At 36.9% G+C, this 72,089-nt stretch overlaps 3 protein-coding genes across 8 annotated transcripts in view; 1 reads left to right on the plus strand and 2 right to left on the minus strand.

The window, feature by feature from the left end:
• Positions 1–218: 218 nt before the first annotated feature.
• On the plus strand, positions 219–17,551 carry LOC138697498 (F-box/WD repeat-containing protein 2-like). Of its 6 annotated transcripts, none has more exons than XM_069822790.1 (6): positions 219–345; positions 2,264–2,398; positions 4,676–4,808; positions 7,631–7,857; positions 8,967–9,759; positions 13,742–17,551. In XM_069822790.1, exons 2-6 carry the CDS (start codon positions 2,353–2,355, stop codon positions 13,971–13,973), a joined length of 1,431 nt encoding a protein of 476 aa, XP_069678891.1. In that variant the 5' UTR covers positions 219–345; positions 2,264–2,352; the 3' UTR covers positions 13,974–17,551. The 6 variants fall into 6 exon arrangements, with proteins under 6 accessions (XP_069678891.1, XP_069678893.1, XP_069678895.1 ...); XM_069822792.1 differs by having other exon boundaries at positions 233–345; positions 2,276–2,398; XM_069822789.1 differs by having other exon boundaries at positions 242–545.
• A 15,499-nt stretch (positions 17,552–33,050) lies between these two features.
• Positions 33,051–52,542, minus strand: LOC138697500 (uncharacterized). Its single transcript, XM_069822795.1, has 6 exons — positions 52,413–52,542; positions 49,177–49,268; positions 45,027–45,084; positions 44,865–44,950; positions 38,817–38,970; positions 33,051–34,923 (listed from the first exon to the last, which is right to left on the minus strand). The coding sequence occupies exons 2-6, from the start codon at positions 49,252–49,254 to the stop codon at positions 34,844–34,846; spliced, it is 456 nt and encodes a 151-aa protein (XP_069678896.1). The 5' UTR covers positions 49,255–49,268; positions 52,413–52,542; the 3' UTR covers positions 33,051–34,843.
• Positions 52,543–66,225: 13,683 nt separating this feature from the next.
• The window catches only part of LOC138697502 (uncharacterized), a 24,936-nt gene continuing 19,072 nt past the window's right edge, over positions 66,226–72,089 (minus strand). Inside the window, exons 3-7 of the mRNA XM_069822796.1 lie at positions 71,421–71,532; positions 69,850–69,925; positions 69,698–69,771; positions 69,337–69,490; positions 66,226–66,392 (exon numbers count right to left, since the gene is read on the minus strand). Of these exons, the coding sequence (XP_069678897.1) occupies positions 66,316–66,392; positions 69,337–69,490; positions 69,698–69,771; positions 69,850–69,925; positions 71,421–71,532 (493 nt within the window). The 3' untranslated portion in view covers positions 66,226–66,315. The remainder of the gene's footprint in view (positions 66,393–69,336; positions 69,491–69,697; positions 69,772–69,849; positions 69,926–71,420; positions 71,533–72,089) is intronic.

Here is a 72,089-nt window from a genome sequence, read left to right on the forward strand (position 1 = left end):
TTTAGTTTTAATATTTGATTATACAAATTTAAATATAAATAGGTTATATCCTAGATTATATATACTATGATCTAGGGTTATATTAAAGAAAATCGAATATCAGACACAACCGAGGAACTCTTTATCATTATGGATTTCAAATTGAAGTCGTCGTTAACAGATGGCAGCTAGATTTTCAACGACGTGGCAGGATATTAGAACAACTGAATCTCGCAATTGCGTGGATACGTGACCATGACCACCAGGTGGCTCTAGTGATCATGAAAATAAAGCAAGATGGGATGCAGGATGGACGGAAGCTGCTGCGGAAGAATGATTGAAGTGCGGGAATTCACAGCCGAATGGGTAAATGGGCAGCATTGGACGTGTGTGAAATTTGTACATATTCTTCTCGTTTTGTGAACCTTCTGTCGTTATGTCATTTACTTGTTCATTAGAATTTAAGGTTAGTTTGGAAAAATGTCAGATTACTCGCGGTTAAGGTCGTAATAGTTACATAGACTGAATAATACTGTAAATATTGGATTTCAGGAATCAGTTGTTACGTAAGTGTTTAAACGTTTGAAACTTAGTGTATACATATTTCATATTCGCAAAAAGAGAGCAAGCAGTTGGGGTTAGCTATATAAGAATAAAAAGTAACGGCTCATTATCCAATCACCACTGCTGTTATATTGTGAAAATTTTGGAACACGGATTGCACCTACCAAATTATGTCTTAAAATACTAGAAAGAGCAGATTTGTCTGCGTTTGTCGAATGCGCATCATTATATTTACGAAAAGGCACTTTTCGGTGCCAATAATTTATTTTGTGTGCACAAGGTTGGAATTTTGAAGTAAGAGGGAAAGGGTGCAATCCTTGTTCTGGAGTTTATCCCCCGTTATTCTCTTTCACAATATAACAGGAGTGGTGATTGGATAATGAGCCGTTACTTTTTATTCTTATATAGCTAACCCCAACTGCTTGCTCTCTTTTTGCGAATATGAAATATGGGATAAACTCCAGAACATGGATTGCACCCTTTCCCTCTTACTTCAAAATTCCAACCTTGTGCACACAAAATAAATTATTGGCACTGAAAAGTACCTTTTCGTAAATATAATGATGCGCATTTTCCGAGAGAGAGCAATAGTAGTAGGGGAACCAGTGGACTCAAATTTAGTCAGACTGCTCAGTACACCCTCATCTGCTTGCCTTCTGGGGAGGAGTAAGACTGCCTCCTCGTATCTGAGGTGGAGTTCCACTAAGTCACATCTCTTCCCTCTGGCACTCGCTTTGCTACCAGAAGCCTGATCTACAGGTCTTCAAGCCGTGCAGGCAATTACAGCTTCCTGCTCCTTTCTTTGGCCATGCTTCTTTAACTTGCTTTTCTCCTGCCAGTAAATGGACTACAGATGGCGCCCTCTGTCATTGTATGAGGAGTGTGATCCTTGTTCAGAACCATTTATGGTACAGGTTTATCTTTGGCACACATTGAACTCCCAGGGAAATGTGTCCACAACCACAGATCCCCCTATGTAGGTGTAAGAATAAGTACTCTCGTATCCCAGGGCACACTTGAGGTATTAGGGACAGCCCAGCACCAAAGTGACTAGTTTAGCAATCTCAGGTCAGGGGATGCGCATTGTGTGATGGGGATCACTTTGACAGTGGAGGGGGGGAAATACCTACATATTTCGTACCGGAATTGTATAGGGTGCAGTTACTGCTGAAAGCTGTGGAATGTCCTCTAGCCTTAAAATCAGCTTTCTCTTACAAGATATGAAGTAGTTGGTGAGGTACAATGCATTAGTATTACAAATGAAACTAAGATAATGTAATAACAGTAAATTCTGATAATGTATTGCTTAGTCAACTTTATCCATCACAGTTTTAAAGTTGGGCCAGTGTCTTGTTCCTCAGTGTGCAGGCCAGCTCTTTCTGCTTGCGCCTGGGTGTCCGGACATCAGTTTAACGTAAATTGTGTGTTCTAAAATTTCACTGACTGTTGCGCATATCTTTGAAATTATTCAGAATTCTGAAGTGTTCGTATTTCAGAATCAGTTTCACGGCAATAGGCTAGGCTGTACCTGTAGACTTACAGCATTAAGTTGCTTCATATCTACATCTAGGATAGCCTGTACCTGTAGATTTTTATAATTAAAGATGGACTTTTGTTGATAGGGTTGCTTGTTATCTTACCTTTTTGGTGTAACACACAACACTTACCTAATTTTAGTTAAAGTAGGTAAAATTGTTTGTATTTTTCTTATGTGTCACAGTTTCTTTTCTAGACTTGATAACAGCGTTCTGATAAGGAAGAAAGGATGTGGAATTTTTTAAGGTCACCAATTACATTTTGTTGAGAACCATGGGGAACGCAGGCATGGAGAATGACACTGAACTGTCGGACAGTGGTAAGAAAATAAAAAAGTTTTATAAAAAATTACATTTTCATTAGAATACTGCGCTGCCTTGCACACACTTGACACGATGTTTGTAAATTTGTATCGCAGCTATGTAAACAGACCAAAAACACTTTGGATCATCGTTTTGGGATCAGTTTCTAGCCCATACATATAACACATTCAGACTTGGCAATTCACGCATGTAATACATTGACTATCACCACATTGCCCTTTCTGTAAATTGGATATCAACTTATCAATAAATTAGTGATTTAACTGCTTTTAATTGTTTTAATTGGGGCTGTTTTCCTTGTTGCTTGTTTGCCAGCAAATTAGCCATTTCATCTCCCTTCAGTCCTATATGTGATGGGATCGACTGTAAAACAACTTCTTTGTCTAATATTTCTGTATGGATACATTCCGAAGGGTTTATTGAATGTTTTTGCTTCTGTAAAGTCATGCAGTACTGTGTCTTTATCAAATTTCTGTCATCTGCTTAATAAATCTTCTAGAGCTATTTGAACTGCTTTAACTTGCCCATCAGAGGCTGTAGAATTTTAGCATACTGGTTTATAGTGGACAAACTCTGGACTTCGAAGTTTTTATATAACAATCAGAATTTAAAACTGCTGCAGCTCTTATTGAATTCCTGAAGGAAGGTGAATGTAAAGGTGCCCATACACGTATGAGTCTGGCTCTGCTTGGGTTGCAATGAGCCAGACTCGTCTGTGTGTAGGGCGCCATGGGCCAGAGTCCGGCTGGCCCACCAGGGCCTTCCTTGTGGCTCGACGCAGCACCAGCTCACTATTGGCTCATACATGCGTCCACACGTGATGTGAGTACATTCAAAAGAAAGAGCTATGACATGGGGCAACTTAACCCGGACTGTACATAAGTGAAGCAATATTCATAGACATCGTAATAAAACTGTCATGATAAGTTTCCCCTTGAAAGTCGATATTTTTTTTTCTATTTTTCTCTCTCTTTTCTCCTCCCACTCCCCTCTCCCCTCTCCCTCCTCCCCCTCTCTTTTTTGTTGATTCTGTACGTACTTTTTTTCTTTCTACTAGTTTCATTTTTTTTTCCTATTAGTTTCAACCTGGCCTGTTATTATTCGGTTGAGAAGCTTTTTTCATCTAGTCTGCTGTCAAAAAATCTGAAAGTTAGAATTTATAAAACATTTATATTACTGGTTGTTCTGTATGGTTGTGAAGCTTGGACTCTCACTTTGAGAGAGGAACAGAGATTAAGGTTGTTTGAGAATAAGGTTCTTAGGAAAATATTTGGGGCTAAGAGGGATGAAGTTACAGGAGAATGGAGAAAGTTACACAACACAGAGCTGCACGCATTGTATTCTTCGCCTGACATAATTAGGAACATTAAATCCAGACGCTTGAGATGGGCAGGGCATGTAGCACGTATGGGCGAATCCAGAAATGCATATAGAGTGTTAGTTGGGAGGCTGGCGGGAAAAAGACCTTTAGGGAGGCCGAGACGTAGATGGGAAGATAATATTAAAATGGATTTGAGGGAGGTGGGATATGATGGTAGAGACTGGATTTATCTTGCTCAGGATAGGGACCAATGGCGGGCTTATGTGAGGGCGGCAATGAACCTCCGGGTTCCTTAAAAGCCAATAAGTAAGTAAGTAAGTTTCAACCTGAGGTATCCTTCAATAATAAAATATTTACAAAAGCGTTCTAGTAAACCCTTCAAAGCAATTTAGGTTGGTAAAAAGAACAAAACAGACCTCTTAAATCAGTATTGTTTAAAAATGTTTCTTTTTTATGTTATAAACACATTTTCTCTTTCAGATCTATTTTAGGACATAAGGCTCAGGTTTAAAACTCCTTTTTACTCAATGTTGAGATGCTGTAGAAATGTATGTCTTGACAAGAAAAAAGTATATCTAATCTGTTGCAAAGCATAATGTTCAGTGAGTATTCTAAAAAAATCCTTCAATACTGAAATGTATAGAAGACCGTTCTAGTAAACCCTTCACAGGGATTTAGTTTGATAAAAAACATACAATTCTTTTACAGAACAGACTTCTGAAATCACTTTGTTTAAGCATTTTGTTATGTTGTAAGTACAATTCCTCTTTTAGTTGTATTTCAGGGCATAAGGGTTAAGTTTTACACCAGTACTATTCCTGTTCTGTTCCGTGTATATTGATGCATTCTTAAAATATTATTTGTGTGAAATTCCTGTATACTCCCAATGAATCACAGAAATGTAATGCCTGTTATATACTGTGGACTTACGAAGTTGTCCTGTGTTTGTTAGTGGATGATGGAGGTGCCAGGCTGGAGGGAGATGGGTTTTCCCTGCTGCCAGTTGAGCTCCACGAGTACATATGTAGCTTCCTTGATGGGCACACTCTTGGAATAGCGTCTTGTGTCAGCAAAAGCTGGAATAGGTATGCAGAGGTTTTATTGAATTGTTTTGTTTTTATTTCTTAGCATGTTGCAATATATGCTTACGAAACGTATTATTGTGACCTTCCTTCTTCAGTTATTTATATTGTTGGTTAATTAAAACTGTAGTAACAATTTTGTGGTTTAATTCTTATATAACTACAAGAATGTATTTTGTGTTGCATAAAACTGAAATATCTCGCAGACTTATCCTCGTACAAAATGGACAATGGCAGTTGCTGTTCATGTGCCAGTGAACTGTAGCCCACTGATTATTTTCTTAAATAGAAAAATATTTCTTTTTCTCGTTCGTAGTGTGCCATTTTACTTTTTTTCGTTTAGTCTACTGAAGCATAAGAAATGGTGTTTGCTGCTCTGATTAGTTGTATGCATACTCATGTTAGTTACTGAAGTAGTGTAAGTGTGAAGTGCATTGTGGGTCATCACTGCGTACACTGCATTGTAAGCTTAACTGTTCAAGTGTGAGGAATATATTCTGTTATTATTTATCCAAGTGTTTGTTGTTCTGAACTATAATGGCTGCAATTCTCCATTTTTTAGTATTGCATATAAAGGTCAGTTAACGTTTTTATTTGTTTCTTGTGCATCAGCTTCCAACTATGACATCGAGTGAAGGCAGTTCTATATAACAACAGGTCTAATACATCTTCAAATGTGACATTCCCATTACTAAACCGTGAATACTTGTGCACTAGCACTTAAAATTGCTTAAATATGTACCAAAAATAAAAATATATATATTCGGTAAAGATAATACCTATATCATTAATACTACAGATTTATTTACTGTAATATTTATTCTAAATAAATGAAGGTACTTATTTTTAATTAAATGCTTACACATTTTATGGAAATGTATTTAGTTTGATGCATTTTCTTTACTTTTTAGTCAAAATAATCGGTCTGTTATTGTTGTGGCAATAAAAACCAACAACTTGTCCAAGTTCTGTACAGTGATACTTCTCTTGTCTCTCAGAATTAATTCAAACATCGAGAGTGATCTCTTGTTGTCACATAAAGTGATCGGTGCATACTTAAATGCAGGAATTTACAGCTGAGGATGTTAGCAATTTCAGACATATGTTTATAGCCCAGATTATTGCCCAACACACACTGATTAAATCTGGCAGTCATTTCTTTACCTTGTGGTCTCACTTTCACTTCGTACACAATTGCGATGCTGCTCCATTATGAAGATATCAGCACCACATATGGCAGCTCATTCCACAAAGTACGGTATAATAAACTATAATTAAATTTGTACAAATTATGGGGATTATACTCCACAAAACTATGGTGTACAGTTGTACTTTATTACTCCATATTTACAAATTACAAGTGGAGTTACTACTGTTCTGTTCCACAAAAGTATTAGCATTGTATTGGTTCTTATATCTATACTTGTAGAGCTTTCTCTACCAGTCAAAATAAACGAATATTGGTAATACAAAAGCATCTTCAAATAATTTTATTAGTGTTATATCGACATATAATTTATGAAATATGTGATCTACTGTAGTGGCAGTGAAAGTGATGGGGTGATAATGAAAATCATAGAGTTTATAAAGAAGTAATAAATTTACAATCTAAAACAGAATTTGTGTATAATGAACGTTTTAGTGTTATAGAGGCGAAAGAACAGAGGATTGTTGCTAGCACAGTCTGGTAACTAAAATTGGCACTAGTACAATTTATATGGAACCAAAACATAGGATTACCTTGAAAAAATTTTTCTCGCGTTATATTATCAAAAATACACTATAAACCAGCGCTGGTTACAATGAGGAAGCCAGAAACCCTCGCCCATAACCTTTTCACTTACACTGCCTTATAAAAAATACACGGTAGCCACTGTGCATTGGTGATGGATTTCAGGCATCCGGCAAGAGCTGCAAGTTCAAGCCTTATACAATTCATCACTCAGCTGTACTTACTTCCTGTGTATTCGTCTCAGCCTGAGAAGGTGCAGTGGGGAGTTAAGGGGAAATCTGCAGTGCCTCAATTGAGTTAATAGTGCCCAGGCCTGTTATAAATTATCAGAATTGCAAAGCAATATGATAACGGAGTTCAGAAAAATATTTTAGTAACATTAATTTTTCCCATAGTTCCATAAATAAGATATTAGAAATAAGGGAGATGAACATAGCTTTATTATATATATGTTATCACATTGTGACATCACTTGTACATATTTACTAGTAATGTATGCTGTTACACATACCGTAATTTTGTGGAATAGAAAGATACGACTTCAACTTTACAGTAGTTTTCAGTTGCAGTTTGTAATGTGCTACACCATACTCTTGTGGGATAAGGCCCAGCATTACCTGTTCTGTTCTTCTGGATGGTAACGCCTTTATTCACGCCAAAAGCTTGAAATAAATTTCTTTATATAAGTTGTTGTTGGATCAGTGTGATTGTAGATCTCTTCTAATAAATGTTCATCATATTCTTTGCTTGTATTCTGAGGCCAAATAATAAATAAGGATTACTGACTAGAAGTTCTCACTCACTGAAGGATGGCCATTTTTCATGTTTCGTCCATTTTGGTGGGGAAGCAAATCATCGCATCACCCAGGGTTGTCAATGCCTATTTTACCTATATTTAACTCCCTATGCCTTCTGGCTTTTTCTAAAACAAAAATTTCCCTTGAAAGGGAAGGGATTGCAGATGAAGTGTTTGCTGGGAAGAGCAGCTGTCCTAGGTATGCTACTTGTACTGAACCAGTTCATGTCTTACCTACACGATCTCATTGTAATTCAGTTTGTGAAGTTCTCAAAATCCTACTTTTTATTTCTTCAGGGCAATTTCTTCGTTTCAAGGACTGTGGCAGAAAAAATGTTTGGAACTTGGTACTGGACCTCTTGGAAAGGAAACTGACTGGAAGGAACTTTATGCCAAGTACTGGCCACTTGTTTGCAGCATTAAGGAAGGAACTGCTTTTCAACACAAACGTGTAAACACTAGTCACTTCTTGAGAGGCCCTTCCTACACCGCTGTGGCTTACTGCTATGGCTATGTCTTGGCTGGTAAGTATCATGTCAACAATATTATCATTTATACTTATTCACATGATGAAATAATTTACTATGCATCTAAATAAGAATATGCACTACAGTTTTCTAGATCGTACACAAAGGCAGTCTTTATAGTGGCAAAGGATGCATTAAACATACCCTGGCTGTGTTTGTAGACTTCGGAGATATAAGGCTGGGTGCTGATATGCACAGTAGTTCGATTGCATGCATTGACATGCAACTAAAGGGTTTGTGTTATGACTGAAACTGTTCAGTCATGCAACCATGTGATTTCGTGTTGCATTATTCAGGCATAATAATAATAATAATAATAATAATAATAATAATAATAATAATAATAATAATAATAATAATAATAATAATAATAATAATGTTTTATTTTCGCTGGCAGAGTTAAGGCCATAAGGCCTTCTCTTCCACTCAACCAGCCTTAATCAATACAATACATAAATTTAAATTACAAATATTTACACTACACTTAAAAGGTTCTCCAGCAATATTCTTCACTACATATTTATTTAAATTTAGATAAATCTATAAGGTAAAGTAGTAACTTAATTTATGAGCTAATTTAATTTAATGAATTATAATTAATTTAATATTTGAAATAGCTAGTAAAATGATGAAAATTAATTTAATATACGCTTACTAGGACTATGTTACAGGGAGAATATATATATATTTCTATTTCTATAATGAGAATATTAATGTAATTGCCATTAGAGGTTTTGTGGTCATCACGGGAATGTGTCCTCTTCATTGCGACGAAGATTGTGCAAACTTTGCCTAAAAATGTGAAATATTTACATTTTGACTTTTGATCACTAAATAGCAGAAATATTTCTCAAGTCACCTTCTGAAAAGGAGTAACAAAGGAAATTACAAACTGGAATGGTTGTCTGGGCCAGGAGATGAGAACTGTTTATCGAAGTAATTTTTCGATGTTATTTGTTTTGGTAAAATAATTCCAGTTGTATATAATTATAGACAACAGTTTTATTGGCCAGATATTATGTAATGTAGTGCGATGATGTCTGTAACTTAAGTTCTGTGGAAATTGAGTTTGCACCTAATCGATGTTTTTGATTGTCCTGTTGAAGCGGAAGGCACCGTGTTTGGAATCTGGAGAATTAAGGACAACAAGGCCGTGGCGATAGCGTTCATGGACCGCAAGGTGTCCTGTCTCTGTGTCACTCCAGACGCACAGATGCTCGCAGTCGGCTGCCACCGAGGCCTCATCAAAACATGGACGCTTACTGTGGGATCTCACAGCTTCACCAAGAGATCTTTCAAGGAGTACCAAGGTCACACAAACAACATACTCTGCATTCATATGAGCACGGAGGCGGATCTCTTGGCCAGTGGTGCGCATGACGGAACTGCCAAAGTGTGGTGCCTTAGTTCTGGCCAGCTTCTCAAGTCTCTGTTGGCCACTTCGTATGTTGGCCAGGTTACGATTTATCCCTGTGTAGGAAGTGTTAATTCTGCAACTTCGTTTGAGGAGAAACATTCCTTGCTCGTGATGGACGATGTGGACATCTGTATATATTCGTGGTCAAGAAACGCGAAAGATGATAGTCAGTATGGAGACATAGATTCGATGGAAGACGACGTTGTAGTGTTCTATAAACAAGACATTGGCGCACGCAGATCCCGATATCACGTGCACGATGGGAAATTTTATTATGTTCAAGGAACAGCAATTTCAGTGTACTGTTTGAGGAAGAAAGTAGAGCTGAATCAGATACAACTTGGGTTTGTTAACGGTGATCTCCTGGCAGTGGGCGACAATTATGCTATGGTGACGATATGGGATTCCATGGCAGGAGAACTGGTGTTCTCAGTTGTGAATTTGGGAAGAAGAAAATTGTTTGGGCGCTTCGTTGTACCTGGGTAAGCATTGTTCTGAATTGAATATAAAGATTTTGTGCCATGTCTGATTGCTAGAAATAGTGTTATTGCAGTGGAGGAAACATAATAATGTTGCCTCAGGATATCATGAGTCATGACTGCTTTGAGTTTCTTGGTTACCCTGTAGTGCTTGAGTTCACGCAATATGATATATATTGAAATCCAGATGAGAAAAATATTCAGGTAAACAAACATTTGATGCAAAATGAATTATGCCACTGTGACGTTACATGATTCGTCATCTTATTGCGGTATGGGAACTCTCCACGTGCATTCGGTACAGTCCGTTAATATGGAAATTAGTTTCAGTTACTATGAAGACAGGCATTGAATTATGTAATGCATTTTTATAATAACTTGTTGATGATTAGTTCGATTTTTGCAGATAACGATGTGGAGGTAAATAAACATTTGATAATTTAAGTGGTGATGAAGATATAGTCCTAAGTCACACAGACAAAATTTAACACGAGAGCATATTAAAGGTTTACAGTCCAATGCTATTACTTGTGGTATCTTAATTTCTTTGGCGTATACTTAATATAATTTATTCAGTAATTTTTATAATATTTTACTAGTAGTTTTTTCATATGTGTAAGAAATAAACTCTCACATAAAACCATTTTTGTTAAAAGTGTGGTTTTGGACTATCTCATTCCACCATCCTACACAGTCGTCTTCATGCAGGGTCCACCACGCTGTTTATGTTCAGTATAATATTAATAATGTTTATATGCTTAGGCACGCACAGAAGAGAGAACTTTGTAGGGTTACGAAAAAGGGAGACAGCGAGCTTCGGCACTACATGCGAAATGTTATAGATTAGATTAGGTAGCGACACAACAGTATGGGCTAAGGGAATCCTGCCTACTTTAAACAATGGATTGTGGTAACCTATATCTGCGTTCTAAACATACCTCGAATTTTAACTTACTCCACTTCTGTCTACAATGAAATTCTCATAAGAAACTGCAAACTAATTTCTAGCGTGTACATCATCACTTATCACCACTAGCCAATAGGAGTATACGCATGACGTACAATGGTGTGAGAGGTGGCAAAACTCCATTCTTTTGTTTATCTAGAATTGAGAATAGATATTTCACTTTGTGGTGTCAGCTCTCTTATGACCTTGTTGCTGTGAAGTGTTTGTTGTTTCTCTGAATCCGTAGAGATAAGAAGTCGGGAGATCTAAGCATAATCGTAAGTTTACTTCCACCTGTCTTATCATATCTTACACTACGATTGTTTACATGTGTCACTCAACCCGACACTTGCTCCCAACAAGGGACTACCGTCACAAAGTGATGCACTCTGGTTGCTGTTGACTTAGTTCTGGCACTCCCACCTTCAAAATAGCTGCTCCCTCCAGTGATGTGCTTGTTTCAACGTTGCTAGTGCAGCTGTGCTGGTTTATTTTGAACAAGATCAGACTGATATTATCATGTAATGAAAGCCAACAAATTCTTGTTGAGAAATTGTTCCTTGAACAAGATCAGACTGATATTGTCATGTAATGGAAGCCAACAAATTCTTGTTGAGAAGATGTTCCTTGGACAAGATCAGACTGATATTGTCATGTAATGGAAGCCAACAAATTCTTGTTGAGAAGATGTTCCTTGGACAAGATCAGACTGATATTGTCATGTAATGGAAGCCAACAAATTCTTGTTGAGAAATTGTTCCTTGAACAAGATCAGACTGATATTGTCATGTAATGGAAGCCAACAAATTCTTGTTGAGAAGATGTTCCTTGGACAAGATCAGACTGATATTGTCATGTAATGGAAACCAACAAATTCTTGTTGAGAAATTGTTCCTTAAACAAGATCAGACTGATATTGTTATGTAATGGAAGCCAGTTCTTGTCGAGAAGATGTTCCTAGTGAATTTTTGGTATAGATTGCTTCTTATTAATGTGGTGAACTGTACAGTTCCCAAATAGTCTAAAAATACTTCCATTGAGACTTAATTTTTCGACCTGCGGTGGCTGCATTTATTGCATTGTAAAACTGAGGGAGATCCCATTAGTTAATTTCGTTACTTCGACATGTGGGCGTGAAGCCAGCAGCCGGCTGGTCGGTCTAGGCCCTTCACGGGCTGTAGCGCCACGGATTATTATTATTATTATTATTATTATTATTATTATTATTATTATTATTAATTGTAAATGAATAGCTATGAAGAGATCAGCGCATAAGTGTTCAAACTGAGCACCGAATACATGTAACAACTCTAATATTGTTGTTGCAAAGATTTATGCCGAATATGCAATTCTATTTTCGTAAACTTTTTTAAGCATCTACTTTCTGCTTCTCTGTAACTCAACTGAATGTACAGTTATGGCTGATTTCTGTGTAACTGAGGCCGGAAACACAAGGCACCTTGGGTATACAGTGCTGCCGCACAGTCAATTGTTATCGAAGAAAATACAGAGCATGTTCATAATTACCCCAAATTTACATTTCCTCCAAATAGCCCTACATCATGATGCCCAGCAAGAAGAGGCTGGAAATGTTTGAAAATGGCGCAGACGATGCTGAAACTACTCACATAGTTTTAGTACCTACTCAAGTTTCAATAATTAACACAGCAATTACATTATTAAAAGTTGTTACCGTATTAGTGTCATCAGTTACTAATTTTGGTCTTAAACTTTATTTAATAGGTCTGCTAGGTTATCTCTGTGGTAGCGCACTTGCCTCCAGACTAGATGCCTGGGCTCGATTCCCAGCAGGGTCAGAGGTTTTCATGTAAAATTTCTACCTCTGGACATGACAGTGCACAACTTCTAATCACTAGATTGTGCACCAGTATGTCTGGGTTAAATCCCAAATCTGCCCGCAGTGCATATGAAGAGAAGGCATATGTCACTATTGACAGTGACTCATCCATCTGATGGCAGGCCTCCCGTGCTATTCGACAGGAGTAGGCTATGTGCCGGCAATGGACTTCTTCTTCTCCCTTCCTCATCTTCGTCATCATATATATTATTTTAATGTACCGAAGTACATATGATATTTCCATGCAGATATTCTGCGTCATCATACGATGAAAGAGTAATGGAACAGAGAAAAATTCTCTCTGGTATCCAATGTGGCTTAGTGGATAAAGCATCAGCACGTAGAGCTGAAAACCTGGGTTCAAATCCTGGTGCCGGAGAGAATTTATCTCCGTTCCATTACTCTTTCTTCGACATCATCCTTATACCTATTCCCTACATGACACATACACTCAACCTAGTACGCTACATCACTTTCCACAGATAGAATCGCTCACAATGTGGTCAACCAAAGTGGTGTGCAACTTGAAAATGGCTCACAGTCCTGCCATCTATCCGCAATATGCGGAACTCGAATCACTTAAGTGAAGTGGGTAAGCATTGGAAGCACACACACATACACACTTTGTGTAATAGAATACATGTTTTATCTTTTCAATGTATTTTTTTTTTTTGTTACTGTATTATTTATTGTAAATGTCCTTGTTTAAATGTATTTTCTCGTGTAATTTAACGTTATTAATTAGTTTAACTGCAGATTTAAAATGTTTATACATTTATACATTTCTGGTGGTGTGGAAGAGAAGGTCTGATGGCCATAACTCCACCAGAATAAGTACTGCATAGGGGAGATACACGATTTCCGTGTTTCCGTGAATACCTATAGAAGATCTGCAAGACTACTGAGAATAGCGGAGGAGGTTTGACCTGGATCACCTTTGTACATTACATGACTGTTGTGAAAACAATCAGTTACACAGAATGATAACCTTTCAATACTATTATTATTATTTATTGTTATTACTATTATTATTACTACTATTATATTATTATTATTTCTTTCAGTTTATATTATTGTATCATTTGTGCTAGACTACTATTGGCCAACGTCTGTCGACCAACACATTAATATTAATAATAAATAATGACATTATTATTGTTGTTGTTTTGTACTTGTTGCAGTTTGGTGAATGTGGCCGTAGGAGAGAAAGAATGGTTGAACTCTCTTGCAGCCAGGAAGTATCATGATGTGATATTTGTTGCTACAGACATCAATGTCCGTGAAACTCCACATATTAATGTCTACTCCTGGCGGAATTTAGAAGAAGCTGAATCTTCGTCGAAACTCACCTTTGTAAAAATGTTAAAAAAGAGTTACAGCCGCTTCAAGCTGGCTTTTGCTGGTGATGGCTGAAGGAATGTCTTGGTTCAGGTACTGGCATGACCTAGTCCAGTGATTTCACTTTTCTTAAAGGGCTACGTGGAATATTTAATGTTTAGGTATAGATCAGCGGTCAGAAATCATTACTTAATACTCAAATGCTTAAGAAATAGATTTATTTTTATTTAAATTTACTTAATTACAACTTCGAAAATACTTTTTATGACACGGAATATTTATTGAGAGTAACTTCTGTTTTATAATAAATTTGTTAACCAACATGGTTACATGTACCGGTATTTTATATTTAAATTTACCATATTCAAAAACATCTTAATTGGACTAACGAGCATGACATTCACGGAATTATTACTAAAATGAGCCCTGAATAACACATTTCAAATTATAAGCTACCTGGGTCTAACTCAGGTAACATTGCTTTCACTTTGTCAGAAATATTATTTGTCTGTGAGAGTGTTAAAACAAAATAATTTTTTTTATAAATAGGCCTACATAGAGCAGTTTGACAGTGTAAGTTGATGAAACTTGCCTCAAAATCATTTACAGTCTTGCAAAAAAAATCAGCTTTTCACTGGATGCGAGCACAAATTCTTTTGTTTCATTTTCCTGACAATTCTCCAGACATTTAACAAATAACTTGGGTGAACAATTTTCTGTTGAAAGAAGTAATATTTATCAGAAAAAGATATGACTTGAAGTTTTGGAAGTTTTCTACCAGGTTTATAACAATTTTATTTTTACCGTGCAGTTTTATATTTAACATGTTCAAATGACTAAACATACAGGATCTTAAAAATGCCTCTTTCAGCATAAAGTCTTCAAAATTGAAGATAATAATATGCTCTAATGTTCTCATTATTTTGTTTAAAAAATATTACATTTCAATTTTTAAGTTGCATTATTTCTTTCTCTTTGCTTAGCCATGTTAAATCATTGTGTAACAAAACATTATCAAAGGCTCCCTAGCAACAAGTAATGCTCCACACAGTTCCGCGATTTTCTCCACAGTCAAGTTTAGTTTGCCACTCAAAACAGTTTGATGGGCAATTGGGCTATATGTTTTGATTAATGGCTTTTAACCTTAGCTTTTCCCATCATCGAAAGAGCCATAAATAAATTTTCTGCAAATCAAGTTAGTTAATGTCCAGGAAGTCACATACCTACTTATTAAAAATGTTTCTTCGGCATTGGTAGCAAACACTAAAATTCTATAAATATTTCATCATCATCATCATCATCATCATCATCATATTCCAGGCACGAAATTAGGCCATTGTTAGCCTGTTTCGGTTCCAGCTATACAGGATGCAATAGACGTTTCTGTGGACTTCCAGGTCGTCGTCGTCCTTGAGGATGGTATTTTAGCATTTCTTGGGGTGTCCGGCCAGCTTCCATACGAGAAATGTGTTCAAGCCATCTATTTCTGTATTCTGTAATTTTTTCTTCTAATGTTTGCATGTTGAGTTCCTGCAGTATATCCTCACTGACAGAAAACGAACAAATACTGAAAGTTGAGTTATCAATAGCAACAGACATGAATTTATATTTCTTAAATTACTTGTCAAATTTTGAAAATATATTTATTCAGCTGTTCAACTTGTTGCTTGCAGTATTGTTGCAATGAAAGATTTGCTTAAATAATTGAAAATAGCCTTTTGAGATGTATCCTGCCTATAAGAACTGACTGAATTAGAAATGAAGACAGACAAAAATTCAACATATCCAATCTTGTAGATGAAATAAAGAAATACCAATAAATGGAGCATGTTGAAGGAATGAACGACAAATTCCGCAAACAACTTTACAGTTACAGAACTGTGAGGACGTGAGGCAAAGGTCGTCAGGTTTAGATTCTTGAAGATTAATCCTGGAGTTGATATAGTCTTCCTCTGACATCATCAGAAAGCTGTTCCACAAAGCAAACATGCAATCTTCAGAATCAGAGCATGGTTTGTCATGTTGTGTTAGTCCAGGTTAGTTCATTGTGATGTATTTTTATGCATAACAGAGGACGATCTGCAGTAGTTTGCACATAAATGGACAGATGGCGATGTTGTAAACATGCCGCCTAATGCGGTATTTTTCTCGAACGACCACAGTAAACATAATGGAAGAGCATCTTTTTTCAGTGTTAAAAAGAATAAATACTTACTTACCTGTGCATTAGTTTTTTTAACTCTTCTTTAACCCATGTTACATCTCTGTTTCTGTGTAACTGGTTACTAGACTGATTCGTAAATTCAGCATTACTCAGTATTGTGGTACTGACGTCACAAATTTGTTGCTTGTGATTGGTTTGTAACTTCAACAGTCACACTGAAATTTTAGCAGACCAATTGTCATGTATATTGTGGAAGAATGCAGCTCACGCCTTCTGGTGGGATGAGTAATTATTAACTATTGGATATTCGTCGGAAAGCTTTCCAAAGAAAATGAATGTCACAGTTCTGAAATAGTGGAATAATGACGTAAGAAAGGAAACCACTTTCTTTTTTGTGGCACGTTAAGCACGCCAGTTGAGATTTTGCTGAAGTCTGGTTTCTGTGACCCATCTCAGGGCATAGTGTCCTCTAAGAACATTATGCAAGTAAAATGTACTTGGAAAAAATATTTCGCCTAATGTATTTTTGGAAATGACATCTGAAAGATGTTTGCTCCACGGGAATCGTTGATCTGGTCTCTTAAAAATTGACGAGTAATACAGATTTATTACAGCAGTGTGGCCTCTTCAACTTCTAGCATAGTAATGAAATACTTTGTGAATGCAGTTTTCAAAATGAAAAATCTTACGGACAGTAATAAGACAGAACTTTTATGTGACAGATTTTACATCTTTCTCTCTCTGTCAAAGATTTTTTTATTTTCATTGGCAGTAAACACACAAAGAAGGGATGGGACCACGTGAACTCTTTAATTCAGTACGACTTGACGAATTAACAACTGTACTGAAGTTTCTTTAGTTGTGCCATTTGTAAGAAGTGTTGGAAGTACTTAGAGGTCATTGATTTGAAAGTGACCTGTACCAGTGAATGTAATGTTCTTGTAGGGAAGAATGCTGATCCAGGACTGTTCTTGGATATAAGTTTGATTCCTGCTTGGACTGATCAACTGGTTGGGTTTTTTCCGAAGTTTTATCCAACAATAAGGCAAATGTCAGGTAATCTATGGCGAATCCTCGGCCTCATCTCACTATCACCAATTCCTAATAATTGATACAGCATCGATAAGTAAGCAACTGAAAATGCTTAGCTGCTGTAGACACTTATCAGTATTTAAACTTGAAATGGAAGCTTTAAAAAGAAGCTCATCAGTCAATGTAAGTGATTAAGGAAGCCTCGTCACAGGAGAGGCAGTCACTGTGCAGAGCTTTAGTCCTTGTTTGATTTTCAGTGTAATAAAATAGTGACCGAGTTAATGTGCAGTTGTTAAGCTAGTTTGTTGTTGACATGTGAGATGGATATCTTTCATACATTGTTTTAGACTTGTGTCATTGACAGAATTTGTACTTGTACAAACAAATGTTTTATATTTTTGGACTTATATATGCAATTATATTGCAAAATATGTATCAATATAAATTCTTGAATCTCTCTAGGCTTATTTTTCTTTCTCCATCTTCCTTATTCTGGAAATGTTGTGAAGTACGTCTTCCATCCTCTGAGGACTTGGCTTAAATATGTTTATTGGGGCTTTAAGGGGGATTGCTGCAGTCCTGCATAGGAGTACTTGCCTGTGCTTGAGGTACTGTGACATAAAGCCTGTTATATCTGTAGTGCTCGGAAAAGTGGCACAAGTCAAAAATGTTAATTTTACAAAAGAAGGAAAAAAAACTGTCTTTACACTGGTTTATTCGATTTGATTTTCTTCTGTATGAATTATTGTAATGGGAGAAATACTTACATCTCTTTTCCCAAGCGAGCAGATGTTCCGTAAGTTGTCAATAAATTAATAAAAAATGTTTGTGGAAACTGACTTATGCCACTTTTCCCAGCACTGCAGATATTAAATGAAGCAACTTACAGACTGTGGACTGGAAAATCTAGTTCAGAGAATGGGAGCATCTGCACTGGGTAATGATGTAACAGTTCTTGCAGAAAACGCATCTAAAGATGGTATATGAAAGAAGCAGTGTCATCAGTAGAAGTGAATCACCATAGTCTCCACCCATAGAGTCATAACCATTAGTCACCTCACCTAAGAGCCAATTGATTAGTATCTGAAATTGAGACATGCATCCTGCCTAAGATTTTTCCGTTGTTTTCCTAAGGTGCTAAGACAAATGTCGGGATGAGCCCTAAGAGAAATGGGCCACGGACCTGCATGCCCTTCCCACATAAATTCTCGACATAGATGCCCTGGTTCAGCTTCCATATATTACCCTGTTACATGAGCGAGGGTACTTAACTCTATTCGCTGAACCTTTCCCTGTGCAGACTTAACAGCCCCCAGCATTTCTTCTTCTGAGCTGCAGTCAGCTCCTCCCCTCCTCTCCCCTCCCCGTATGTGGTAACTAAGAGGTTATGTCCATTTTCGGCTTTTCCCCTTCAACATTTTTAGAGCTCTTTCAGTGGAACAGCGAAATCCGAAGTGAGACAAGTGGTTAACAGGCTTGGATCTCACATATTCAGTTCCTCTCAACCCCGAACTCCCTTTTGAAGGACGCGTTTTTGTGTACCCTTTAAAATTTCTCCTTCTATTTCCCCTCTCATTCAGTTAAAAATGTCAGTAGAAGTAACTTTATAGATCATGTAATTTCAGAAACATTTTTCAGCGAGTATGGTTTGGAGTAATTATACACCAGTGGCAGCCGGTGGTTTGAAAATATGGTGGTGCACAATGGATATTGAAGAGGAGTTAAACATACTTTACTTTAAAGTTTAAAACCGTGTATACCTGAGGGGGTATACACATAAAGCTTATTTATATGCAATTTTTATAAGTAAAATGAATAAATACAAGCATAAGTTATTTATACAGAAAGTCCGAAAGTGGACGGGGTTGTGGGCGGAGCTCTCTATATTGCCATTTACCCTCATGAAAAACATTTGAGCACAGAATCGTCATCAGAATGCTACCAAGTACCAAGTGCAACGTTTTCGTTCATAAAATTCAAAGCGGGCTTTCGTAGGCTGTTGGGAGATAGCAGCACTTATTGTCAGAACGACAACTATTACAACTTTAAAGCAGAATACAAGCTCCTTTATGTATTGTGCCGTTTGTGTGCATGCACATCGAGGAAGTAATATGCGACTGTTCGTTGCACAAGCCGAATGAATACATTTTTCATGCTTATTACTTCGGACAAATGTCTAGTTGAAACAGATACTTTCCCAGTGAATTTAGTTTCTTCTGCCCTGATGTTGGTGTCCATGTCAGGGAGTGCGACAAACCGTTCTCAATGAGGAAAGCAGTAGACCACGCCTCTAACCCCCTGTACCCGCACTAGCTGAACATCTCTATAAACTACCTTCCGTAGGTTTTCAACATCTTTGCAAACCAAGAGGCTCGAAGGCTCCTGCAGATGTACAAAACAAGACGCCAGTTGGAGATGGTCATGAATGAAATTTGTAAAAAACTATATTTATATTTTTAATAGTAACAAAGCCGGGAGATTAGGAACATTACTGGGGGGTGTACAAACCTGCAACCCCCTTGAGAAGTCGCCACTGTTATACACTCAAAACTCTTTCTCCCTGAAAACCATGGTTATACTGCAAAATTAAATGTTAAATATGTCTGTTTTATATTACATACTAAAGATTTTCCAAGCCAACGTCAACACTGAAATTACCAGTATACAAACTAGACAGCTCATTATAAATTTACAGCAGCGGAATATAATTTACATTTATTGTAGTGTTGTAATGTTAGTGAAATTTTGTTGAATTATGGTAGAATTTTCTTTGGTTTTTCTCTGGATTGCTACGCTGACATATGTTTCACTTTTCCTCCTCTTCATGTTGTTTTTAACACTTTTATCTTCATTCACATTTTCCTTTCTATCCAGAGACTCGTCTTGCATTTTGATATGCACCACATTTCCACATTGCATGAATGCATAACAACGAACTTGCTGAAATGAAAGGGAGAAACTGTGAACCAATACCTACGATTGAAATGAATGTGATGTGTTTAATTGTATTTGTATGTTTGGAATAATTGCAGATGGGTACTGCCTAAATATATAGTTGGGGTTATACAAAATCATTTGTAAATGGTAATACATTCCTGCTATATGAATTTCTGAAATTACCATTGTGGGAAAGAACTACAACGTGACCAGTGAATGTGGTTGTACGAAACATAGCGGACAATGTCAAGAAGATAAGAATGCTTAACAAAACATGTTTTACTACATATATATTATTTTTTATATATTATTTTAATGTACCGAAGTACATATGATATTTCCATGCAGATATTCTGTGTCATACGATGAAAGAGTAATGGAACGGAGAAAAACTCTCTCCGGCGCCGGGATTTGAACCCGGGTTTTCAGCTCTACGTGCTGATGCTTTATCCATTAAGCCACACCAGATATGTACTTCGGTACATTAAAATAATATATATGATATGCGTAAATCACTTCGTGATTTAAGACGGCGCTTATTCCGTCGGATCCCGGCCAACTAGTCACTCATAACGAGTGCACCTCAGCACATGTGTGGACTTCGGTCCTATGTTCATAGACATCTATGACGTAGTGCAGAGGGCGGCCACTAGAGGGAACCCAAGAGTTGGAGCTTAATCTGAGACGATTCTGTCCGACGCCGGGGTGGTATCCGGTGTGGCTTAGTGGATAAAGCATCAGCACGTAGAGCTGAAAACCCGCGTTCAAATCCCGGCGCCGGAGAGAGTTTTTCTTCGTTCCATTACTCTTTCATCGTATGTTTTACTACGTTAAAAAACGAATTCTTACAGCAAAATGTCCAGTTACATGGCGAAGACAAAAAAAATTGCAAACATTGAGAAAGTAACTGCAAGGGATCCCCTGACAGTCTCCAAATTATGCCTTGGACCCAGATTGTGCTGCAGCAGTTGATGTTCACGCAGTTTGTATAGTCATAGATGCACCAATGAAGTACAGTTATAACCAAACAGCTTTGTTCACTTGTGGATATCCTAGTTACATTCGAGTAGAGAATGCGCAGGGTAAAGTAGAATTTTGCCTCGCACCTTTATATTCGGAGGTTCTAAAATTGTGATTATTTTACTTCCTTCCTGAAGGTTGGAACCCACACTATTACAACACATTTTAATACTTAATGTGACAGTGTCACTGTTGTACTTCATTTTGTGCAATGAGGAACAGAACCTTTGTGTAGTCCATCGACAAATGGGAGAATCGTACCAGACTTTTTATTGAAGTACAGATTAGTAGAGTTGAAGACAATGTTGAGCCACAAATCAAATAAAAATGCTGTGTTCAGTGTGGCGGATATTGTATGTTGTAGTTGGATATGGTACTACTGCTATTGATCCAGGTTTTGTAGTTGCTAGGATTGTAATTAATTATTTGAACTGTACCAGGATGCCAATGCTTAAGAGTCATTCTACAAAAATTGTGCCTTATCCAGTACTGTTACATATTTATTTAAGAAGTCTATAAAAATTGTTCTTCCATTGGTTCAGAATAGCAATACAAACTAAGGAAGACCTGCAGTAGTATTCTTTGCAGTTTCACTTTTATTTCAATGTAATTTTTAATCAAAGTGAAGATATGTACACCTCTGTTACATGTCACGTGCTTTCCCTCAGAAGCCTTGCTAATTATTGCTTAAACTTATAATTCAGTCACATCGGTGGTGATCTTCCAGTTCCCTCCTGTGTAATGTGTATACGGTATATGTCCATGGCAATTGCAGATATTACCTACAAATAATTTAATAACCGGTTCATCAGAACTGTGGAACTGGCCGAATATCACCACTGAGTCACATATTTCTTATATTAAATGGTAAACTGCAGTTTGGCATAATAAATTATGAGAAAAAAGTTAATTTAAACATAAGCACTTGGTTTTCAAACTACCAGTGTATCACAAGCTTTCCCTGTATCCTCTTATATACGGAAAATCTACCACGAAAATCACTGCAATTCGAGAACTTTACTCCACAATGCAATTGAAACTCAAACTATTAAGCAACAAGCATTCATTTATTAAATTCCCCCAATTAATATTATTCTCTGACGAAACTTTCTTCGTGCTTCACAGATATGTGAATTCGCAAAACAGCTCATTTTGGGCTTCAGAAAATCCATACTTACTTACAAACAAATGGCTTTTAAGGAACCCACAGGCTTATTGCCGCCCTCACATAAGCTCGCCATCGTTCCCTATCCTGTGCAAGATTAATCCAGTCTCTATCATCATATCCCACCTCCCTCAAGTCGATTTTAATCTTCCCATCTAGGTCTCGGTCTCCCCAAAGGTCTTTTTCCCTTCGGTCTCCCAACTAACACTCTGTATACATTTCTGGATTCGCCCATACTTGCTACATGCCCTGCCCATCTCAGACGTCTGGATTTAATGTTCCTAATTATGTCAGGTGAAGAATACAAAGCATTCAGTTCTGCGTTGTGTAACTTTCTCCATTCTCCTGTAACTTCATCCCGCTTAGCCCCAAATATTTTTCTAAGCACCTTATTCTCAAACACCCTTAATCTCTGTTCGTCTCTCAAAGTGAGAGTCCAAGTTTCACAGAGTCCAGAGCAACCGGTAATATAACTGTTTTATAAATTCTAACTTTGAGATTTTTTTACAGCAGACTAGATGACAAAAGCTTGTCAACTGAATAATAACAGGCATTTCCCATATTTATTCTGCGTCAGAAAACCCATACATGATTTAATTCCATTTCATAACAAATTATGGAAGGGTTAGTGACTGGTGCATGATAAACGTGAAGAGAGTATTTTTTCTCATATCATTGTATAAAACCTAACATCTGAGGAAATACTGATACCATTTTAGACATACTAATAGAAAAATAAAGGCAGTTTGCTTTACTTTCTTTTTTTTTCCCAGGAAAAATTACGCCACATTACCCACGCAGTAAATGTCAATTTAATTAATTTTAAAACATAATAATATACATTAATTTAAATAACAAAACCTCGTGCTTGGTTCAGAATACTCTGTGATGGAGAAGTTTGCTAAAAAATTTTGAAATTTATATAAAAAGTTAACCAGTACTCCTACTGCATGAAAGATCAACTTCTCTTTTAATGAGAAAATGTTTTATTTTGTTGACTGATGTAATTACGATCACATTCAATTAGTACTTGTAAAATATTTGCATGGAGTCTCCCTTAATTTTATTTAATGTACACCTTGTCAAGATTGTAGGCAAGAAATCTTATTTATGATACATTAATACATGTCAGCCCTTCTGTGAGATGTGTTGAGGTCTGTTTTTATCGCCAAGAACAAATATTGCGTTATTTTTCGAAACAAGAGCAATACATTGCACTCTGTTCAGCTGAGTCTCGTAGAAGTATAGAACTGGTACAGTGCGGCGAGCATTACGCCCGTGTTTTCATAGAGAAGAGAAGCAGCATGCACTAGCAGACTGGTTCTTAAATAAAGAGCCAAAACTATTTCCAGTAATATAAAATTTCCTAAATAGAACATTGGCACTCTTCTTGTCGAAAGTAGTAGCTTAGACAACACTACAACAAATTTTTCAGCCATGTGAACAAATTTTAGATATAGAAGTACACTTTGCTTCCAGAGAAGAACTGTCGCCATATATTTCTCAGGCACAATTGTAAACACAAACCCAATCCTTGCACTCCATTTGCACACCAACTGCAGTCTTCCACACAACATTCGAACCCTGTTGGACGTGCGTCTTGCCGTGTTAAACACTGCCACTACACTTTCTGTTACCACACGAATTCTCATACACAATGCAGTGAAGTGTTCGTATGATATCCTCACATATCTAAATATCAGTATGATCACTTTCAGTATGACCTTTGCCATGGTGTATAACCAAGCCAACCCCAAAATAATTCGTCTCGTTATTTCAAAGAAGAGGAACACACGCTTTAGTAAGTTGTATGTGGTTTTGACATACACGTCTGAAAAAAAATCCATCAACAGTTTAATTCTCACATAAAATAGTGAGATACGCAGAAACATATGTTTCGTTCTTTGGAAGAATGTCGACACATTTCTGCATGCAGTTCTCAATCTCGTATAGCACGAAATAACACTCATGACGACTCAGAAACTGAAGTGGGTGCCGATTGTTGTAATGTTTACAGTAAACTGCTTACACTGTTTACAGCTACTGAGTGGTAATAGTCCTTAATAACATGGGAGTATAAACAAATCATAAAAGTGCAACAAGTTGATTAATGTCTCTAAAAACTGTTACAAACTCTTCGTGTGCACTACTTTCAGTAATGTCATGTAACCCTTCCTTAATTAATTATGAAACCTGAAACATTTCTGCTTAGTCATGACGTAGATAATTATTCAATTGAACGTGTCAGAAAGGTCAGAATTTCTTATGAATCAGCATGTTGACAGCTTTTTATAAAATGTATCAGAGTTCGAATCTCGACAGGAAGAAGAGTCCGTGGGATAGTTGCATTGAAAGAATAAACCTATCTGCAAGTCAGTTATGTGATACGGGAATCAAGGAAAGAGTGATAACATTTTTAGATGAGTAATAAACTCAAACTGATGTAAGAGTAATACAGTTTCTGACGAAATTAGCTCGTCTTGCCTAGAATACATAAGGCCATTGTAATGGTTATTTATGTTCATGCGAACAACCAAACAAGACAGTAGAACATTACTTTTGCTACCTAACGAAAACACGCCATACAATAAAATTGTTATCATATCACCTAGATGAAAGGCATTTGTGTAAACTATTGCGAAGTGTTTCCAAGAAGTCACCACAGAAAGCTCAGAGGCTCCTTGCACTGTCAATGTAAGAATATTTTCTGAAAATGTTGTAAAGTTTTTCCCAGAAAAGTGATGACCTATGATCTATTTTATTTATTTACTATTTCTGTTTACTATTAGCATACTTCTTTCAGAGTTTCAAATAATAGATTAATCACAACAAATTAAAAAGGAAAACAGTACTGGTATTTCATTTATTTGCTACCATTGTTCATTGCAAAAATTCCCCTTCATTAACACTTAAATTGGCGAAAATTCAATTTTCAAATAAATGTCATGAACCCTGTTGGAAATTAAATTGATCTGTAGTATACTATAATTTGATTTTACTTGAAATGAAACATTTTCACGAATTTCCTCTCCATTCTGTTATTTAAAATAAATAAAAAAATGTTTTGCATGTTCCAAATCAGCATTCTTTTACTATTCAGTCAGTGTTTATTATTTGGAGCCAATATCATGTTTGATGTTGAAATCACAGACATTTGCTATTTTCTACATGCTCTGTTATTTAGTTTTTAGTTCGTTACATCCACATTTTCGTTCCATTACTATATGACAGTACCTAATATGCAAACTTTTTTTTTGTGTGTGCTAAATATAAATTAAATTACAATTGACGATTAAGGTTTAAATTATAGACATACCCATAAACATTTTTCTTAATAAAATTATTTACTCGAATATTACTCTGTTGATTGCCAGTGCCGCCTTTAATCAATGTAATTACTATGACAACAGCCAAACGAAATAAGCTATAGGTGCGTGATGACGCAGAGAACCGTGGCGTACAATATGCCGCTTTGATTTAAGTTTAGAATCAACTACCTCAGTCCAACCTTTCTGTTGTGAGGAGGTGTGGTTTGTTACCTGCCATATATACTGTATACTCCTCATTTTGCCATAACCCATCTACAATATATTATGCATAGACCATCAAAACCCAATATAGCCTAATGCATACATAGGAGTATCAGAGTTAACAGTAATGCCTACGAGATGTAAGTAGTTCAAAAGAGGCGTAATATGTGAACAGCTGTACAATGAAGCCATATGCCTGCTCCGTTATTTAGAGAAAGACCTACATTAGGCTTAATGCGGGAAGAGGACATTCTTTTCGAGAATTTTGAAATTTTATTCTTGAAATCCTTTCATTTCCATTAAGCAATGCAGAAATGGAAAATATATTTTCAATAATGACCAACAACTGGTCAGAAACCTGTGACAAATGTTGGTGTTAACGTTTTGTGTTGTGTACACTATCCACTTCAGTGTACATAAAAAAAGTGTTGCAGATATTAGGGCGAACTCGCAATCGAGATTCTTTTGCGATTCGCGACAGGCGACACTTGACTATCTGCGCATGCGTAGACTTGTTAATAAAAACCTAAGTCCACACCTGTGGAGTAACGGTCAGCGCGTCTGGCCGCGAAACCAGGTGGCCCGGGTTCGAATCCCAGTCGGGGCAAGTTACCTGGTTGAGGTTTTTTCCGGGGTTTTCCCTCAACCCAGTACGAGCAAATGCTGGGTAACTTTTGGTGCTGGACCCCGGACTCATTTCACCGGCATTATCACCATTTCATTCAGACGCTAAATAACCTAGATGTTGGTACAGCGTCGTAAAATAACCCAATAAAATAAAAATAAATAAAAAATCTAAACTAACCAAATCTAACCTTCGTATATGCAAGTTGTGTAACCGGAGTGCGAAGGGAACTATTTAATTTGGAACGCACACGCGAAAATAAATCCAAGTAAGGATCACGCTGGCACTGCATGAGATCGTAAAGATTAATATCCACTGTACCACAGCCAAACTATTCCTGTCGCGAGCCCCTCCTAAGATTTTTTTGTTAATAAGAATAATAGTGTCTAATGCTGTCAATATACAGTATTTTAAAATATTGGTAAGGAACAAAATAATTCTAATGAGAATATATTTGAAAATACTTTTAAAGAACAATATTATCCTAACGAGAGCAGGTATATTTCAAAATATTAATAAGCCTTATCACTGTCCGTGTGTCTAATTTAGACTAATATAATTTAGCCTGTCGTCTCATCAAACCCTAGCTAACCTATTGCTACCTCTCAGCAATGCTAACAACGAAAGAGGTAGAGAGAGAAACAAATTTCTCCTCCTAACGACGCCACAGGCCAAAGTCATGCCCTTATGTTGGCGACATTATATTGTGTATTCAGTTCTATTTGGTCGGTCGCGACGGTCGAAAGACACTTTTCTAATTCTCCAGTTTAGCGCAGTTTTATGTTCCATTCAAATGGCTCCTCAGGATTGACATGAAGTGTGTGGTGTGAACGTTTTAATGCTGTGCACTAAATAGGGTCCTATTACCGTGATGGGTAAGTTGCCATATATTGCATTACTTCACTTTCGGTATAATTTCATTCCAGTTGAACACGGGAAGTTGCAATATTACGTGAAAGCATGTTGAACATTGAGTTCTTAGCTAGCTAGCGCGCTGCGAGTTTTGCCTGCTCTAAAAGCACACTATTTTGCCTGTCTAATCCAATTCAGCGATATCTGACCATAACATCTAAGTATGTAATTATTCTGTTCGTTATGCTAAGATTTTTCATATACTTTGAACGGGATTTGGTAATTATGTGTGGCTAGTAGGTCTATCGACCACACCATAGAGGTTCAGGTCACGTCTGTACATTACAAATCTTATGCTAGCCTCTTTATCGTTGCTTACGAGATTATAATTATACAAGCTGGCGCATAGCACGATCAAGAGTGGGTCTCTGATCACGACGAACTGCCTCGCAGTTCTATTAAATGATGAATAGTTCCATTACTAAGCGTTGTGTATCGTGAAAATTCTCCGATTAATTTTGCATTACTGATCGAGTACTAAGATTACAAACATGCTAAGCATATTACAGTCTTATTTGGGATTTATCGATGACTTGTTAAATATCAATATGCAGATTTTCAGCGTCATTTAATGGAATTTACAATTTTGTTTCCCGAAAGTCTGGATTTGTTCAATTACAAATTTTCCTTTCAAACTACATTCTTCATCTAGTTCATTTACTTTGGCAAGTTGACTGTTTTCAGTTCCGAGTTTTTCCTTCAGATTTCGTTCCCTCTAAGGGTACGTACACGTTGGAGCAACGATAAACGATAAGAGAAACGATCTAGCGACGCTTTGGTATTACCAAAGAATCAAGTGTTCATATCGGAGCAACGAGGACGCGGGAAGCGAACATTTTGATTTATCAGTAGAAGATATTCTATGCATCCACTTAATGAAAGAAGATATATAGGAAATATCAGCTGCTAAGCTCAAGGTTAATATAACTTAAATACGTACAAAATTAAACCTGTTTCTCATCCCAAAGATAGTATAAATTCGTTGTGTTGTGATTGGTTCTTGTGATCACATAACATATGACCAATAAGTACACAACTGATCAATTTGTCAATATCTACAATAATTAATTTAATACGCCGAAATAATAATAAATCTATTAATATTCGGATATATTGATAACCACCGGTAATTATACAGATTAATATTATCTTCATCAGAGATTATATGAACGACAAGAGCGAAGAAAATGGAATTTTTCTTTTTCGTCGCTTTTATCGTGTATCTTCGCTTTTATCGTTACTCGAATATGCACATCTCAATAACAATGCATGCTTCAATTCTCTCTGATATAGCATCGCTGCTTCTTTTATCGTTTATCGTCGCTCCAACGTGTACGTACCCTAATTCATTTTAATTGCTGAAAGCGAACTACCGGTGTCTTCTACTTTCAGACATTATTATTATTATTATTATTATTATTATTATTATTATTATGATTATGATTATCATAATAATAATAATCATCATCATCATCATACTAGTTTGTCTTGCCTTAAGACAATCAGTAGTGTTATTCGAGGAAAAGAGTATGATTAAAATCATTTATAATGGCGAAATATTTTACGACCATGGTTAATTATTACTGCTGAATATTGACACATATACGATTTGCATTATTTAGGATGCAGCAATGCGATTTTAATGTTGCGCGTGCCGAGTTTAGTGTAACGTAGGCTATTCCCTTCATCCTCGAAGTCAAATTAAATATTATTACGACATTACGAGTAATAAATAAATAAATAATGATGACTACAATTATTCGTTCTGATAAGGTACAACTATCACCGCATGGTGTACCGAAGATTTTTCTTTATGTTTTCCTTAAATTGACATGTCATGCGGTGACGACAGAAAACAGCTCAGGGGAGCGAGATGCAGACATTACTGAAAGAGAAATGGGGATCGGGGACAGCAGATGCGCATGTGCCTATGGGCTGCAAAATTAAAAAAAAAAAATCGTCCCTGAGAATTCTGAGATATTTGTTTATGTTTTGGGAAATCGTCAAATGCGGAAACCATCTCTAAACACATGTGTTGCAGACTAACTTCCTAATTTAAGTTAATTCTAACTCCTAACTTAAAAACTGTTTACACACACTAAAATATCACAGCATTTGCTATTACTATCCACTACAGCAGGCCTATTAGGTATTTATTTCATCACTGCAAGGTGTGCAAGAAAAATCGCACAATTGTACTAATCATGTATTGTGATTGCAGTTTGCATTAGTAAAAATCATAACATTTCAACATCAATATGTTTTTAAAAAAGAAAGGGAAAAGTTAGGCCCACTTACTTGCTTATAAATGGCTTTTAAGGAACCCGGAGGTTCATTGCCGCCCTCACATAAGCCCGCTATCGGTCCCTATCCTGTGCAAGATTAATCAGTCTCTATCATCATATCCCACCTCCATCAAATCCATTTTAATATTATCCTCCCATCTACGTCTCGGCCTCCCCAAAGGTCTTTTCCCCTCCGGTCTCCCAACTAACACTCTATATGCATTTCTGGATTCGCCCATACGTGCTACATGCTCTGCCAATCTCAAACGTCTGGATTTAATGTTCCTAATTATGTCAGGTGAAAAAATACAATGCGTGCAGTTCTGCGTTGTGTAACTTTCTCCATTCTCCTGTAACTTCACCCCTCTTAGCCTCGAATGTTTTCCTGAGAACCTTATTCTCAAATACCCTTAATCTCTGTTGCTCTCTCAAAGTGAGAGTCCAAGTTTTACAACCATACAGAACAACCGTAATATAACTGTTTTATAAATTCTAACTCTCAGCGTTTTTGAGAGCATACTGGATGACAACGTGAGTTAAATGTAACATGAGTTATATGTATTAATATTCATATATTATAATCATAAATTTCATTTCATTTTTCGGCAAATCAACAAATTAGACAAATCATTCAAAACTGAACCCTTTTCCATTATAAGTTTTTCATTACATAAAACTCATGATTACTCATTCAATCACTGTTATGCATATTACTGTGTACAACGTAATGGACTTATGTTTAGATTTCGTCAAACTTTTGAATATTTGATGATCCCGTACAGGCGAAAACGTTCATGGATATCTTTTTCAAGATGTACTAGCAAATAATAAATTTGCAAATTGATAAATCATATGATTGAGCATTTGAATAAATTTATTATCTGAATAGATTTATCTGAAAATCAAAAGTGAATTGTAAAATAAAAGAAAAAATTAAACTGAGTATTGTTTCATTCGTAAAGTCCTTCTGAAAATAAAATTATCATATCAAAGACTTCGTTGTAAATAAAAAACGCGACACACCGGTTGGGAACCACCACAGTCTAGTATATACAGTCGCGAAGCTCAATACGTAGTAAATATGCAAACATTAGATAGTTGCTCACCATTAGGATCGCTAATATCGCCTCATTACAGGCAATGCAAAATAGTACCGTCACAGTCTATCGTTTCTAGCACCCTCAAAATCAAGCTTCGTGACTGTATATAGTAGACTGTGGAACCACTGTCTGGAGCTACATCTCTTCCATGTTTCCATTTCTTTCACTTCTATGCTACTGAGTTGCATATTTTATAACTGCTGCTTATGTGAATCATTATTTACCAATATTGTAATTATAAGTTAAATTATTCATGTATATTTATGTGAAGAAGCTTCTTTGATGGCATATTAGCCTGTCTACTTTCCCATAAGTACCGGTAATAAATAAATAAGTAAATAAATAAATAAATAGATGGATGGATGGATCTATCGATCGATCGATCGATGGATAGATAGATAGATAGATAGATAGTATTATAACATTAATTAAAAATAAATATCTATAGACCTTATTGCTATTGATAGGCAGTTGACGACATGTGTCTGAGGAAGAACTATTGTTTGCATGCATCTGAAGTCTGACTAGTGTATTAGGTAGCTAGTCGGCGATGTATGCAATGGAGGGGGAAAGGAACTGGCCACTCTACACCATTATCTCCTGACCTAATTGCCTCATAAGTGGTGCCTTCTTGGTGTCGCTTGTGAGGTTCAGAGCTGTTGACTAAACAACAAGAGACCTTATTGTTAGATTTGAGAGAAGTGCATGAGCTGTACGAACTTTCCTGGAATGTACGGCACGAGAAATAGACTGCTTCAGTAATATTGACAATTAAAATTGGAATTATTTCAGAAACTTGTTACGAAACTTAAGGAACAAGAAGTCCAAAACATTAAGTGGCTCACAAAAAGATAAAAAAAAAAAACCTTAAAACACTGTAGCCTACAACATTCAGCGCGCGTTCTTTTACGTGTGGAACAAGGTTTAAAGTTTATTGTCTCTGCGTCAAGTTTAGAGGCTTCAAGCGCTTGACTCCTGCAAACTGTCCCAATGTGAATCAGGCTTATGGTGAAATAATGGCGAACAACTAGAAAAATCTACTTAAAAATTTATTGTGACTCTCTATTTAGACTGAGCTCAAAAAGCAAATGAATTTATATTCCCATGACTATTCCAAGCTTATGAGCCAATATGAACAAAAAATTTTGAAATGTTAGTCGCAAGGAATCTCTTTAGTCACGTCAATATAAAATATATTTTAAAAATATAATTTCAAAACTATTAGCCCTAATGACACCAAACTTTGTACAGATGACAGTATTGTAGGCATGTTTGTGTAGTTTAACATTCATACGTTTTTAATGAAAATTATAAAAGTTTTAAAAATCACAGACAGTAGTAAGTGTGTAGGTCTAATGGTTATAAAATATTTCGTTATTTCAATACACCGAAATTGATTGATTGATTGATTGATTGATTGGTCGGTTGTTCTGCAGGACTTGGCCCGGCTTGCTGTGGAGGACTTGCTCGCCAGGAAGGTAAGTGTGCTCTGTGCAGACTTCTATTTGTGTCCTCCCTCACGAGAAGAAACGGCAGGGAAGTAGCCTACGTTAGTGATATGAATGCTTACATTACGTGACGCACTACTGATTAACAAGCATGCAGACTTCTCACTGATCAGTTACTGGTCACTGATATACAGAAAATCTACCGATTGTTTAAATTGTTGCAAAGCGAAATAACTCTGATGCGCAGTAGCTATTGGACCGCTGACTGAAATAAACGTAGCCGTGTGACTCAGTGCTGAGATTGAAAGTACAACATCATTACAAATTGTTTTAAATATTGATTTCTCTTATTCGCGTTGTGTTAAAGGTATTAAAAGATTTAGCCTCTGAATGTATTTTACATTAGATAAAATAGAATATCAGTACGCGTAACTATTCTTTTTGCACGCGATTAAGTTAACGTTATGTTCTCTGTTTGAATTGCTTAATCACGGATCTTCGTCGCAGTCGACACTGGTTTGCAGTTTTGAATTCTTCCTTTAATACAACTAGCCTACCTCTCCTTACACACTCTTTAGTAACTGTTTTAATTTAACAACATAATACAGTACATTCTTTGTAGATTATTTTATTATTACATTTAATTTATCTTCGGTATCTGAAAGCTCCTTCAGGAATGTTGATATTCAAAGATATTGAGCCAGATCCACCTTTGCCCATTTTAACAAGTTGGATTTTGGCACCAGTTCACTATGCCACAAATTTACAGAGTAATTCAATCATCGTAGCTAAGAAAACTTCTTCGTCACCCAGAACGTAACAATCATTATGGCCCACTTTAGTTGTTTGTCAGAGGTAATCAAATGTGGAAGAACATATTGGAAAGTGTGCTTTCGGGAAAAGGGTTAGTGGTGAGTGAAAAATGTATACAGTGTTCTATCAAAATCTTGGTTTATTAACTTGAACATATACAGAATTCCACGTAGTATCAATCTGATGAAGTACAGAGCAAAAAGATTCTTCCGTTCTGCAGTTTGTTTCAGTAACTTCAGTTGTACTGAGAGACTGTTTGCTGACCAGAAAGCCGTGCCAGATAATATAAAAAGCGCTTGGTTGTAATGTAACAGCAGGTTTAACGTTTACTCAAAATGTTACAATAAAATGTAGCCAGAAATTAAAACTGAGATATAGATAGTACATGCAACAATGCAATATAAAATGGGAAAAAATCAGTGACAAGTTTTTCTTGCCTTTTATTGTCTGTTTGGGTGTTTAAAAGGCCCTTCCGTTTTACTATTATAATACTTAATCTAGTCGTCACTTTGTCTATGCTAGTGATCCGCATTCATGCCAGATTCGAGAGTTGCAATGTGTACGTGCTCCAACATCGCATCCGTTTTGAGATGCTTATCAGAAAAAAAATGTAAATGGAATGTTTCTTACTGTCTTAAACAGCCGATATTTTTTTTTCTTGGCTCCAAATTCAAATATACATAGCCTACCATCATCATCATCATCATCATCATCATCATCATCATCATCATCATCATCATCATCATCACAGTAATATTCCATAAATATTATAAATTCACGACATTTATTAAATTACCTGAAGTGATACAGTAGCACACCACTAAGTCCTACAGTAACACAAACTTAATAATACATCAGTAATTCATCTGGAAAGTTCAAACTTCATTACAGAATGCGTGACATTTTCACGAGAAAAACGCTGGAACTACTCTCATGTCTTGAGTAGCTTGACAGCCACTGGATATAGGGGAGGCGGTCTTGATGCAGGGTTGCCAGATGTACGGTTTTACCCGGAACAATGCGGCTTTAGCTCTTTTTATTCCGCGCATGGTGCGAGTCTTGTGCTGTACGCCAACTGTTCCGTTTTCAAATTCCAAATCAGCTCGCAGTACCTACGTCACATTTGCAGTGTGGTTGGCGCGGCGTAGTAGCATGTATGACAGTACCAGAAAAATTAGTGCATCTTATGGATTAAACTGGTGCAGAAAAACCGAAAAAATATTAGGTAGGCTATATTGTAATAAAGTTCTTGCTTAGCTTTTCTCCAGTAATGGCTACAAAATGGAATGGAATAGAATATTGCAAATGTTATAAAAATTAACTTTCTGTATAATTCAACAATGATGAAAACTGTAGTGAATTTTACAAGAAGATTATGTTATATAAATAAATAGTTAAATACGGCAAGTGAGAAATACAGATTAAATATAGGAATATATAAAATGAAAGAATAAGTTCACAACATAATTATATGACGTAATAAATAATTACAATGTATAATGCATAAATCATAATAAGATTAATTGTATTAGTTAATATGTAATACATTGGTTGGGTCATTGGCTGAGAAGAAACTATCTACTGAAGGATGCATTGGAATGAATGATGAAAGGGAGAAAAGTTCGGGGCAGAAGAAGATATCAGGCGATAGACGACATTAAGATATATGGATCATATGCAGAGACTAAAAGAAAGGCACAAAATAGGAAAGATTGAAACATGCAGTGAAAGACTTGCATTTAGGCAGAAAACGATGAATGAATTAATTCTCTTATACACTCGATGTTTTTTCTAAGAAACCGAATGTGGATGAAAGGTGTTTCTTATTTCCCATCTCAAAATCTGGCAATCGTACGTGGATTCGAGTTCTGCTCCATGTTAGGTGAACGTGTTGCAAAATAATCTCGTAGAGTCTCAAGCGTTCGTTGGAGGTGCGGTGCCCTTCAGCTCCCTGAACAGACTGTACACCACCAGTATGAAGTACACCTGCAACACTGGAAGAGAAGAGTACTGTCAGTGAGGGAACTGGACTGTGAAGACCTACACAATTCACTGTGAGTCTAAATACGGACATAAACTTCCATTTTCTGAAAATTGTCTTCATAATTTTATTCATTTATGAAATGTACGGTTTGAGTAGATGTGACAGTCATTGTCACAAAATAGCCTATCCGCGTTATGGTAAGTGTAATAACTCCAGTACATTTGTTCCTGTTTACGAAAATTGACATTTAAGAATGATGAGAATGTTAGTGGCTACATAGTCAGCACATTGTGAACAACAATGTTATAAGGGGCCCAATGCTATTGCTTCTCTAATCCTTTAAGACAGAAAAACGCGTAGGCTAGAACTAATAGCCGCTAGTAGTCTGCCGTGCCTGAAGTTGCGAAGTCTCGGCGAAAAGTGGAAATAATTGTAGGTTCGGGAGTGAAAGATGGTGCCCGACATTTCGCTTGTATCAGAGAAGTTCGCACTGATAAGCTGAAATAATTAGCCTAAAAGTCACACCAACAAACCTGCAGTGCCTGGGAAAAGTGACACAAGTCAGTTTCCGCAAACCTCTTTCGATAATTTACTGACAACTTACGGAACATCTGCTCGCTTGGAAAAAATACATAAATATTTCTCCCATTACAATAATTCACACAGAAAAAAATCAAATCGACATAAACCAGTGTAAGTTGTCAATAAATTATCAAAAAAGGTTTGTGGAAACTGACTTGTGTCACTTTTCCCAAGCACTGCAGAAATAGTGTCGGCAATGTCGAATCTGCTATTTCATGTCGAACTTGGTAATCGACAGAATAATGGCGCGAAATGGTGTACGAAGAATTTGAAATCCCCAGGATTGCATGTAACGCCTATACAGGAATTAGGATGGATAAATACAATTTACTATAACATTTACGCATGTCTAATGAACGGAATGAAGCTATGAATAACAGTCAGTCCTACAATAATAATAATAATAATAATAATAATAATAATAATAATAATAATAAAGCACAACTAAATAACGTTATTTTCAAATACATGTTGCACAGCCCTCTTCCCATGGATTATAATAAACTTTTTCTGTAGTAGTTAATGTAGATACGCTCTCTCCATGTGTATAGCAATGGACTCAATCACATTCTTCAGTTTAATTATAGGCTATTGTTCAGTTTATCGTATATGACGTAAGCGTTTCCAGGACAACAGAAGTCTTATTTTCTTTCCACAAAATCCTTTCCTTTTTATTAGGCTAGTTTGGGTCAGAAATACAAGTTGTTGATATTAATAGAGTAATGTGGCATAGTGCGAGAAAATGTACCACGCGGAAGCATGTGCAAACAGTCACTTTCACTCTTAAAGTGTGTTTGTAGAAAACGTGGCAAGGAGTAGGCCTATATCACTATTTGTTGCAAAACATGGTGACCATACATTCCCATTACAAAATCATAATTAATATTCTGACGTGAGGTTCCTGCATGTACTCCAGACCAGTGCTTCTGAACCTGGCACCAATATTATACCGGGCCGCGAGATATTCTCCTGGAATTTGTCACTTTGCTATTCTAAGCATTTTTCACTAATAAATATTTTATAGTAGAAATAGTCATATTCTTTGGAGAACAATTTTCGTTATTGTGTCGAAATGTGCAGATCCAGATCGTCTCTAAACACTAAGGATGCTATTCATAGACATTTCGCTAGCCCGCGCTACGAGCGTGCTAAACTAGCCCCGGCTATCGACTGGTTACTTGTACAGGATTCATAACACAGCATATCGCTAACACTGGTTTATGAATATGAAAAACGTTAGTTCGCTGATCATCCACCGGAAGCCCGCGCTAAGAATGTGTTTAAATACGGCCCTAAACGTCTGTGTAGCAAAGTTAGTGACCAAGCCACTTATTTTTTAATGATCGGAAATTTTTCATACTTAGAAATCTTTCAACTTCCGGGAAAGGGAATACCGCTGTTTATGATCAGTCATAAAATTGCCTCCAAGCCGATTACAACAAGGGCGCGACAACTCTCTTTTCCAAACTGAACGAAATGACATCTGTGTTGCAAAAAATAATGTTAGTGACCAATTATATTACTAGCTGGGAAGCATAATGAAAATTTGTTCACTTAAATTGAAGAGTAAGGCAATCTGTGTCCAGTTCTCGATACTGAACTGAATAGTCTCTTCGCAAATTCGCTTAAGTGCTTGTTTCAAAACCCGAGTGTTAAAGTAATAAGAATACAGATTTAAATATCAATATGAAGACAAGACGAGGGACTTTGCTTAATTTTGGTATTAAGAAATTTCGTACTGGAGGTGTTTGTGACGCAACAACTAGTGCTATGTCCACCCCACGTCCTCAGAGCGATCTCCAAGATAAGCGAAAGGAGGGGAAAACTACCAACACACAGAAGAAAAAGTCTGGGTTCACAATAATTACATGGACAACCACTCAAAATTTGGTTTCATACACTGACCAGCTGCCACACTCAGTGTGTCATTTGTGCTGGGAAGTGAAGCTACGAAGCCATCGTGACTTTATCGAGATCTTCAACACAAAACATCCCGACGTAGTTAACAAACCCACCGAGTTAGTCATGCGTAAAAAAGATACACTTAAAATAGAAAATAAAATTATCTTCCAAGTTTCAACTAAACGTATGAACTTTAAAAAATATGTAAACATGTTGGGTCGGTCCTCGTCCTACAGAAGCAGAATTCACGAGGCCGCTCTAGTAGCCTACTTTCTACGTTAATTTTTCTAACTCTGTATTAGTACATATGTGGAAAACTTATTATACACTTTTCTCAAAAGAACTTCCACTGGGCTTAATATCTTCAGTTACTCTTAGCAATAGTAATATGCGTTACAAGAGCGGTATGTTGAAGTTTTCATGTTCGAGGAAAAGTTTGAAAAAGCGAAACGTTAGTTGAGCTTTTTTAATTTCCGAGAATTGAAAGAAAACATACCGCTCGTGTATCGTACATTATTTTGTGCGAAGATCGTTTATTACGTACCTGAAAGAGGAATTTCTAATTAGTTGCAATGAAATCTCCATCTTGGTTTCTGTTCAATGAGGGCAAATTTGCAAAACAAAAATATCTATCTTCAACATTGTTGCTTCAAATATACGTCTGTCTTTTTTCCCCCCAGTCTACAAATGCGAACTTAAAACAAACGGTAAGGTTATGTAATGATTTATTTTTCATTTTAATATTTTAACAATATTATTTATATAACTTATTGCAGTAATAACATCGGCATCTGGAATCTTGTTGATTTTTTCACGACTTCCTTAATGTTACTTGCATCACGAATGCAGTAACTTTAGTGGAGTTGTAGAGTTTACTTAATTTTTGCAAATATTTAAAAACAATAATTAACAGTGCAATTTAGGTGAAATTGCAGTTGTAAGTGTCCAATTTATAATTATTACTATATTGAACGTCTCTAAAAATAATATGTTAAAAGCCTAAAGCAGTAAAATGAATATGTCACTTAAGCGGTAAGAAGAGGGAAATTGTTATGTGTGTTAGGTTGGGAATACTGAATGTGGAATTTTAGACTTACCGCGGATTGGTTTTGTGGGGAAACCAAGCAAATACGCACGATCTCGCACAAAGAATATTGAGTGGTATCATTCCATTACAGTTGATTTGCGCGATAACAAACCGCGACTTAGATGTGGACGAAATCGTCATTGCGTGTTTTTGTTTTGAAAGGAAGTCAATTTTATTTTTATTATTATTATTATTATTATTATTATTATTATTATTATTATTATTATTATTATTATTATTATGTGCATCATGCCGAATAGATTCACAAGCCAGCAGTGGTTTTAGTGCGACAGACGGGAATTCAGTGAGAGCCACAGACATGCGCTACTTACACACGTATATGACGACGCCGATTATGTTGCCGGCGCCTGCTTCCGGGTAGCCATCTGCGATGTTCTGCGCTGCAATAATGATGTTTGTCACGGCGTATACGATCATGAAGACGAAGTTGAACAACATCCACGGTACCAGCAGGAACGCATTGCTCTGCAACAGAAAGCATTACTAAGTTAGGTGTACGTTGATCATACTAGCTTCGCTTAGTACGGAGAGCAGATTGCGAGTTAACAGTTCTTGCTGCAGAGAAGTAGTCTCCCTCCAGTACTGTGTGTAAGTCAGTAAACAACACGAATAGTACTCTTGTCCAAAATACCATTTAGATGTAATAACGAAGTACCTTACCCCATTATCTTCTGGCTTAGTTGCCTTATGAGTGATGGCTTATTGGTGTCACTTAGGCTGTGAGATTCACACCTGTCTTCGAGCAGTAAATACGAAGTATTAATTTAAAGGCAGGTTATATGCAGTGAAAGATTATTTTTACCAGGCATAGACAAATTAAAAAAAAAACAGTTTCAGGAGCCACCGTATTTTGCCCACATATGCAATGAGAAATTCATTCGAGCTAAGATTAATATATTTCAATAAATGTATATTTAACAATATTACGTATCTATGCAATCCAAACATACGCTCTTCACCGAAGCTATGTAGTGACAATGCATTGAAATGTATATACAGGGTGTTTCCGATTTGGTGTTACAAACTTTCAGGGATGATGGCGAAGGGCACATGTATCAATTTGAGATAAGGAACCATGGTCCGGAAATGACCGAGTCGAAAGATACAAGCAAAAATAGTTCTGTGGAAATGAAATAATTTTATTCCTCTGTACACCTTATTTATGTGTATTTATCTGTACATCTTACACATACTGTATTCATCTGACGTTGTTTACGTTGTCTACTTACAGTATTCCATTCAGTGCGCTGTCTGAGGGGTGGGGACAGGAAACTACACTAAAGCAATGCAGATAGCGTAATGTGTAACGGACATGGTCGGTCCTGATATGCACGTCTGTAGACAGCAGTGTATGTGTACAAGTTGCAGTGTCCAGTCGATCAGTCCTAGTGAAATGGAGGAGTACACGAGAGCGGAATAAGCAGACCTGATTTTCGAATACGGATGAGCCAATGGGAACAGTAGACAAGCTCACAGATTGTATCGGGGCAAGTACCCACGTAGGAGACATCCGGCCCATATCATTTTTCCACGATTGTTCCAAAAGTTAAGGGAAGGAGGGCACGTGGTGCCAAATTACAATTCCATTTCCACACAACTATTTTTGCTTATAACTTTCGACTCAGTCATTTCCGGACCATGGTTCCTTGTCTCAAATTGATACATGTGCCCTTGGCCATCATCCCTGAAAGTTTGTAACACCACTTCGGAAACACCATATATATATATATATATATATATATATATGTATATATAAAGTGTGGAAGCGATGTAATCCTCCGCATTGAAACGAGGGATAGATTACATGAAAATAAACAAAAAAAAATTATACCTTTTCAGATTAAGTGTATGGTTAATGAAATAATTGCATCGAAAGTTTAAACACGCTGGCAACATCGCAATGCCCAAGATTCCGCACAGAGGCATTGAAATCCTCCGACGTGAGATGTGATGTTGATGTTTATTGACTTTCCTGGCTTTGAGCCAGAGGCCGTTTTAGGGTCTTATACGCGCAGGATGCCCTCTCCAGCCATTGTACATGAATAATAATAAATATATATTTACATACTGTGTATGACACTATTTCTGGCATAAGTGCCAGTAGGTGTGTGAGTGCGGTGATTGTTTTATTTATTTATTTTATTTTATTTTGTTTTAATTATTTTGGTGTATGCCTAATTTGTTAATTTGCGATGCTTAAGGAATGGTGAACAGGACAGGAGTTCGGGGTAAAAGATATCAGTTGATAGACAGCATTGAGGTATTATATAGGGAGATTAATAGGAAAGCAAGAAATTGGGAAGAATGGGTGATGCTGGGTTTGCAGTTAAAGACCTGCTCTTGGGCAGAACACTGTACATGCATACATATGTGGAAGATTTGGCGGAGAATTCTTCTTTCGCGGGCTTCAAATTTCGATTGGGTCGTTGGAGGGGCTTGTGCGAGGAAAATGGAGGGATGTATGCATAGGGATCTAACCAATGCTTTGTATAGGTGGAGGAGTGTTTCGGTTATACAACCGGGTCGATTGTTGCCACTTAGGTAGCTCATTGCTCTGGTGGCTGCGTTATATTTCCTCCAGGTTTCTTTAGCTACTTCGGTCCAGGAGAGTTTGGAGGTGAGGGTTATTCCTAGATATGTGAGATTCCGCTGGAGTGGAAGTTGAGTGTTGGCTATTGTGATTGGGTTGTTCTGGAGGACCCGAGTCCGGAGTTTTGGGCGGAAGACGCATATCTGTGTTTCGTCTGTGTTGACTGTGATCCGCCACGTGTTGGTCCAATTTAGATACTGCCTGAGTGTTGCGTTTGGTAACTTCCTAGCGGAGGGGAGTTGGGGGTGTGTTGCCCAATATGCGACGTCGTCTGCATATTGTGCCAGTCCTACTAGCGGGTTAATAGGGAGGGGAATGTAAGCAAAAGGCCAGTATTGCAAAATCAGGCGATTGCTTTGGCTCGGTTTTTTTCTCGACTAAACTTAAAACCTCCTTCCCTGTCAACAATTTTGTCAGTCGTTACCGACTCCGTTCGCGAAATGTTGGAAACACGCCGCCCGTGTCACGGATCAGCTGGCAGACAGCTTTGATTATCGTATTGAAAATTCCATGAAAACGGGGATTCAAACGGTCTGAGTCTCGAGGTCGATACACCTAAAAGTGGGATCGGATCGACTGGATCGTACTCAGATTTGCATGAAAATGGGTATCTTATTCAAAACGACCTCAATAAGCTGCGACATTTGTTTGCTATGTCAGCTGTTTTACAAACAGCAACCTCAATTACGTATGTTGAATTTTTTTTTAATTACGGTTTATTTAACGACGCTCGCAACTGCAGAAGTTATATCAGCGTCGTCGGTGTGCCGCAGAGTTCTAAAGGCGTGTTGTAACACACGATATTTTGTATTTTCCTGAAAGCCATTGTTGCCATTCTTCATTAACGGCCAGAATATTAAGTTTCCATGCGCCTTATTAAGACAACTCATTAATGTTTTATATTAGATTGCAAAGTCGAATCGTAAATTAAAAAAGTTAATTGTAAACTTAAATTCACAACTTAATCACAATATTGTTATTCACAGGACTACAAACTCTTTATCATGGTTTAATTAAGTTACTGGCTATATTCGGTTATTTTTATCGACTTATCAAAAAGATTGTCAGATCTCTAATTTTTCTGTCATTCTATATTTTATATCATTGTTGTGAATAGACATACATCACGATTCATGTAAGGGAAAATTTGATATTTTATTGTAATTCAAAATTTTGAGCCCAACCAAAATTTTTCAAAATTTGGCGCCACTGTAAAACGGTATAAGGCCTGCAGTAAATTTGACAAATCTCGTGTTTCCAGTCTTAAGGCTCATTCACAATGAAAATTAAACATAACGTAAGCGTTAACTTAACGTTACAGTAAAATCAAGAAGTCATACCATCATTCACGATGGGAACATAGACATAACAGCAAACATACTTGGTAACCATGTTCTGTTGTATACTTCAGCGCTCCACGATTGTGTTCGGTTTGCAAATCATGTAAAGATAAGCATGAAAGTTTGGACTTTGCAAACTTTCATGTTAACGTCTTACGGTAATGTTTAGGCCTATGTTGATGCTTATGTGAATCATTGTGAATGATCCCATTTGATAGCCTGGGCGCAAACTTCTGTGTTTATGTTACGGTTATGTTTAATTTTCATTGTGAATGGGCCTTTACAGAGACTAGTCGTAGTAATCATATTGATGATGATGATGATGATAGCTTAATAATCACGCAAAGTGTTGCCATACATATTCTACTCAGTTCCTTACACCACTTTTCATCCCTGGAGGGAAATAGCCTGTAACCATAATTTGTAATACTGATTGTGCGATGTATCGTGCAGAGTGCAAACGCTAGTTTCCTGTTATCACGTTCATTTCCTAATCGCAAGATAAGTCGGTTTACCTGCTGGGAGTGGCATTCTTGGTACAGGGTTTGTCCACACACTGCGTTCGTACAGACAAATCGGAGTATAGTCGTGTGTAAATTATTCGTCGACGGAAAAATTGGTCTATGGTATAGCAGAGGAGGCAAGACCTGTCCTGTTACCTAATTGGTGGCTATATGAGCAATGGGTATGGAAGGGGAAGATAGTTTGTCTGAGGCCTTCTCATCTGTACAGTCTGAGCGACGCGACGCCTGAAGGAACGCAAACCCGTGCTGCATGTAACAGATAGCACAGTCTTTGTCTAGCAACTCAACTTGAATGTGTGATTCCAGTGAAGTCATAGAACATTGCCAGCTGTTTGAAAAGCAAATAGCGAGAATGTAATTATTATAGAGACCGGATTAAGAAACACGTAGTCTATTCGGCGCTGATGTGATGTGCTGTTGGTCATACTCATACAGTAACCGTCAGGTGTTAGAGAAATGTTTCCTGCTTTCTATGAAATACATAATTATAGTATGATTTATGCTCGACCATGCCGAAATGTAGTAATTATACACCTGGTAGCAGTCCTTTAATGCATGTCGTTAAAGTACACCTATTCATTAAAGTTCAGGTTTTCGATTATTCTCGGATATGCAATCGAAAGACAACGAGGGAAACGTCACGGAGGCTGGAAATCCAATACTGTCGCTGAAGGTTGTGTTCTGTTACTATAATAATTAGCGTTAATTGTAAATAATATTCAAATAAATTCAATTTGTCATCTCGTTTTTTAATTCTAAATCAATTTCCAGGTTATATCAAAATTAGTTTGTTAGTCTCCAGATTGTATCAAGGTCAATGACATTATTGTTCCTCGGAAAAAATCAATACTTTCGCGTCTGCGCACATCTCACAATTTGCGAGGTATGCACAAGGTCACTTCCGCTCTCCAGTCAGATACGAATAAAATGAATACTTCTGAATAATTTCAAGTTAGAAATATGGTCGAGCATAAAAAGTCGTATGAAACTTGCCTATAATGGTAATTAAGACGCTCGTATGAAAATTATGAAACTCGCTTGCGCTCGTTTCATATACAAACATACTCGCGTCTTAATTATTATCATTATGGGCTCGTTGCATAATGTACTATTAATGAACATGTTCTTCGTGGAACTAAAACGGTCTCCATACGAAATAAACACGAGACTGACGTTAAATAAAACTTGTAGCAAGTTGTCACCATGACGACATGTTTTTGCAGTATAATTGAGTTCATCCTTACATCGGCTCTACAACAGGCCTATAAAAGTACGAGCTGACTCGGTATTGATAACGTACAGCAATCTGGCTAATCAGACAATATACTTACCAGAAGTGCTGCTGTATATCGAAGAATCTAAACACACCACAGACTTGGGTTTTCATTAATACTAATTTCATGACAACTGAAGTTCTCAGGTCAATTAATTGTTCATTGTGATTGGCATTAGCCATTCATTATGATTTTCTTGCGCGAAGACAAATACAGTGCAGCTCAAAGCATCAGGCTACGATTGTGATTCCCCGAAAACATCTGAACATCACGTGAAGCTGTCACATGCTCAGAGGAGGGGTGAGGAGAGCTGCGGACCATGTCAGAATGCAAAGAATAATAAGTAATAATATTATGTGCACGCAACAATGCCGTGAATATCCATTGCATACGGAAAGAATCGTACTGCGAACTTTTCCGTATCACGTCGATGGTGTTTAGGTGAAGTGGCTCATCCCACAAAAGGAAATACATTTTTAACACATTATTATTAGTTACCTTATATAAGGAATGTAAACATAATTGTCAAAAAACATACCTTCACATTTTGTAATGAGCCTAAATTTTAACTAGGCCTAATTACAGCAGAAAAGTGAAATTAAGCAAATGATGGTAAATCCCACCGACTTACGTTCACAGCTCCTGTGATGAGGCAGATTGCAACGACGATCAACAGGGCGGAGAAGACTGCGATAGCGATGGCTGCCCCCTCAACGTCTGCAACAAAACATACATCTGTTGGATTGCCATATCATCATCATGAGGCACAGGAGGAGACGTTGTTGGTACTCACCCGAGTATGAAGATGAAGCGGAGGTGATGCCAACCACCAGATTGCTGATACCGGCAATCTGCAAGTACAATCAAACAGTGAAAAAGGAAGAATAACATAATTGAAGGACAGCGAAAAAGAATGATGAAATGGAAGAGACAAGAAACAGAGAAATGAAGAAGGAAAGAAAAACGATACAAAAAATGGAGTGCAAAGAAGAAAAGACGGAGAATAGCTTGCCAGGAAATGATTGAAGTCTTGCAAATTATTTTTCTCACACTGTGGCGCCTGATATCCCATAAAACAGTTTCTATGCAAGATTTAATTTTGAGTTTCATTTCATGTGGACAATTTTAGAAACCTAACACAGTTATTGCATAATTGCGCGTCTCTTTCTTACTCGTCATCAAAACGCCTGACCTCGGACTACCGCGCGACTCAACATGATCAGTTCCAGTTAATTGTGCGTGCTTGCGTAAGGAAACAAAAATCAGAACCGTCACAACAATAATACTTAATAAAATACTTATCTCTTGTTCAGTCTGTGTCAGTTTCTTTATCGCATTTCTCGTTGCAAGTTCATAATTATTTTGAAAGTTCATGTATGCAAGTGTTAAAAATACTCTTGTGAGAAAGGGTAAAAATTAAAAAGAATAACAATTTGTATTTTATTGTAAAGAATGTAGCTGACATTAAGCCATGTGTACAAGGAATAAGACCCAAATAACATCATTACAGAGAACGAACAGCAATAAGACCGAACTTACACACCGCGACACAGAAAAAATTAATTTTGGACATCGTTAATGAACGGATGCCGTTACAAAAAGTGACATATAATATAATGGCTAAAGTTTTTTGTGAGTCTCTTTACTATAAGCTTCGTTAAAACTTCAAAATTATTTTTGAATTGTAGGCTATATTTGCTGTCGTTTTTGTGATAGACAGTAAAATTAAGAAGAATGAACATTTATTATAGTCTATGTTATCATAGAAAACGTACTTGCATTCCACCAAAGTGAATCAAATGCACTACATAATAACCATCAATTAAACGTTCTTAGAAAGAGCGCTTTGCACGAAGACTGAACTCGCAGTGGAACGATAAGGCAACGTTTATATTAACCTACAAGTAACAAATAGCTGACATAGTTGTGAAAGGGATGCACCCTAACATTCTCTGTACAGTCAAAACCACTAATTTGTGCCGAAATCAGAAAGTGAAAAATTGATTTTTGTCCCCCTAGATCACTGTGTGCTGTGGAGATGATCAGCAGAAGTGCTTGAAGGCACTTATGAACGACAAAAATTGCGCTGATCTTTCCGCAAAAGCGGTAAGCCTAAACTGACTATTTTTGGGAAGTTCAAAATGGGACAATTGCCATAATCCTGATAAATGTTTTTGGAGGAACAAATTGAGAAGGTGAAATTCTGACAGGTTTAAAAATTGAGAGCCTACATTTCAGCACAAATCACTTATAAATTTATTTAGGAACACATTTCATAGACGCCTATTGAAAATTACTTAAATCATTTAAGTGTCCTGACCACTGTTGTAAATATTCTACTGCGGTCGTATAGAATGATCCAGCCACTTCTTCAATGTCTTTTTTACTTGTTAAACCTTCAAGTGACTTTACCTGCATCTTTACCTTATATGGAAGAAACTTTCCTGAAATTTTGTCATAGAAATTTATTTTCAGTTCTTTCTTAGCTTCCATAACATCTACTGCAGAAATCTGGTCACCTTCTGTCTTCAGTACCACCCTGTGGAATGTACTAGCTTGTGTAAAGCAAAATTCAATCATACATCTGAAAGTGGATCTTGGGAAAAACGTTCCAAAATCGCTGGACACTGTTTGGCTAAGGAAGTAGGATCTCAAGCCTTGGCACATGTCCAGAATCCTCTTCATTGCTGGCATGAGTGCCAACCACCTGGTTTTACTGCACCCAAGATTTTCTTATAGGCTGATCTATGGACACAAATCCACAAAACTCCTTCAGCTCTTGAATTCTTACTGTGTAGATTTAAAAATAAGAGTGAAGCTACACAATTTCACTCCCCACTCAGTAGGTAGATAATCACGAGCGGACTTATTGCTTTATGCGCACCACATCCTGTTCCAAGTAATTGCCCAAAACTATTCAGTTTTCTAAATGTATTCACTTCATTTCGTGCTGCACCTCCAAAGTTACTGTTTGTTGTCACCGCAAAATCCAACAACCTTACTTGTAAGTCGTTCTTCACCAGCCTTCACTCAAATATTTCACAACGATGTTCGAGGTTCCACCAGGTTGAGACTGACTTCCAGCTGCAATGTAGGGACCATAAAAGCGAACAACGATAGGAAACAGCTTTATATTTCCGTGGTTCGACGCATCAGTTGACAAAGGAAAACGGTGTGTATTCCCAGTTGATGGTTCTCTTGTTGTTCGGAGAAAGGTGCAATTACTTCTGTAATAATTCGTCCACATCTTGTCCGAGTACATCTAAATTTGGGCTCAAAACATTTTTGAACCAGTTTCGAAGTGCAGTCATGTGAGCGAAAATTCTGGTTTTCTTTTACTGTACGAAAAGCCCATGTGCTTTCAGAAGCTGCGATTTCTAAGTCTTTGTAGATGTAGAACTCTTAAAAAACTTGCCAACACTCCACTTGATCCTGCACTATTTTCAGCCGATTTGTGTTTAATGGATTGCAAATGTCAGATGCTGAATGCTGCACCGCAGGTTTGACATTGATCATCACTGTCGGAAATTGCCTTTTTAATAATAAAAGGATAGTTTGTCTGTGAAGCCTTATTAATTACTAGCCGTACCCGTGCGCTCCGCTGCACCCGTTAGAAATAAATATAAAGTAATTACATAATTAAAATAGGACGTTTGATCCAGGAAACATTCGTTTTTGATAGAAGGATAAATCGTTTAATATGTTGCTTAATTTAAATTGTATTTAAATAATTAAAATGCGATCATTTTGGTCCAGAGACCACTCATTTGGTGCAATGACAATTCCTTTAACATGTTTCTTGTTTGTTATTACATGCAACCATAGTTTAATGAATGTACAAAATAGCCTATTAAGTTTTCTGGGCATAAGAAGCTATTTTAATCTTACCTGTCCTCAATTCACTCAGACGTTACTGTAATAACATTATAGCATTATGTCCATCTAGAGAAACTACACTTTCCAATGGTGAAATAATAATTAAACAATTAATTAGCTTCCGATATTACTTCATACAAACACAGAAACATTCTCTTTAGGCTATGTTTAATATCTTTCGTTTGTTGTTGTCCAAGGTCCCTTATAGAGGAAGTCATTTGTTATTTCATTGCACCGCCTTAGATGGCAATTATTTTAATTTTAAAACTCATTTATCTCATTAAATATCAGTTATATCAAAATTTTTCAAAGAATAAAACTTATCGGAAATCATTTTTAAAGAAACCTTTGTTATGTGACATTTTTTACAAAAATCAATAATAAGCGAGATATTTCGATTTATTTAATTCAGGCCCCCTTATAACCCCCTTTTCAAATAAAGTATTTTGAATGCCATATAGCCTAAAATCTAAGTTACAACGAACTTAATTTGTATTCCAATTTTCATATAAATCTGTTCAGCCATTATAGCGTGAAAAGGTAACAAACATCCAGACAGACAGACAGACATCCAGACAGACATCCAGACAGACAGACATCCAGACAGACAGAAAAAAATGTCAGAAAAGCGATTTTCGGTTTCAGTGTGGTTAATTATATACGTTAGGACCAATTATTTTTGGAAAAGCGAAAATTACCAGAAAAATTTCGGCTACAGATTTATTATTAGTATAGATAATTTAGGTTTCGTCATTGTGAAGCATTCAGAACAGAAAAAACAATTACTGACTCAAATTTCTAGATTGAATCGCGCTTCTAGACAGACGCAACACGCGACGACGTGCACAAGAACCGGAAGTAACTGATTTGTTTGTCAGTCGTCGTCGGTGTGGCATTTTGAAAATATGAGATCTCGATCATTGCTACAAAAATGTATGTCTTTCCCTACAGCGGGATATTTAAACTTCCCCCAAGATTTTGAGGGGACAACGGGAGAAAATGCGTAGAAGTGGAACTGTCCCGCCTAATCCTAGACGTCTGGCGATGAACATGAAATGGGTACTCACGAGTTCCAGCACTCCGATGATGATGCTGCCCGTCTTGAGCGAACAGCCGCAGCAGCACTGTCTCAGCATAACCACCATCTTGCTGTGAGGTCCTGCAACAGTGCAAGAAGACTAGCCAATAAAATTACTCCGCGGAGATTGCAAGGATCCCTCTTATCACCTACATTGTATAGCCTTTCCACAGATCATGTCTTTTGCTGATCAAGTACAAAGGAAATTGAAAAATAAAATGTAGATCACATAACAATCTAGACTTCGCAAATGTCACCGTCTGCCACACAACTGAATGACACTCCGCAAGTTTAGAGATATCAATATAAATGTTCTTATGGGTAAGATAATGAAACATTCCATGTTCAATCAGGTGTCAATTCACTGTAGGCATATCTAATACAGAATGTATAAATTGTTCAGGATTTTATTATTTATTTAGGTACAGTTTTCCTAAATAAGTAGTAAAATTGAAATTGTAACTTATCGTAAAGGAAAATGACCACCAAAATGTTGGATCCGCGCTTTTCGACACAATCACGAAAATTATTTTCCTAAGAATATTTGCACTATAAAATATTTATTTGTGAAAAATGCTTAGAAAAGTAAAATGACAAATTCCAGGGTACATATCTCGCTGCCCGGCAGTGGAGATTAATATGCAGCAAAGTTCAGTTCCTTCTATGTTAGCGCGTAGCTTAGAGCGGCGGTCAAGATGAGATGATTTAAAAAATGAAACAAAGCTCACACTCACTGTGTGTGTCCAGAAACATAAACAACGTTCAAGATTGAGATAAAAGAAAGTTTTAGTAGTTATGCACTAAAATAAAAATAATTTTATTAATGCGACAAATATGCTGTTTTTCAGAAAGTAGCTGTCAAATCTGGACTCTGTGTTCGATGGGATTTCTCATCTTTGTTTTGATGGCAATCATAAAGGGGAAGCTTGTTTTGCGTACATATGAAATTGGAAATATTATAAAAAAAATTAAGAGCTTCTTTTGTAAGCTCGGCATTCTTTTGACCTACACTCTTAAGAAAGACTAGTTTCAGTATTCCATCAGTAGGTACGAACACATTTAATCGGATTTTTCCTTATTTTTTTTTTAATTTCAGTCAGTTGAACGCAACTGTCTAAAAATGGGTTTTTGGGTGTCTTCCGGTAAATATCCATAAAACTGTTGTTTAGAATTGTGCAGTCGCATGTTCGCAAAAACAAATTCAGTATTTGTCGTATCATATGTAACTAAATTTCCCACGAGTTCTGGAATGCATTAGTACATTCCTTTTGTCAAGTGATGTCGACCAGAAATAAAATTTCTTAAACAATATTTTGATTTTATCCCTGGCTGTTATTATGTTAACATCTTGGCCTTGCATATTATTATTCAATGTTTAAATGTTCAAAATATCAGCAAGTAGGCTATTAGAAATGATGTTCATGTAATATTTTGTATTATTGTTACACTATATTATTCTATTTTGGTCATTATTTGGGTGGCATCCACTAATTTTAAGTAAAATAACAATAATTGTTTTCTATTTTACAGGGATTTTTATTTTTAGAATGGGGTTAAGTACTCTGCCAGTTCGGTAGTGGGGTCGCGCCTTCGAAAAGCTTGGGAACCGCTGGTTTAGGGTAATGTTGACGTATACCTCTCTGCCACGCCTGACATCATGCGCGATGCAAGAGCGGATGCACTGTGTGTATAGTCTGTAGGACTTGCCGTTATCTTCATTCTCAAATATGGTACGATACATCAGCCTTCTTGTATTTATGTGTATCTGTTTCTAACATTGATGTTGTAATTTCTAATTTATTTATTTAATATTCGTTAATACAGTAGGCCTATGTTTTCTTAGTCAAAGGAAAGTTGAGAACTGCACAGTCTGCTGTTACTGCGTCCACGGATGTGAGAGCGGACGTTGAAGAGTTGCCGAGTTGTGCTCAGAAAATGACTAATATACAATAAGACTTCCGTTAATGGAAAACTGGTTTAACTAAGACTTGTAAGTCGCGCAACTGAATTCAGAAGTTGTACTAAGTGCTGCATTTGAGGCTCAACTAATCAAAACGTAAATTGTCCATGCTCGGTCAAAATTGAGTTTGGAGTGGTTTCCGATAGATGGCAGGTTCTCTACACATCTGTGCAATCAGAATTCTCCTGTTCCATCCATTTTTACACAGTTATGTGAGGAGCAACTAATCAAAACGTACACTGGGAAATGAGAGTGTATGTCTTGATCACAGTAAAGTTGTTTAAATTCCGGCATCAAAAGTTAAGAAGTCACTGGCAGCATAGTTCATACAGTATCCAGACAGACAACGCAACAAAAACTAATCGCCAATAGAACATAAAATGAGCAATAATTCGAGTTTCCTTACTAAACTAAGATTGTTACAATTTGCAAATGTCCACCAAACCGCAATTGTCCAAGTTAAATAGTGTTACATCTTATGCACTTTTGATTTTTTTTATTGAGATACAGTATGTAGTTGATTCACCTTCAATTCCAGTACAATAAAGCAAGATTTTATTCATCTTTCTACTACAAATATTTTTGAAAATACGCATTTTTGTCTCTTCTGAAAAATTCGTTTTATGTGGAAATTTACGTTTTGATTAGTCTCTTCTCATTTATGAAACACAAAATTTATTACGTGCGGTGTACGGCACACTCGCAAATTATATTCGTTTCTAATTTACACGATTTTTGGGGGAAATATAAGCAAAGCAGAAGCAGATCCGAAGATAAGTAGTTGTTATACAGCAGAAAATGATGCGAACAAAGAACTCGAAATAGTGAAGAATAAATGTTTAGATTTGGTAATAGGCTACTGGACCTACAGTATGCATTGTGTCAACTTTTTTAAATATACGTAATGCTTCCATGTATAGAATTCATGAGCCAGTTTCTACCTTTTAACTCTAGCAAGGGTGTACAATTATTATTCGAAATTTTGCTTATGTTTTACTTCGGAGTGACAGTAGTAGTACTAATAGTAAAACTGAAGCCTGGAAACACGCGCGCACGCACACGCACGCACGCACGCACGCGCGCACACACACACACACACACACACACACACACACACACACACACACACACTCTCTCTCTCTCTCTCTATGCATTAGTTTTCGCCTTGGTGCATAGAAGGAGATGATGAACTTAAACGCAAAGTTACAACTTCAGTCCACACAACGAACTGCTGGTCCTTGCAGCTTCACTACAGTAACACTCACCTTATCACCTGGTCACCTTGTTCACGATAATCCGCCGAGTACTGATCGGGCTGTATATATTGCTACTACCGTATTGCGTCACGTGTTATCTTCCCGTATTTCCCCATTTCCTGTGAGAGGAAGATTACGTGTTTTTTCTTTCGTGTAGGCTTGCGTACTGTATTGCATTAGCCAAGCCTGCCACATGGCTGCAGATGCAACTGGCCTTATCAATAAAACGAATACTGCTTTAGAGGCTTTCGTTACATAGTAATAACCTTAAAGCATGTGTTGACAGAATAAAAACCATGTCAAGCAGCAAGCGAAATACATTTTTGATCTTGTATGCGTAGAAAATTCTTTAATTTATATATGTTCAAACAAGGATGAAAATGGATGAAATGACGAAGAACTGAGAAAGTACCGCAGGCACGCGTTGTTTTGCCTTGTTGCTCGTGTTTCCTTCATCTTGCTTCTTAACTCTGAACATGTGTCGTGCAGGTAGCAGCGTTTCAAGGCATCCCAAAATTTCGGAATTATGTATCCACTTCATTTGTCATCCTTCCTTTCATAGGCCTATTTAACATCAGATATGTCTGTTTGCTCATAGCTGGGTTACCATTTATTTTTTACAACACTTCATGAAATCCGATTTTCTATTACTGATATAGGAAGCCTGTAATAGTAATTATATTATGAAATTAGTCTATAATGTTATCCTACTTTATTGCGTGAGACAGTGTTGACTTTATAAAACCAAATTTGTAATGATGCGTAGTTTTAAATCAGGTCTATGAAGAATGCAAATATTAATGCATGGAAAATGTTTTAATAATATTAATTTTATGGCACAAGTTACGTTTTACTCGGCATGGTAATATTTTACAGCACTGGTGCAATAATGTGGCATATTGTGTACGGTTTTGACAAACAAGAATGACTTTATAATGTGACGTGAATTAGGGAAGCTGGTACTGGTGGTAGCGCTGCTGATATTTGCACTGGGCATCGTTGGCGCTTCCATCCTCATTTGTTTTTACATTTCGAGAGGTTATGTACATCACAGCATTCCCGGAAAGAAACCACCCAGCCAGCCAGGATATCTTCTCTTTATACATATAGGCAATTCCAACAATAACGATGATATATCAATGAATAAATCTATTTTAATCTTTCTTTATTTCAGTGATCACTATCTTTATCCATGGCTGGTATCTAAACTGGACTTTATTTCACCGTCCTTAGCAACCTAAACAATGACTTTTTTCAGAGCAGTGAGTTAAAAGGTTTGAAATAACTTTCTCCATGACAACCAACACATTAGAAACAATAAAATGCATACATTCATTCATGTGAACAACACGTCATTACAAAGACAAGGCGTACAATTTAAAATTAAGTTCATATAGGTAAAGTAATGCATAAAATATTGTGTAGCACACGAGAGTAAACATATTTTTATGCGCTAACCTTTCCTTTCGCGTATAAAATCTAATTTTACTGTCTTACATTATAAATTACTATTATACAAGGGGGCCGTGTTAAAACAGTTGCTGCAGATCTGTGATTTCGGTATGAGATGGACGTGGAAAGATTCACATGAAATATTTTTAGCGTGCAAAAGCTTAAAGAGTAAAATTCTCCTTACCTCTTGTCTTGCAAAGCATTTTTTAAAGAATTCCTTCAGGCAAATCATCAGTTCCAATACTTTCACTCATATTTTTACCTACAAGAACAATCTGGTTTTAATTGAAATGTCTCCGTTATTTATTTACAGTCAACACAAAACATTCGACGATCCGTAGTCAAGGAAACAGAACAGAAGTCATTCATCTATCAAGCTACGATCAAAGTTAAAGTTTCAACCTTATGACGTCTGAAGTCGCATTTTGCTTTACGTTGCGATATGAACGTTGTAGTGTTTTTATCCTACAGGGATAGTATGGCATTTGACGTCTTCGTTACTGTTTGATTGAAAATCTCGTCTGTGATCTGTAGGGCCAGGGACGTCGCTAGGGGGGTGCGAAAGGGTGCGCAAGCACCCCATAAAAATCGGAGCACCCCTTTCCGCACCTCAAAGGGCAATTTATTAAAAAATACTAGGCATAAGTTATTTTGAAGAACAAAAACAAACAATTTATTGGATGTGAAAAAACTACGTCCCTTAATATATCGTTATGGATATGCTGACCAATAATAATAATAATAATAATAATAATAATAATAATAATAATAATAATAATAATAACACATAGTAATATTAATAAACAGATTATAGTATGCGCGCAAGTGCATGACAGAACATTTTGGATTTTTTATTTGCCACATTTTTACAACTCGCACCCCATTTTTAAATCTCGCACCCCATCCGCACCCCCCTTGCCCTGATCCTGGCGACGTCACTGTGTAGGGCAACGCTACCTTTATGGTTCTAGTAATATTAGTTTGTATTTTACCAAGTGTTGTTTAAGAGCTTCACAAATTTCATGTTGAATGATTAATGTCACCAGTTTCAACAGGGATACTCTAATACAGGGGTGGGAAACTCATATTGTAAACAGAACAGTATCATGAGTATTTACGTACAATAGCAACTGTAGCGGAGAAACTAAGCTCTCTGTTTCCTATTCATACTCTTAGTCTAATTTTATGCCGTTGATTTGGGGCCAAGATCACATTGAATTCTATTTTATATTTCTTGTGTAGTAGCAGGCGACTTCATACTTAGGCCGCGCATACCTCATCAGCAATTGGAGTTAGGATATCTGAAGACGCTTTGGAAGTGAAATAATGATTTTAACATTCTTTCTGCCCAAATGACAAAGAATAGGTTACTGTATAAATTAAATATCTTGATACAGTAATGTAACAGTGACAAAGGTTCAATTTGCTCATACATGATATCATGAGAGGAATTATAAGAGGTCTATATAATTTGGTCTCCAGTTCGTACTACATAAATGGTTGTTTATATTTCAATAGAACCTTTTGAAGCAAGAAGACCTATATCTAAACAATTTTGCTTTGTAATACTAAATGTTTAATGAAACTTAAAAACTGTCTTGGAATGATGTCACGAGTTCCAATCATCAACCCAATGGCGGAGAAGTTGTGAATTTTATATTTTTGTTGGAAGTTTGGCATCGTTGGTTTTTCCAAGTCAGCAGTTGCTTGCTGGCCCACCCTCTGGTGTATGATGAAGTCTCTTGTATTCATCTTGTCAGTGGCAATTATATCGGCTCCGTCAGTAGCAAGGCAAGGAACTTGGTAATTCTTACCAGACAGAGCGGCTATGCGATGGTGTCTTGTATTGTGGACAATAGCCAACGTTTCTTTCTCACTACAGTGGGTTCCAATTTGACTACTGTCATCCTCTGAGGAGTTTAGTGCTGAGAGGAATGCGGTTCCGACTAGTCTAGCGCGGTACTGGAGTGGGAGGGAACAGTGACAGCGGCAGTCTGGAAGGAAGTACAGTCATACTGAAAACATTCGCCCAATTTACGAGAGCAGTATGCCTATTAGTTTTCTAACGTATTTTTGGCGAGATAGAGATACAACCATTCGTACTTACGTGTTCAGAGAAGGAAAGTATTGTAGAAAATTTTATTTATTTATTTATTTATTCATTTATTTATTTATTTATTCATTTATTTATTCTGGTGAAGTTAAGGCATTAACACCACCAGAAATACAAATGCAATAAAATAAATAAAAAGGAAAATCATAATAAAACTACAATAATATAAATGAAAAGAAGAATCATACTATAAAATTGAGTGATTATACAGTTGAATTAAATTTGTAAAGTAATCAATTTAAATATACTGTACTGCTGAACTCACATGAGAAGTAAAACTACTTGATTTGTGTTTTAAGATATCACCAACAAATGATTTTCGCATGACATTATAGGAATCTGTTTTTCACGATACCAATCACACATATTCTAAAATTCCAATAAAATAAAACCAAATCTTTTCCGTAGCATGTTTCCTTAAAATGACTTGTAACGGTGAAATATTTAATATGAGTAATTCATATAATATTAATATTAACATAGTTAACATCAGGGAGATGTTTGAGCAAAAATTGAGCTCGGCTCGGCTTGGCTGTAGCAACAAAAGAATCTACCTGCAACCCCCCGCACCGATGGCAAGAATACCTCAGGTCCAGCGCTAAACTCGTCGGAGGAAGACAGTACTTCCGGACAAACGTGGTGAATTCCCTGACTGCATCGTTTGAACATGCCGTGTCTGTGGAGTGTAACGTTACGTTAGCAGGAATATTTGTTGTAAGACATTTTTACACATATATATTTTATATATCTTCAGTTACTTACAATTTTGTCGCAATCCTGCTAAAACGAAAAACTGGAATTTCCTCTGCTTTTTTTTTTCTTGCCAATGTAGCGTGAACTTCGAAAAAAGCAATATTTAAGGGGAAAACTCTGGACTGGTATGATTATGAACGCAAGCGATGGGATAATTGAATGAAGAGTTTAATAATGGCTTGTATCATTCAATTACGTAGTAACATGTACTTACCATAAGTGATGTTCAGGATAATCTTCAAGTGTTTTAGCTAATTCTTTCTCATTTCACACTTCAAACTGCAATGATTATCTGTATAATATTACAGTGTTTCAACTGTCAATTAATAACATCACTGATATTCTTGTTTTGCACACAAGGCAGTAATATAAATATATTTAAATACGTGCTTTTATCTAAGTTACGGCTTTTAAGGAACCCGGAGGTTCATTGCCGCCCTCACATAAGCCCGCCATCGGTCCCTATCCTGCGAAAGATTAAACCATTCTCTACCATCATATCCCACCATTTTAATATTATACTCCCATCTATGTCTCGGCCACCCAAAGGTCTTCCCAACTAACACTCTATATCTGCGCCCGAGCACGAGCTTCTGCTCTTTTGGGCTGCAATACCTAATGTGGTGTAAACCTAGTGTATTAAATAAATACATTTGAATATATGTATATATATATATATATATATATATATATATATATATATATATGCATTTCTGGATTCGCCTATACGTGCTACATGCCCTGCCCATCTCAAACGTCTGGATTTAATGTTCCTAATTATGTCAGGTGAAGAATACAATGCTTGCAATTCTGCGTTATGCAACTTTCTCCATTCTCCTGTAACTTCATCCCTCTTAGCAAGTTATTTCTAAATTCGATTTCAACTATCCAAATTTTATTTTAATCTTTAAAAGTAATAAAGTGACGTGTTTCAAGAGTAGCACCTGCTGTGCACGTGATCACTGTTAACAGTTTTAATGATAATATGAGATCATTGTAAGTACAATATTTCATTGTCTTATTAGTGTTGTCAATGAATGGACAATTGCACTGTAGCCTCATAAAGCCTGGTACAAAAACCGATTATCGTTTAGAAAAATCCTATAAAAAAATCAATCACTATCGCATCTCTATCCCACGCAAACGATTTTCACGGAAATGATAGCGAAGTCCCCTAGCGGAGAAGCGATTGGCTTACAAGTGAGAGAACGGCACTATCTCGTCTTCTCGGAAGCTGCACAGCAACACCCATGTTTGCTTAGCGACGTTCCTGGATAGCAGAACTGATTAGCCATTTCGTAAGCTATAAACAGAAATGTGAATAGAGTGCCAAACTGTAGCGGAATTTGAGGCTTCGGGAGACATATCGGTGATAATCGAAATCCTTCCGAAATATAGAGAAATTAAAAAAAAAAATTCATGTTAAAGGGTTAAATTTGTATATTTTCTCTAAAACTTCCTAAATAAATTTTATTCTAGGGTCTGTAAGTGAAGAAATAGATTCGAATATGCTATTAGGCCTGCATATGTTCCAACTTTATAATGATACAAGCAAATTAAAAATGTTCAGTGTGTTGTTACAGAGAGAAGAACAAGTAAAGCAACTTTCTTTCAGACGTGCCTTTATAAAATAAATATGTTTTAATAAAAACGAAATATGGAGGCATCCTACCAGAAGGGCATATCAACAAATGCAGGGTTATTGGAATACTTTAATGGAACCTATTTATGTTTGAAATCAATTGTTTGAGAATTACAATGGGCATGAGGAAGGATCAAAGAAAGTGTCTTGTTATGTAGACAATGATAGGAAAAATTATTCCATATTTAAATGGCTCTAATGTAGGCTTGCAGTTTTGTTGATACGCCCCTCTGACATGATGCCCTCGATATCATTAGGCCCTACTTACATTTCTGTTCACAAAATACATTTTTATAAGTATTTTGTCGATAAATATGAAATACATTGAATATAATTTCCAACTTTGATTTTCAAAGTTTATGTCAGAAAGCACAATAAAATATTTTTCTATTATTCCTAAACACATTTCTTCAGTGCCGACAACCGTAGCGGAATGTAGCGGAGTTTTGGCATCTCCGTAGCGGATTTCGTGTTTTTGGAGTTGGGTACGCTGTAGATTGCAGTAGTTGGGAGATCTGGCAAGATGTTAAATACACTACTCCTGCTACTAATGCTACTGCTACAACCAGTGGCGCACCTACTGGGGACTAAGGGGGCTCCAACCCCTTCACAAACAAGCAAAGAAAGAAAAGGAACGGAAATAAGAAAACTATTTAATGCAATGAAGCGTCTGTATCTGTTATTGGCATGGTATTAAAATCCTCCCTAAAGTACCTTAATTTCGAGTTAATTTTGCATATTATAATAAAATATATATCTTTTTACTTATTCTGTTTCACCACTGATCACATAGATCTGTGTCTATGAAACGGCACCATAAGATTAATTAAAATTTGACTTCAGAAACAAAAGCATTGACTACCTGCGATAACATTAAAATGGAGAGCATTTGTTACAAGCAATGATTTGAAATTGAGCAAGAGGTTCCTCTGCGACGTGGTGCAAAGCGGTGATCTTGTAATCTTTCACTCAGGTCGAATTTAGTATTCCTTGTAAGTGGTGACGAGAAATAATTAAAACACAAACATAACCTATATGCTTACCTAGTTGATGGCGGTGGTGGTAGCTGATAATATTTAAAATTATTTTTTTCATAGCTTTTAGGTTCCTTTTAAAAAAATAGCATAAAAATAGCTTCCCATTATTTCGAGTAGCCCAAACAGTCGAAATAGCCCACTGTAAAAATCAGCAGCCAATTAAAATTGCAAGTACCCTAATTCGCCACTTTTTGTCTAATCTGCTAATCCTGAACCAACACGATTCTCTTGTCTCGATGACAAGAACAGCGCCAGAATCCAGATGTATGGTGCACTTTCTCCCCGACAACACATATGAATTGTTTCTCTTAACATGCAACTTCGAGGAGGTTATCATTAGTGCAAATTATATTCAACAAGATTGAAAAAAAATTTAAACTATGGAAATATGTAAATAACAGTAACAGAAACAGAGAAAGGACTCTACTAACATCCCAGCGTGCTGGACTAGGTACTGGAAATGCGGTAACAATGAATGGGCTTAACCAACATCCCTATGTGCTAGGCTAGGTAGTGGTAATGCAGAATTTCTTGTAACTTCGAAACGTTGAGATACATGGCAAACAAAAATATTTATCCCTCGTCATCGGTTGCACATGAATAGCTAAGGTCTACTGACCCGCTGAATCCGTCGTTTTTGAAAACGTTGGTACCTGTATGCTAGTTACTTAAAGGAAACAAATTTGTGGATGAATGTGGACTAGAAAAAGAGAGAGAAATTTAATTTCACTAACTTTTATTACAAATGTATATAAGAGGCCCTGCAGCGTTCGGACAAAGACATGGTAACTGCCCGGGTAGCCAACTTGCTTTGAAGCTGCTTTTTTCCCCTCTCACAATTTCTTATAGTCAGGAAAAACAATCATCCAGAATTGAGGCAGTGTACATTTAAATAATATTTTCAAAGAATCGTCACAAATTACAATCATACTTCAGACCTTTCACATTGCATTAGACCTATTGGTGTGATTTTCTTATGAATTTTATAAAGCTCCCCCCCCCCCAGAGGGTTATTTTAGTTTTAATACCTTTTGTACGATAATCTTCGACAGAAAACTATAATTTCAGTATCATGTTACCACAATATCGCTCAGCACCTGGCAACCCTGTGTATAGCTCTCTTTTTTTTCTGTCTCTTTTACGGAGAACGGACCCGAGGCTTATTGTGCTTAACATTCCTATTCTGTGAATGATTGGGTAGCCGAACGGCCACACTCTTATACAAATACGGCACGCCACACCGTGAATATAACCCTGGCTACGGCATGGATGATGATTATATGTGGATTAATGATGGCGAAATGAGTCCGAGGTTGAGTGCCCAACAATTCTGCTTCAGTTGGTTGAAGGAAAACCCCAACCAGGTAATTTGTCTCAACCAGGATTAGAACCCGGACTCGCTCGTTTCACAGTCAAATGTGCAAACCTTACTTCACAGCGGCAGTAGCTATCCTTAAGTGAGACGTGGATGATCTGAGAAGTACAGATTGCATCACTGAGATGTTGCCTGCTTCAGATTCAAGGAGAAAGGTGAGACGTATCTACTACAGAGTTGAGTGTAAACATCGTATTGTCTGTTCTATCTTATCTGTTACCCACTTCAGGAGGAGAACATACTCGTAATTGTATTTCAAATGAATATAGACATTAAAATTCGCAGAAGCTACAGTACGTGCCTTCGGGAAAATCCTATGTGGCAGTGCACCGTGTCACGTGACATCTGAATCATCAGAGAAGGCAAAGAAAGGGGAATCACGCCACTTATCGGCAACTGTTAATATGAAATCCTTTAGTTATGATTACCGATTACAAAAAAATGTCTTGGCGGAGATTTTAATTCTTGCATGCGGTTCCAAATCAAACTTTTTTTTCTGTAGTTGTGTTTTGCAAAAACATCTACATATGTAATGTAGGATCTAATGGAACTTGTAATAGTCGTTCAGAAAATCCACTCTTAGAAAGCCATTCTTTCCTAAATTTATGTCGAAACGGTGGTTTCGGCTTTATGAAGAACTCCACTGAACTTCTTTTTTACTATTGCACACAGTCTTGCCAACTCGAAATTTCGGAAGTCACTGTAGCTAATCTTGTTCAAAATTAGCTAGCTGACTCCTAAAATCGCCAGATTTTAATTTCACATTCACTCTTATATGAATGAGGTAATATCCATTGTTTCAGTGATGGTACAATTTAAATATTGCAAAACGAGTATGAAATTTGGAGCGCGAGAGCACAGGCTCTTCCCGCAAGTGTGTTACACGCTATTTTTTGTACGAACAATTTCTTGTCATTGGAACTCCCTATGACATTTACTAATTTCAAAACCCTGTTGTCAAATAGACTGCTTAGACTGTGAGCTTTCCTAAAATATAATTTTTTTCTAATATAGGATTTTTATTTTTAACATAAATTTTCTTTATTATTTTAACATCGATTCACATTACTACAATTTTTTTTATTTTTAAAATTATATGTAATTAAACTTGATTTAATTTTATTATTATTATTATTATTATTATTATTATTATTATTATTATTAATTGTATATTGTTCCTGTATTTCTGTCATTTTTACATTTTCTATTTTTCTAATACTGGTTGAGTGGAAGAAAAGGCTTTAAGGCCTTAACTCTGCCAGTAGAAATAAATCTACTAGTACTGCTGCTGCTACTCTTTTAATGTGCAAAACTAGAGCCACCTTCAGTTACAAGCCGGAGCATTGGTACGTTTGGCAAAGCTGAGCGGAGGCGAAATAGAGAACGAGGTTTAACATTATAGTGCTTAGGTTTCGTTCTCACTGTACATTTTGGACTTTAATTTATACAAACGTAAGTGGATATGATCAACATTCAGAGTATTGATGTACGTAATTTATTACGCAATCCGAAATGGTATTTTATTCGAGTTTCGGAATACCGTGTACATGTAAAGACTGTGCCACTTAAAATAATTTAAACAATTAAAAGCATACGTGTTTTTTATTGATGGTACAAGGCTAAATAAAAAAATACATAAATAAATGTTACTTGTACCAAAAATAAATAATTAAGTAATGCAATAACGCAGTACCCTATGCCAATCAATTCGCAAATATACAGTATATATAGTCTATAGGAAGTAAATTAACAATGTCTTGCCGCTTTATGGTGTTTTACCTCTGACATGAAAGATCTAGCGTATCGTATGCATTTTAATCTCATTCGATCATCTGTCTTGCTTTTCTATAAATATTTCAGATGCCTAGGAGGTCAGTTTTGGTTTGAACCTGGCCAGTCAGCAAAACAATACTGTTTTTCTGAATTATTTATTATAAACTTTTTTCAAATAAATAAGACAAGAATTTAAACTGTGTAAAAAAATAAAAATATAAACAAAGGATCGACATATTATAATAAAGTATGAGATTGTAAATACAGTTACGCCAAGTCTAAAGTACAGGAACATAAGTGCCTTTAACAGAATATGTAACAAAACACACCTATCTATTAAGTATGTGCCAGTTAGCATAATGTCAGTGACCTTTAAACCAAGTAAATACAAAATGAAAAGAAACATGTTTATAACTAATTACAAAAAAAAAATAATAATAATAAACAAACCTTGAAACCAACAGAATGAGAGAGTGCATCTACAGACTATGGATGGTTTTGATATACAGCATGCATTCAACAAGCTGCAACATTTATGGGATCACAAAATAGGTGTTTGTAATGACTGAGCAACTTTATTGGTACATACAGCAGGCGAGATCCTACAACTTGGCTGGAGCAACATTTCTGCTAGATCATAAACCACAAGTAAGACTATGAAAGTGTACTTTATAAAATATTTAATATCTGGAAGAACTGTCAATCACTTTGTCATTATTAACCGTACAAATTGCCAAAGACTGCAACCATTTTATTTTCATTTATTGTCTTGCATTTATCGCCAATACGCAATTAGTTTATAATACATCAACATTGAACGTTTGGTTGACCACGAACATAATTTCATCGATACACACTTATGTTATAACATTCATTTACATTGAAAATCGACATTAACACAAACACATGCTTTTGCATTGTAGGCCTCCGCTTGACACTTATTTACAATGTTGTCGACCTAAGGCTCCGGCTTGCTATGTGGATGGGTCCGGCAAAACTGACCCTTGCTTATTGTTACTACACTGGATTCACAAAATAAATTGCATCACCATAATAATAATAATAATAATAATAATAATAATAATAATAATAATAATAATAATAGTTTATTTAACCTGGAAGAGTTAAGGCCATATGACCTTCTCTAACACTCAACCAGGAAGTGATTATAGTTAGAAACACACACTTGCAAAGTGTAGGTATATTCCTGCTTGATTCTGTTTCCTGCAATATGTCTTTGTTCTATTTGAATATGCCAAAGAGGTTTAACATTGCCATGTGTGAAAACAGTGCAGAGCTGACATAATCAGGCGGCTATGTTTAGAAATTAGTAGGCTTTGACAAATTGTAAAACAGTAGATCATCATTTTCGGTTGCTAAGTCAACGCCTGATAGTCTCTTTTTCCACATGTTATCAAAGCCTGCTAATTTCTAAACCTGACCAACTGATTATTTTATTTTATTTTTTTTTGTTTTTTTTTTTTGTTTGTTTGTTGGTAACTCTATAGCATCTATTAGATGCTTTATGGTTGTGCTAACAGATGGAGTTACTTGTCAACAATGTGACGCTGAAACGTGTGTTCAGGTTACTGCCCAGCGACAGTCCTGATGTATTTCTATATTTGTGATGATTGGTTAATTAATATTAACCCGGCACAGTCACAATCATACAAATTTCCAGACTCTAGACACCCAGGGAATTCTTCTTCTTCAAGAAAAATTTCTCCGAGAGCCGAGCCCGGGAATCGAACCCGAACTTCCTGATCTGTAAGCCAGCATGCTGACCACGGGGGCAGTCTACTTTATTTTATTTGTTCATTGTTTTCTTGCACAAGTTTCTTATGGCAATGTTAAATCCCTGTGTACTATTCCCAGAAAAACACAGAGTATGTGTGTCATTAATATGGAAGTTATGTGTGTTACTGTAAATAAAATGAATGGTTTGTAGCATACTACCACCTTTGTCGGAATATGAAGCAATATAGCTTGGAGTGCACAGCAAGAGCAAGATGCTATAAATATTCCGTCAAGTTTAAAATTACCGACGGAACCCTGAGACATGCTGTCTGTGGTACCACATAACACCCGGGGAGGGGAAAAGTGCGTGAACTATTCTATAGCTAAACACAGATCTGAGGAGCGGTAAGAATTGAACTGGAGTTCTGCATTTCATTTCATTTTATGTGGTGATTTTAACATATTATCTATATTTAATATAAGTGAATCTAGATTATATTAGGTTTACTAATTAGGGATAACAGCGTAATATTTTTTTTAGAGTAGGCTAATTCTTATCGATAAATAGGTTTGTGACCTCGATGTTGCATTAAGATTTACACGTAGCCTACATTGAATTGATCCACTATAGTTAAATGGCTGTCGTACGTAGTTTCTGTAAGAGATTGGAGAAGGCTTAACCCCGAAAGCCTAGATTTGAGTTCAATTTATGCCTCCGTCGCCAGGAAAAGGGGCATTTTGTTTGGTTCTCTCTTAACATTTAAATTTTCCTACCGTGTGTATTTTGAACCTTGTAAGATACGCTCAAAATTTACCGTGTCCCGACAGAAATTGTATAAAAACAAGGTTAGGTAGTAACATCTGGCACTTCAATCTGTCGAAATTGATCGGAAAATATAACCGAATGTTAAAGAGACTGTTGTGCTGTCCTTGCATTGTTGGTCCCATTCTTGAGTGACACATTCTTTCGATTTATTTTAACGAAAACCAGAGGGCACAGATTGTAAAATGTTGTATTTGATTTTGCAGCTGATTTGGCCAATTCATCAGGCTTTTCGTTTGTCAGAAGGCCTGTATGTTATCGAACCTAGGATATATGTGCCTGGGGAAATTGTTAATAGTTAGATTAGATTGTGTATTTGGTGTAATCGTTAGCCTAGATCATATATGTAACAGATATGTCGAGGTTATAGGCTTTGAGGTTAACAACTTTTGTCAGGTTTACTACGCTGCCATCTAGTTGTTACGTAAGGAGTCACGTCATAATACCCATTTGAATTGCATTAGCGACTGTGCTGCCATTTCGTGTTCGTTTACGGCGGACGGGTGGCGATCCTGGCGGTTGTTCTCTTCAAAGTGCTGCCGATTTTAACGTAGCGAGGAGTCATCTGTTACATATATGATCTAAGTCGTTAGCAAGATTAGATTGTGTATTTGTTGTTCACCGATTTAAATAGTCAGTGGGGAAGTATGTGCAGATATAAATCATTATCAACTGGGATTTAAACAGCAGCAGCTTAAGAGATTGAAAATAGATCATTGATCACACATTGGACTTTCACCATAATGATGCATTTCTTGTTTGTGTATCACTACGCCGCCTGTTGAAGTGTACACTTAAAATAAAGCACAAGAATGTACCTAACGTCATTAAGAAACAGTCGGCCTTCTGTGCCCGAGGTTGTGGGTTCGATCCTGGTCCAGGTCGATGGCATTTAAGTGTGCTTAAATGCGACAGGCTCATCAGTAGATTTACTGGCATGTAAAAACTGCTGCGGGACGAAATTCCGGTACACCGGGGACGCTGATATAACCTAGGCAGTTGCGAGCGTCGTTAAATAAACCGTAATTTAATATTTTAGTAAGATTTATAAACCCTTGACTGTGTGATGGGCATTGCAATCTCTGCACGCACCTGGAATATGAAATGAGAAACAGACTGTTTTTTAAAAACCCTGTATTTTAATACGAGTACTGAGGTATAAACAGAGAGCCAGCCGTGTTGATCCTGCAGCGGCGAGGCTCTGTGCTCAGGGCATCGTGGGGGCCTCGCCCTTGAGTTCGCGGAAGTAGCTGTACACCACCAGCAGCGAGTACACCTGCAGGCCTGCAACACGCAAAGCACACCATTACTGTAGCAAGCCTGTGATTTTGACTGGAGGCATCGGTCTGGGGGATGCAGTCGGTATAGTGTGCCCGAGGTTTCTGGTTCGATCCCAGCCCAGGTCGATGGCATTTCAGTGTTTAAATGCGACAGGCTTATATCAGTAGATTTACTGGCATGTGAAAGAACTCCTGCGGAACAAAATTCAGACACACCGGCGACGCTGATATACCTTCGGCAGTTGCAAGCGACGTTAAATAAAACAATTGAATCTTTTAAACTGGAGGCTCGACTTCACTTCCCGAGGAAGCCTAGCTGTAACTTGATCTATCGTAAATGGCGTAAGATACATCCTTCTGTGATGGGAGAAATGACAGCACCACTTCGAGAAGCAGAAGTATCGCTTTTCCGTCAACTCTGAAATATGTTCCGTTTTTATTCTTGATTCTGCCCTGTCTCGCGGGTAGTGCGAAAGGGAGTGCCTACAGCATTCTGAGTCTAACCAGCGGCTTTCTACTTCGAGTTGAGCTCTTGCATTCCTTATACGCGGGTTGCCCAAAAATTAGTCTCTCATATTTTTTCTTAGCCAAAGCAATGTGTTAGTAACACGATATTGTGGTACTAATTATTTGAAGTTTCTTGAAGTCTCATACAAATATTTATTTCAATACTCATAATGAAAGCCTAGCCTATAAAGTCTCTTTGCGATCCTGGAAAATTTACTTCAATGGACTTGGAATATTAGCCATTTCAGGTCTTCCATTAGAGATTATTTTTCTGCAGGAAACATTTCACCGAACATATGAAGGCTGGGTCGGCAAGATTCAGAAAAAGCACGTCTGAATTACGCGATAAGTCAGGAATTTAAATTTGTTTCTAGAAGTGTGATGATGTTCAACGAAAAGATAGCTAGATCAACTGATGCTCCGGCATGAGCGATGCCTCTTGCTAGGGGTGGGTAAACTGTCGGACCTGTCCCTGCAGTAGTACATGATTGTGTAACAATTACATAATAATAATTGAGCTAATTATAGGCCTCATTATGAAAAAACTGCTTAAGTTAAAGAGAAGCTATGTTTATTATTTGTTATATCCTACTATTTTTTAATTAACTGCATTTATTACAGAGGTACATTCTGCAAAATATGCATTTATTTCTCGTTTTCTTGTATGAGCGTAACACATTATGTATTACTGAAGAGCAGTTTAATTCATCTTCCAGTGGTAGGCCAATAGAGTTCGTTTTGCTCACTCCTTTTTTTTTACCGCTTCTACCTGCAGAATAGATTCATTGGGACTCGTGAGCGCTTGGTAGCACGTAGTCTTTTACGTGCTCTGAACTTGACATCCCTGGAGTAGATACTAGTATGTCCGACATTGTGGCAAACAATACCAAATCTGTTGAATCAAAAACAACTCTGTCCAATACATCATATGAAATTTCTACAATGACAATTGATTTGAATACTTAGGTTTACTACATTCTGAACAGATTCATTCATTCATAGTGTTCTGCCCAAGGCAGGTCTTTCACTACAAACCCAGTATTCTCCAGTCTTTCCTATTTTCTGCCTTCCTCTTTGTCTCCTCATATGACCCACATATCTTAATTTCGTCTGTCATCTGATACCTTCTTCTGCAAATTAATATTCATAATTAAGTAATCAGTACACAATTTTAACATTGGGAAGATTATAAAATGCATTTTTTGTTCATACCCTAAAATTCGATTTGAAGGACAAAGTCTCTTTTGAATATTTGCTCCTCATACAGGGACATCATTTTATTTTTACTTCAATTTTTATTGTACCTGCGTTTTTGAATGTACTTCACTCCCACCCCTTCTACCAATGAAGTTCAACCGTCCTCCACACAGATCCAAGACCGCATATACAGTCATAGTAGCCTTACGGTCATAGTAAACAGTACGTTCCAAAAATACGTTCGCGTTTTCCAGTGACTAAGGACTTTCAATATTGAATCATTTTCGCACAGGTACTGTCGTCCATTTGCCTACGTCGTATCCCGGTTTCCCCCACCTTCTTTTATTCGCCAGCTAGTGGCTGGGCTGTCTTAGCTCTCTTCTGAGAACATTAATTTCTGCTAGGAATTGGACGTCTGCGTAATGTTATACAACTGTTTAGAATAACTTAAATAAAAGGGCCTCGTTAAGTAATTAACTGTCACGTGATTTCCTCCCTTTCTATGACCCTACGACATAACCACTTGGACGGACAGTAGATAGCATGTCTGAGTAATTTTATCTTTTCGGATCGGGCAGAAGTGAAGATTGAATTTACAGTACGTAAAGTACTCTTTTATAGAGTAGGCACATAATTATTTCAACATGAGTTACTCGTACGAAGGACGAAACTGGTAATTGGGATTAAGTACAATAGTGTATAGTGCGATAATATGCACATTAGAACTAAAGCCTGTATCGAAACGAACGGCCACCATTTAAAAAAATGTGTTTGAATATCCATATTATGATTATTTTTAAATTTAACTTCTTTCTCTATATTGTACGCTAATGTGCTGTAGACAGTATAATATACACTGCATAATGAATACGTCCGCATGGACAGCTCAGTTCGTGAGTAAAAACACTCATTGTTAATACTGTACTGTATTTTGATTAAACAAAAACCTAATGAAAATGATCAAACTCAAAATCGCGATATTTTCTAGTTTACGTAAATGGATGAACTACTTTTCTTCCCTCCTATACCTAGTAAAGTGATTTGTTTGTATATTACGCCAGTATCATCGAACTCCAGTTGTGGAAGGAGGTAGCAAACGGCGTTGATCCAGAGGTATAGGCAGGTTAATATTAAAAATGTTAGTAAAAATAAAATGATGTCCCTGTATATCTTTTTATACAATTTCCTCATTTTGAAAGATAAATGGCGACTACTCTTGAATAGCTCCACCCTCCTCAACTTACAGCCGTGCACGACGAGCGCCACGATGAAGCCGACTCCGACTGCCGTGTCTCCGCTGTTGAAGCTGCTGATGGAGAACAGGAGGTGCTGCACGCAGGAGAGCACGAGGTACAGGCAGCCGTACATGAGCCACGGCAGCAGGTAGCGCAGCTGGCCCTGCGGACAAAGCGACAGCTAGACATTTGCGGCACAGACTGCGGCGAGCAGCAGGGCGTGGCAGTACTTACACTGCAGCGAGCAGCAGCACGTGGCCGTACTTACACTGCAGCGAGCAGCAGCACGTGGCCGTACTTACACTGCAGCGAACAGCGGGACGTGGCCGTACTTACACTGCAGCGAGCAGCAGCACGTGGCCGTACTTACACTGCGCGCCCCGAAGAAGAGCAGCACGCTGACGGCCAGCAGCACCGCCCCCGTCACGCCGCCCGCCAGCACCACTGCAACAGACAGGTTGCTGAGCAACGGCCAGACTGACTGGCACCAGACGACGACAACACGAGGCGCCCGCCACTTACCTTCGTACATGCCGTGCAAGTCCTTGGCGAACTCGGGACCCGCCACGGCGAGCACCAGGCTCAGCAGGCCGATAGTCTGCAACACATTACATTGCAGTTAGCCTGTTTGCATGGGCTATTCCATATGAAATCGATCAGTAAAAACCCTTGCATTTTTTATACCCTAATTTTTTCCCCATTTATACAAGGTGCTGAGGAGAGTGCATTTGCAAAAATATACTATCGAAAGTCAAACGGTTTTCGTATTGTTGAGCGACAAATTTAGCGTATTTTAGAAAAACAAGCCTCTTTCAGCGCTCAGAACTCTGGAACCATTTACTGCAGAACATTGAACGAGAGCTCATTTTGAAGCTGACATTTGGTAGGTTATGATAAGAAGTAATCCTTATTTTTATTGTATACAGAGAGACAGATAATCTGATTTTACTTAGTTTCAGGCTTTCTGGCCATTTGTAAAAATGTAAAAAAATATTGACAAAAACCTTGCATTATTAAGAGGGATTCGGCATTGTTTGCTTAGTGTCACGGCAATAAGTTTCGAGGGTATTAAATAAATTATATTCACACGCCTAGACTTGAAAGGCTCAACACAGCAAGCACTGGCCGAGAGATGAAGATAAGCGAGCGCTGGGCGTCATTTTACTCCTGTGTTTATGAAACGCTGTGATAAAGCTAGCCCAGCTATGCGCTACTAGACGAAACATCGCGTGTTTATGTCTCCTGACCTTGCTTGCCTAGGCTAGCTCCCGCCTCACAGTCAGCTGGTTAGCTCACGCGCGTACTATTTATTTTCTTTATTTGATTTTTCAATACTTTCTTATTAACGTTGCACCAGTAAAAAATACGTGTTTATTTGTACTTTCAATGCGGAATCTAACCATATATTTTAGAAATATTTTTTCGTGGGGAAACGTGTCTAATTAAGAAAAATCTAAATTTCTCCATTTCCATAAAAAGTAAGAAAAACTGTTTACATGTCAATATAAACTTTAACTTTTCAGCATCAAAATAAACCATGATTTTGATCACTGGGTGAAAGGGTTTCGGAGCCACAACAGTTTAAAGTTGCTAATTTTATGAAAACACGATAAATTTAAATATTTTTAATTTAAACACTATGAAGTTATGATGCCTCAAACTTTGCACAAAGCATTGTATCATAGTTGTCTACGTACAAAAAAAAGTTTCATTGTATTTAAAAATCGCAAGGTCAATTTTCTCTGTATTTCGGTCGATTTGAGATGGAATAGCCCGCATGCACATCTCTGAGGTATGAACACTAAGCCGTGCTGGAAACACACGAGCACACCTGGCGGCGCGTTTGAACTCTTTGATACGTCGTGATGATTGGCCTTGTGGGATTTGTTTCTAATACAGACTCTGCAGTAAAGGGATGCTGTAATCAAATGTGGTTCCAACAGGACGTGAAAAACGATTTAAAATGGATTGTCGGACTGTATGCTAGATGCAGAATATAAAAACAAATTTTATTCACAAATTATCATTTACCAATGTGTGATAATGGACTAAAAATACAGAGGAATGGAGAAGAGGTCGACGGATGTACGCACCGCATCTGTAACGCTGATGATGCTGCTGCCCGTCTTCAGCGAGCATCCGCAGCAGCACTGTCGCAGCATCAGCACCATCTCCACGGATTGACGCAGATTCTGCTGCTCGTACCTGCAACACGCCCGTTAATTTTTCTGTATTTTCGTCGTAACTCTTTATTTTTAATAATAGCATTAATGTGTATAATTAGTGACATATACTTACATCATGGCATTAACTATAATAATATTTCATTTTTAATGGTAATAATGTCATCAAACCTAAAAATTTGTTGTACCGGTATATTACACTACATAAAATCTTTTATAAAAAATGTTATCAAACATAACCTAAAATTAGGAACAAAAGCTCTCCTAACACTTGTTCCGAGGATTTGTTGATACTAATATTTAAGCGTTAAGAATAAAATAAAATTAATAAGCGATTACGTGAGTTTTTGTAGTCCTAATCATTAACATTGTAATCTCTCTCTCTTTCTCTCCGGATGTTGTCACTAGAACGTGCTATTCGCATTTTGTCGAAGTACTTCTACTTCCAGATGTTTCCCAGGTGATAAAATTTAAATTGTTGCTTCGTGGTTTTACCTTATTTTTTTCTCAACGCATTGTCGTGACTTTAGCAAGAGTAGGCCTATTGTTTAACTTAATTGTATATTTCTGTTTTCAATT

The sequence above is a fragment of the Periplaneta americana genome, chromosome 4, assembly GCF_040183065.1.
Source record: "Periplaneta americana isolate PAMFEO1 chromosome 4, P.americana_PAMFEO1_priV1, whole genome shotgun sequence".
Lineage (NCBI taxonomy): Eukaryota > Metazoa > Arthropoda > Insecta > Blattodea > Blattidae > Periplaneta > Periplaneta americana.

Excerpts from the sequence above, each read along its gene's own strand:
- LOC138697500 (XM_069822795.1), bottom strand. The coding sequence starts at position 49,254 with ATGGTGGTTATGCTGAGACAGTGCTGCTGCGGCTGTTCGCTCAAGACG. Across the intron at positions 44,951-45,026 it reads CGCTTCATCTTCATACTCGG|ACGTTGAGGGGGCAGCCATC; the intron begins GTGAGTACCAAC and ends GTTTTGTTGCAG. Across the intron at positions 34,924-38,816 it reads CGGCGTCGTCATATACGTGT|TGTTGCAGGTGTACTTCATA; the intron begins GTAAGTAGCGCA and ends CTTCTCTTCCAG.
- LOC138697498 (XM_069822790.1), top strand. The coding sequence starts at position 2,353 with ATGGGGAACGCAGGCATGGAGAATGACACTGAACTGTCGGACAGTG. Across the intron at positions 2,399-4,675 it reads CACTGAACTGTCGGACAGTG|TGGATGATGGAGGTGCCAGG; the intron begins GTAAGAAAATAA and ends TGTGTTTGTTAG. Across the intron at positions 9,760-13,741 it reads GGGCGCTTCGTTGTACCTGG|TTTGGTGAATGTGGCCGTAG; the intron begins GTAAGCATTGTT and ends TACTTGTTGCAG.